General features: G+C 35.7%; 1 protein-coding gene and 1 pseudogene across 1 annotated transcript; one reads left to right on the top strand and one right to left on the bottom strand.

Moving 5' to 3' along the window:
* Positions 1–22480: 22480 nt before the first annotated feature.
* Positions 22481–28303, bottom strand: LOC144616455 (heterogeneous nuclear ribonucleoproteins A2/B1 pseudogene; annotated as a pseudogene).
* On the top strand, positions 28177–66793 carry LOC132677577 (butyrophilin subfamily 1 member A1-like). Its single transcript, XM_078446456.2, has 13 exons — positions 28177–28452; positions 39246–39329; positions 40521–40619; positions 54385–54405; positions 54492–54512; positions 54599–54619; positions 54706–54726; positions 54813–54833; positions 55858–55878; positions 56229–56255; positions 56864–56890; positions 66018–66044; positions 66264–66793. The coding sequence occupies exons 1-13, from the start codon at positions 28392–28394 to the stop codon at positions 66791–66793; spliced, it is 981 nt and encodes a 326-aa protein (XP_078302582.2). The 5' UTR covers positions 28177–28391.
* Positions 66794–72089: the final 5296 nt, after the last annotated feature.

Here is a 72089-nt window from a genome sequence, read left to right as displayed (position 1 = left end):
TTTCACTTAACATGATATTTTCCAGTTCCATCCACATAGTTGCAAATGGCAAGATTTCATTCTTTTTGATTGCCAAGTAATACTCCATTGTATGTGTGTATATATACATATATATACATATAAGGTATACATATATACCACATCTTCTTTATCCATTCTTCCATTGAGGGACATTTGGGTTCTTCATACTTTGGCTATTGTTGATAGTGCTGCTACAAAACAGCACACCTGTATCCCTTGGATAAATACCTAGTAGTGCAATTACTGGGTTGCAGGGTAGTTCTCTTTTTAATTTTTGAGGAATCTCCATAATGTGTCCCAGAGTGGCTGCACCAGTTTGCATTCCCACCACCAGTGCAAAAGAGTTCCTCTTTATCTACGTCCTCACCAACATCTATTGTTAACTGAGTTGTTAATGTTAGCCATTCTGACAGGTGTGAGGTGGTATTTCATTGTGGTTTTGATTTGTATTTCCCTAATGATGAGTGATGTTGAGCATTTTTTCACATGTCTGTTAGCTATCTGGATGTTTTATTTGGAAAAGTATCTATTCATGTGTTGTGACCATTTCTTCACTGGATTATTTGTTTTTTGAGTGTTGAGTTTGATAAGTTCTTTATGGATTATGGATACTAACCCTTTGTCTGATATGTCATTTGCAAATATCTTCTCCCAAATATCGGTTGCCTTTTAGTTTTGCTGATTGTTTCCTTCGCTGTGCAGAAGTTTTTTACTTTGATGAGGTCTCAATAGTTCATTTTTGCTTTTGTTTCTCTTGCCTCTGGAGATGTGTTGAGTAAGAGGTTGCTGTGGCCGAGGTCAAAGAGGTTGTTGCCTGTTTTCTCCTCTAGGATTTTGATGGCTTTTTGTATTACATTTAGGTCTTTCATCCATTTTGAGTTTATTATTCTGTATGGTGTAAGAAACTGGTCCAGTTTCGTTCTTCTGCATGTTGGTGACCAGATTTCCCAGCACTGTTTGCAGAAGAGACTGTCTTTATTCTACTGGATATTCTTTCCTGCTTTTGTCAAAGATTAGTTGGCCGTACATTTGTGGGTCCATTTCTGGGTTTTCTATTCTGTTCCATTGATCTTAGTGTCTGTTTTTGTGCCAGTACCATACTGTCTTGATTGCAGCTTTATAATACATCTTGAAGTCTAGGATTGTGATGCCTTCAGCTTTGGATTTTTTTTCAAGATTGTTTTGGCTATTTGTGGTCTTTTCTGGTTCCATACAAATTTTAGGATTGTTTGTTCTAGCTCTGTGAAGAATGCTGGTGTTGTTTTGATATGAACTGCATTGCACATGTAGATTGCTTTGGGTAGTATTGACATTTTAACAATGTTTGTTCTTCTAATCTAGGAGGATGGAGTATTTTTCCTTTTTTGTGTGTGTCTTCTTCAATTTCTTTCATAAGCTTTGTAGAGTTTTCAGTGTATTGATTTTTCACCTCTTTGGTTAGGTTTATTCGTAGGTATTTTATGGTTTTTGGTTTTATTCCATTGTAAATAGGATCGATTCCTTGAATTCTCTTTCTGTTGCTTCATTACCAGTGTATAAGAATGCAACCGATTTTTGTGCATTGATTTTATATCCTGTGACTTTATTGAATTCATGGATCAGTTCTAATAGTTTTTGGGTGGAATCTTTTGGGTTTTCCATACAGAGTATCATGTCATCTGTGAAGAGTGAAAGTTTTACTTCCTCCTAGCTGATTTTGATGCCTTTTATTCCTTTGTGTTACCTGATTGATGACGTTAAGACTTCCAATACTGTGTTGAATGACAGTGGCAAGAGTGCATATCCCTGTCATGTGGGTATCCTGACCTTTGGGGGAAAGCTCTCCGTTCTTCCCCATTGAGAATGATTAGTGGTGGGTCTTTCATTTATGGCTTTTATGATCTTGAGGTATGATCCTTCTATCCCTACTTTCCTGAGGGTTTTTCTCAAGAAAGGATGCTAGATTTTGTCAAATGCTTTCTCTGAATCTTTTAAGAGGATCATGTGGTTTTTGTCCTTTCTTTTATTGATTGATGTATCACATTGATTGTTTTGTGAATAATGAACCAGCTCTGCATCCCAGGTATAAATCCTAGGTGGTCGTGGTGAATAATTCTTTTAATGTATTGTTGGATCTGGTTGGCTAGTATCTTGTTGAGGATTTTTGCATCCATGTTCATCAGGGAAATTGGTCTGTAATTCTCCTTTTTAGTGGGGTCTCTGTCTGGTTTTGGAATGAAGGTAATGCTGGCTTCATAGAAAGAGTTTGTTTCCAGTTTTCCTTCCATTTCTATTTTTTGGAACAGCTTCAAAAGAATAGATGTTAGCTCTTCTTTAAATGTTTGGTAGAATTCCCCTGGAAAGCCATCTGGCCTTGGACTCTTGTTTTTTGGGAGATTTTTAATTACTAATTCAATTTCTTTGCTGGTTATGTATATGTTCAAATTTTCTATTTCTTCCTGTTTCAGTTTTGGTAGTTTATATGTATCTAGGAATTTGTCCCTTTCTTCCAGGTTGCCATTTTATTGGCTTATAATTGCTCATAATATTCTCTTTTTACTTTTTTGTACTTCTGCAGTGTTGGTTGTGATCTCTCCTCTTTCATTCTTGATTTTATTTATTTGGGTCCTTTTTCTTTTTGATCAAATTGGAGAGTGGTTTATTAATTTTGTTAATTCTTTCAAAGAACCAGCTCCTGGTTTCATTGATCTGTTCTACTGTTTTGTTTTGTTTTGTTTGTTTGTTTGTTTGTTTGTTTTGGTAGCATTGATGCTCTAATCTTTATTATTTCCTGTCTTCTGCTGGTTTTGGGTCTTATTTGCTGCTCTTTCTCCAGCTCATTAAGGTGTAGGGTTAGGTTGTGTATTGGAGAGCTTTCTTCCTTCTTTAGGAAGGCCTGGATGGCTGTATACTTCCCTCTTATGACCACCTTTGCTGCATCCCAGAGGTTTTGGGTTGTGGTGCTATCATTTTCATTGGCTTCCATGTACTTTTTAATTTCCTCTTTAACTTCTTGGTTAGCCCATTAATTCTTTAGTAAGATGTTCTTTAGTCTCCAAGTATTTCTTATCTTTCCAAAATTTTTCTTGTGGTTGATTTCGAGTTTCATAGCGTTGTGGTCTGAAAATATGCGCGGTATGATCTCGATCTTTTTGTACTTGTTAAGGGCTGATTTGTGTCCCAGTATATGATCTATTCTGGAGAATGTTCCATGTGCACTGGAGAAGAATGTGTATTCTGCTGCTTTAAGATAAAATGTTCTGAATATATCTGGTAAATTTATCTGGTCCAGTGCATCATTCAAAGCTATTGTTTCCTTGTTGATTTTTCTGCTGAGATGATCTTTCCATTGTTGTAAGTGGAGTGTTGAAGTCCCCTACTATTATGATATTATTATCTATGAGTTTCTGTATGTTTGTGATTGATTTACATATTCGGGTGCTTCTACACTTGGAGCATAAATATTTACAATTGTTAGGTCTTCTTGGTGGATAGACCCCTTAATTATGAAATAATGCCCTTCTTCATCTCTTGTTACCATCTTTATTTTAAAATTTAGATTGTCCCATATAAGTGTGGCTCCTCTGCTGTCTTTTGGTGACCATTAACATGACTTATAATTCTCCATCCCCTTACTTTCAATTTGAAGGTGTTTTTAGGTCTAAAATGGGTCTTTTGTAAACAGCATATAGATAGCTTCAACAGTCTCTACCAAATGTCCTTCCAGCAGTGGAACCTCTTTTCCTCGTGTGGCCCGAGAACCTCCCAGACCTCACTCTGCTCCTGGGGATTCACTCTTCCCACCAGATCACCACCAGTTATCGAGCTGCGGAGTTTCAGACTCTGCACTCCCCCTGTTTATAAAGTCTTAATTGAATTTAAACCCTCTCCTTTTGCCTTTTTCCCTTTTTTATTCAGTCTCTTGCAGCTCTTTCTACTCTTCCACTTTCTCTCCAGCTGTTTTTGGGGGAGAGGGTGCTTTTTCCATACTCTACCCCCATCTCCATCCTCTCTCTGCATGAAAAATCAGCTCCCTGCCCTCCACAGCTTCTCTCTCCCCCAGTTCACCTCTCCACGCTGTGTACCTGCTGAGTTCCATTGTTCAGGTTGTGCAGATCGTTGTGTTAATCCTCAAATCAGTTTTCTAGGTGTGCAAGGTGGTTTAGTGTTGATCTGGATGCATTTCAGGGATGAGAGACAAGAACTTCTATGCTGTTCCACCATCTTTGTCCCTCCTGTGATCAAATATTTTAAACATAAACTTAGAATATTGAAGTTTTGAGCCTTTTTCTTAGTATTTATTCAAGTGCAAGTGAAATAATTGTATATTTAGCAACTGCAAAAAATTCCACAGTTAAATTATTAGCATTAATGAGTTTATCAAGGTTATTAGATACAAGAATATAACAATAAGATACAAGGTTACATAGATATAAGAATAGATATTAGATATAAGAATATAAATATTATTTCCAAGTATTTTGTAATTTTGATGAAAATGTGAATTGTATCCCTTTTTCAAATTGTATGTTCTGTATATTTTGGTTCTATAGAAGTGCCTTGGTTCTTAAATATTATTCTCATATCTAATAACTTTGGTAAACTCATGAATTCCAATAATTTAACTATGGAATTTTTTTGCAGTTAATAAATATATAATTATTTCAATTGCACATGAGTTTTATTCCCTCTGTTCCAACGATTAAAACTCCCAAACTCTATAGTATACCCTTTTATCAGAATTTATGATTGAAATACTAAGATATGCTACATTCCTGTTTTCCAAAAGTTGGGAGATAGAATCAGAACTAAGTCTTGCTAATTGGTTAGACCCAGATACCTGTCATGTGACTGACTTTTCTTATTAGATCATGGCTAAGCCATGTGGGTTTGAGACCAATATTCTGGAAGCTGAAGGGAGGGAAAAGGTATGGGAAATCAAATCAATAGGGAAAGCAAATATTAAAGCAAAGGGGTTAATATTATGATCTACCACACAAGGCCAAGTTACACTCTCATCTAATAAATTCTTATATAAATAATTGCCTTTTAGAAGCCTTCTGATTAGTCAATAAACAACTATGCAATTAGACAGAGGTTTCTTTTCTGGCAACGTCTCACATTTTCTTTCTATTCACCTTTCTTCCTCTCTCCGGTTTTCAGACATTGTCTCAGATGCATCTTAGTCCTTTTAATTCTGGTTGGCATGATATTTCATCCCCATATTTATGTTCTCCTTAATGTCTAGTCATTAAGGGGAAAATCTAAGGGAAAAATTGCTCCAGATTCAACCACAATTCACCACTTTAGCAACCATAAACTAGACAGAGATACCATATATTATTGCCTAGATCACTTTAACAATAGTCTCCTTGTTCTTTTCCTCCCAGTACTGACTAATCTTAATACAACAGCAATAATAACTGTTCAATGTCTTACTAAAGACATAAGTTGGAACCTGTCATTTTTCTATTCAATGACCCAAAACATTCCCTATTTCACTCAAGTTAAAAATCAAAGTAGTTATTAGATTACTAGATGTTATATGATCTGTTACTTTTCTGACCTCTTCTCCAATTACTGTACTCCTGTCTCCTTCACACCAGTCACATGACTCTTTCCATTCCTTAAAAACACCAGACATGTTCCTGTCTTATGAACTTTGTTGTGGTTGCTTCCTCTGACTGGAAAATTCTTCATCCAGAAATCCACTTAGATAAGTCCTTTACATCCTCCAGTTTTTACTCAAGTATTATCTTCTCACTCAGCCTGTCCAGGCTGATCGATTCAAATTGAACCCCACCTTCTCTTGCAGCTCCCAGTAGTCCCCATTTATTGCTAATATTTTCTTTTCCCTTAGCAGTTAGCACTTTCTAATGTGCTTCATTCCTGAGTGGTATGCTAACTTCAATAATGGTTCAAATTCTTCATCTTTCTCCATATACACGCTCAGAAAAACTCTCAAAATTATAAAATTATACATATGGAGAACAGTTTAGCTATTGCCAGGGGTTAGGAACAGAAGGAAGAGATTGGCACTGGCTATTTAGCATGGCTGTAAAGGGATAGCATGAGTGAAATCCTTATGGTGATGCAACAGCTCCGTGTCATGATCGAGCTGGTGGTTATATGAATTCATACATGTGATAAAATTGCATGGAACTAGACACACACACAAATATAAGTGCATGTAACACTGGTCATATATGAATAAAATGGGTTGTATTCATTGTAATTCTTTGGTTTTTACATTGTACTACAATGAATTCAAACAATGATGTTGGGAATGTAAAATGGTACAACCAGTTGGAATTCAGTTTGTCAGAGTCTTACAAATTTCAACTTATTTCTCTGCTATGAAGTAACAATTTCACTCATGATATTTACCCAAGCAAAATGTAAACAAATATACACAAAAAAAGTTGTACAAGGTTAAGCAGAATTATTCATAAATGCCAAATACTAGAAATAACATAAATGTCTATCAATAGGTAAGTGGATAAGCAATTTTCATATATTCACATGATGAAATAATACCAATAAAGGAAACAAATTTCTGGTAGATTCAACAACATCAACAGTTATGATGAAAGAAATCAGAACAATATTTGCTTCAGGGTAGAGGAGTGGATGGAAATGGGAGTAAGAAAGCTTTCTGGGATGATCAAAATCCCATCACTTTTTTGGGTTGGTAGAAACAGAGGTGTATATATTTGTCAAAACTCAAAAATCTTGAATGTTATTTTAGACGTAAACTAAATCAATACAATTACAATATTAACTTGTTATATGTTTTAATGAAATCTTCCTACATCTTTAACTAAATAATGTCTGTTCAGTTCATAAGTACAGAGTAAATTTTAATAAAACCCATCACAATGGTACTGGTTTTATACATTTTACACTCTTTCAACTGTAATTGTATATGCTGAAATTCTATTATTTGATGCATACGAGCTTAAAAGTGTGTTCATTTCTAGTGAATTGAATTCTTTTTTTGAAAGTTTATTTATTTTGAAGAGAGAGACAGAGACAGAGACAGAGAAAGCATGGGTGCATGAGTGAGGGAGGGGGGCAGAAAGAGGGAGAAAGAGAATCCAAATCTCTCTGCACTGACAGCATAGAACCTGCCATGGGGCTTCATCTCACAAACCATGAGATCATGACCTGAGCCAAGTCAAGAGTTGTGTGCTTAACCAACTGAGCCGTCCAGGGCCCCTCTAATGAATTGAATTCTTAATATGTCTTGGTTTTTTTTTTATTTTTCAAAATGCTTTTGCCTCAAAGATTAATTTGTTCCATTTACTTAATAAATTTACAACTGCTTTACTTTGGTATATGGTATAACTATAACTCTTCATATAACCCTTTTCTTTAAATGATATAACCATGTGTATTCTTTTATTTTGTAACTTTTGCCTCTTCAGTCTTATGATGGTAATTAATAATATTATGCAGTGTATATTCCAGGAGCTCATTTTTAAAATCTAATATAGATATGTTTGTATTTTATCTGGAGATTTCAATTAAATTACACTTAGTTTTTGTTATCATTTCTTTGTTTAAGCATTTCATATTTGCTTTCTATTTGCCTACTGAATTTTTATTCATTATGTCCTTTGTAATGTTCTAGTACACCCTTTCTCACCTGATCTTCCACAAAAGAATTAGGTCCTACAGAAAATTATTTGAGTGACTATTCTGTCGATCTCAAAGGAACATAGATACAAGGAGGAAGTTAATCCATTACATATAATGTTTTAAGTTACTAGAGCTTAATTTTCTCTTAAAATTTTGATGGAGAAAGGATGGTTAAATAAATAAAACTGACAAAAATATGCAGTATCATTGATAACTAGGATGGTTTAGATTTCAGAGATTATATGGATTCTCATATCAAATACTGTAAGTCAAAGTAGTTATGTATAGAAACATGTCCAAAGCCTTCACTGAAATCTTAGTAATAGATTAGTCTGGAAAAATATAAACTTATTATAGATCAGGGTTTCTTATCATCATGACTATTGACATACTGGTCAACTCCCATGGTCCCTACCCACCAGATGCCTATAGCAATGTCCAAGATATAACAAACAAAACTATCAATAGAAATTGACCAATGTCCCCTGGGTGAGCAAAATCATTTCCATTGAGAACCACTATAGACAACTACTTCAAGGAGTTTGAATAAAAATGTAAGGATTAGATGGTTCAGTCAGTTGAGAGTGTCCAGCTCATATCAGTTCAAGTCATGATCTCATGGTTATGGGATTAAGCCCTGCATCAGGTTCTGTGCTGAGTGTGGAGTCTGCTTAAGATTTTCCCTTTCTCTGTCCTTCTGCCCCTTTTGCTCTCTCTCTGTCCCTTTTGCAGGGGAGGGGCATAGAGAAGGAGGGAGAGAATCCCAAGCAGGTTCCACACTGTCAGTACAGAACCTGACATAGGGCTTGAACTTATGAACAGTGAGATCATGACCTGAGCCAAAACAGAGTTGGATGCTTAACTGACTGAACCACCCAGATGCCTCTAAAATAAAATAAATTTTAAAAAATGTAAGGATTGGATAAAAAAACATGAGATTTAGATTAGATATATTGACATGTACCCCATTTTCTCTAATGTAATTATTCAGTGCTTTTTTTTTTTTCTCTAAGTGTATGGAGACACCACATATAATGGAAAACTTAGTTTTCCCTTTTTCCGTTGATTTTGACTTTTACACAATAAATGTAGTTTATTATTAATAATGTTGTGAACTGAGGACTTTTATGTGAGGAATGAATAGTAAAAGGGATATGGAAAAAAATGAGAAAGATGTTAAGTGATAAAGCAAATTTTAAAGAGAAAATAATCTAAGGAAATAAAATTTTTAATCAAGAAAGGGAAAGAAAATTTATAGGAAGTAGAACATCATTTTCACTGTGAAAGGAAATAAAATAAAAAAGAGACATGAATTTGTGATAGAAGGGCAGAAATTTTAAGAATTTTCCACTAATGTCTTGTATTTCACTGCTCTGCCAGTACTGCCCTTTTTCAGTCAGGCTTGCTCAGTCCCAGTGTAGCAGGCTCTTTACCCATAATACCAGCAGAAACCCTTGCCCACTTCACCTCTACCAACCGGAGAGTTCTGCAGGACTCCAGTTTTACTGGAAGCAGCATTAGGTCTCATTTCACACTTGGCACACTCTGGCCAGGGAAAGAACATTGCCCACTGCAGGAAAGGAGAGCCTCTGCAGAAAGCTGGTCTGAAGGAAAGAGCAGCCAAACACAACAGGAGAGCACACACACACACACACACACACACCAGAGACAACCTGAAGTGCCAGGCCCTGGAAGCTACATGACCTTTTCTTCATAAAGCCATTACTTTCAGGAATAGGAAACATAACTTTTTTTCTAACACAGAGACAAAGTCAGTGACCTAGACAAAATCCCAAGACAGAGGAATTCAACCCAAATGAAGGAATAAGATAAGGCCATGGCCAGAGTCCTAAGCTAAACAGATTTAATAACATGCCTGATGGATAATTTAAAGCAATAATCATAAGGATACTCACTTGGCTTGAGAAAAGAATGGAAGACTTCAGGAAGACCCTTACCACAGGGATAAAAGAGCTAACAAAGTTTGAGTCAGAAAGGAAGAATGCAATTACTGAGATTGGAAACAGGCTTGATGCAAGGCACAGGATGTCAGAAGAAACAGAGGAATGAATTAGTGATATAGAAGACAAAATAATGGAAAATAATGATGCTGAACAAAAGAGAGAAAGAATTTGGAACATGAAAATAGACTTAGGAACTCAGTGATTCCATCAAATACAATAACTTTGTATAATGAGTCCCAGATGGAGAAGGAAGAAGAGGAAGAAGAAGAAGAAGAAGAAGAAGAAGAAGAAAGAGGAGGAGGAGGAGGAGGAGGAGGAGGAAGAGAGAAGAAAGGGGGCAGAAAGTTTATTTGAGGAAATAATAGCTGAAAACTTCCCTAATCTGGGGAAGGAAAAAAACATCCAGATTTGGTGGCACAAAGAACTCCCATCAAAATCAACAAAAGCAGGCCAACAAGAAGACATATTATGATTCAACTTGCAAAATATACTGACAAAGAAAAATCTTAAAAGCAACAAGACAAAAGAAGTCCTTAACTTACAAGAGAAGACCCATAAAGCAAGCTGGAGATTTCTCAATAGAAATTTGTATTTAAATTTGTATGGAACTAAAAAAGACCCCAAATAGCCAAAGCAATCTTGAAAAAGAAAAGCAAAGCTGAAGCATCACACTTCCAGACTTCAATTTATATTACAAAGCTGTAGCAATCAAAACAATATGATAGTGTCACAAAATATACAAATAGCTCAGTAGAACAGAATAGAAAACCTAATTACATGGTCAATCAATTTTCAACAAAGCAGAAAAGAGTACCCAATGGGAAAAAGTCTTTTCAACAAATGGTGTTGGCAAAACTGGACAGCAACATGCAAAAGAATGAAAGTGGATAATTTTCTTACGCTATACACAAAAATAAATTCAAAAGGAATTATAGACCTGGATGTAATACTTTAAAGCATAAAAATCCTAGAAGAGAGCATAGGCAGTAATTTCTCTGACATCAGCCATAGCAACTTTTTTCTAGCTAGATCTCCTGAAGCAAGGGAAACAAAAACAAAAATAAACTGTTGTGGCTACTTCAAAATAAAACTTCTGCACAATGAAGGAAACAATTAACAAGACTAAAAGGCCACTTACAGAATGGCAGAAGATATTTGCCAATGACATAAATGATAAAGGGTTAGTGTCCAAAATCTACAAAGAACTTGTACAAGTCAACTCCCCCCCCCCAAAAAAAACCCCAAATTATCCAATTAAGAAAATGGGCAGAAGACACGAACAGACATTTCTCTAAAGAAGACATCCAGATGGCCAACAGACACATGAAAAGATGCTTCCCATCACTTATCATCGGGGAAATGCAAATCAAAACTACAATGAGATATCAGTTCCAATGTGTCAGAATGACTAAAATAAACAACAACAACAACAAACATCAAATGGTGGCTAAGATGTGGAGAAATAAGAACTCTCTTACGCTGTTCTTGGGAACACAAGCTGGCGTAGCCACTGTAGAAAAATGCATGGAAGTTACTAAAAAGGTTAAAAATAAAACTACCTTATGATCCAGTAATCACAGTACTGGTATTTACTCTCCCTCCCCAAAATTACAAAAACACTAGTTCAAAGGGATACATGAACCCCTATGTTTATAGCAGCATTATTTACAGTAACCAAAGTACTGAAGTAGCCCAAGTATCCATTGACTGATGAATGGATAAAGAAAATGTGGTATCTATATATCTATATCATCTATATCTATATCTATATCTATATCTATATCTTACTATCCACAAACACACAGACACACACACACACACACACACACACACACACACACACGGAGTACTGTTCAGCCACAGAAAGAATGAAATCTTGTCATTTGCAATGACATGGATGGAGCTAGAGAGTATAATGTTAAGCAAAATAAATCAGAGAAAGACAAATACCATTTTATTTCACCTCTATGTAGAATTCAAGAAACAAAAACAAATAAGCAAAGGGCAAAGAGACAGAGGGAGAAAGAGAGAAGAGAGCAAGAAACAGACTCTTAACTATAAGAGAACAGATGGCTACCAGAGAGGTTGTAGGGTGTAGGTAGGTAAAATAGATGAACAGAATTAAAAAGTGCATTTGTCATGATGAGTATGGAATTGTTGAATCACTATTTTGTACACCTAAAACTAATATAACATTGTGTGTTAACTGTATTGGAATTAAAATAAAAAGAAAAGAAAGATATCACTTGTTCTGGATTGGAAGTATTGATGTTGTTAAAATTTTCATATTATCCAAAGCTGTCTATATTCAATATAATCCCTATCAAAATTCTAAAGGCATTTTTCATAGAAATAGAAAAATAACTCTCAATTTTGTATGGAACCACACAAGATCCCACATTTATCAAAGCAATCTGCAAAGCAACTATGAGAAATAAGAACAATGCTGGAGGCATCATACTTCCTGATTTCAAATTGTACTACAAAGCTATAGTAATCTAAGCAACATGATGCTGGCATAAAAATAGAAATAATGGAACAGAATAAGGAGCTCAGAAATAAACCCCTGCATTTACAGTCAACTAATATTTGACAAAGGAGTCAAGAATACTCAACAGGAAAAGATAATCTTTTCAATAAATGGTGTAGGGGAAACTGGATAACCACATGCAGAAAAATGAAATCAAACCCCTCTCTTATACCATTCATAAAAATTAACTTGACATGGATCAAAAACTTAAACATAAAAGCTGAAACTGTATAACTTCTAGAAGAAAATATAGGTGAAAATATCCTTGGCATTGACCTTGGCAACAATTTTTAGATATGATACACAAAGCACTAGCATCAAGAGCAAAAATAAAAATCAACAAATGGGACTACATCCAACTTCTTCACAACAAAAGAAACAACAAAATAGAAAGTTAACCTACAGAATAGGAGAAAATATTTGTAAACTTTGTCTTGGATAAGGAGTTCATATCCAAAATAAATAAAGAACTCACACAACTCAAAATTTTTTAAATTTAAAAACAAAAAACAAAAAAACAAGCAATCCAATCAAAAAATGCACAGAGGAACTGAATAGACATTTTTCAAATATGGCCTCCAAATGATCAACAGGTGCATTAAAAGATGTTTAATGTTACTAATCATCAGGAAAATGCAAATCAAAACTACAATTAGATATCACCTCACACCTGTTAATACGGCTGTAATCAAAATGATAAGTTATAACAAGTGTCAAGGATGGTGGAGAACAGGGGACCCTTGTGTACTGTTGACAGGAATGTAAACTGAAACAGCCACTATGGAAAGAGTATGACGTTTTCTCAAAAAATTAAAAATAAAACTAACATATGATCAAGTAATCCCACTTCTGAGTATATAAAGGAAATAAAAACAGGATATTGAAGATATATATATACTCCATGGTTTATGGAAGCATTATTCACAATAGCCAAGATATGGAAACAATCTAAGTTGTTTATGAATATCATTCAGCCATGAGAAAGAACGAAATCCTGCCTTTTACAACAACATGGATAGACATTGAGGGCCTTCTAAGTTAAATAAGTCAGGCACAGAAAGATAAATACTGTGTGATATAACTTAAATGTGAGATATAAAAAAAGGTAAACTCAGAAACAGAGCAGAATGGTAGTTACCAGAGGCTAGGAGTGAGTAAATTGGGAAGATACTGGCCAAAGGTTACAAACTTGCAACAACAATATGAATACTTCCTGGAACTCTAATAGTATTCTGATTACATTCAGCAACACTGCAGTATGTATATCTAAGTTATCAAAGAACTAGATCTTATTGAAATTGTGCTGTATATAAAAAGTCTTTCCAGTAACATCTTTCCTTTAGATAAAGGTGATTATAAACGTTAGTGTGGAAGCCTAAGTGAATATCCCTGTGCTTAAGGCCTTGAGAGCAAGAGTGGGGAGAGGCAGAAAGAGAGGGAAAGAGAGAATCCCAAGAAGGCCCCGTGTTGTCAGTGTGGAGCCATGAACCAAGATATCATGACTTGAGTTGAAACCAAGAGTTGGACACATAACCTACTGAGCCACCAAAGTGCTCCATCAGCTCACCACTTATTAAGGACTTGGTATTTACACGTTTGAGAAACTCAGAGAATACACAAGATCTGTACACTTCACCATAGGTAAATTTAACATCAAAAGGGGAAAAAAAACCTACAAATATTAAATTGTAGTTAATTATATGCATACTGAAGTTTTATTGAGAAGTGTATTGGTGACTACAATTTACCTTTAAACTTAATGGATTGGTAAATGAATGGATACAGAGGTAATAAATAAATACAGTAAAATGTTAATGATAGGAATTAGGTTGTGAGTATATGGATGTTTACTGAAAAATTATTTTATCTTTGCCATATTTACAAACTTTTTAAAATTTAAATATGTTTTGGGTAAGTGTAACAATGCAAAATTAACACAAAATTAATAATAAAGATAAAAACTTTTCTTAAAAAGGAAAAGTATGGCTGTGCATGGCATGTTTGTGCTGCATATATATTTTCTATGGCTGGAGACCCAATCTAGAGATAGTTAAACAAGGTTTTGAATACTATGCTATGCATATTGATTGAATTTTGAATCATAGGAACCTACAAATATGAGGAGGTATTTCTTTATATTTGTCTTTAAGTAGGAAAACAGCATAATCAGGCTAACAATTTAAAATTTTATTGTGTCTATAGCGCTAAAATGTATTATAATACTGTGAGGTAAAAAGCCATTGAAAAGTGAAGATACTAGATGATTCTGAAAGCTGAGAATTTGAGAATCTAGGAGAATGATAAGATCCAGGGAGCCTGAACGTACTGAAAAAGAAAGACATCTCCACTGGAACTGCAATGGTAGATAAAAGAGAGAGTGTAACAATGAAAGTTTGGTGTAAGTAAATGATACAACATTTACATGATGTAGTAGAATTTTTCATTGAGTTAAACAAAAAAAGCATTCCAAGAGTTAGTTTATATACATCTCTCTTTGTTAAATGAATTCCTTAACATCTCCACTGCTTAGCTCATAAATCTCACAGGAAGAAGAACTTTAAATGCCTATTTAGACCAATTCATAGAATGTAATCATTAGCCACTGTTGAGGATTGAAGTGTGTCCCTCCACCCCACCCAGTACATTGAAGCCCTAATTTTCAGTACCTGTGAATGTCACCTTATCTAGAAATAAGGTCTTGCTGATGATAGAGTTAAGAGAAGATCATTAGGATGTACCTGAATCAAATAAGACTGTGTCCTTATAAAAAGTGGGAAATTTGGACATAGAGACAAACATATACACAGGGGGAACACAGTGTGGGGATGAAGGCAGCGATAAGAATAAATGCATCTACAAGCCAAGGAGTGCCAAAGATTGCCAGCAAACCACTGGCAATGAGAAACCCTGCTCTTAGACTTCAAGCCTCCAGAATTATGAAACAATAAATTTGCATTGTTTTAAGTCACTCGTCTTGTGGTACTTTAAAACACTCCTGGGGAAATAATGCAGCCACTAATAAAGATGCTCCAGGTTGAGGGAATATAGTGGTGAATGTAGCATAGTTTTTTAATCTTCACGAATTCCTCAAACCCCACCTCCACCCCAACACACACAGCAACTAGTATAGCAAAACCAAAACACATTGACAATGCCTACAACAACACTAGGTGATATTCTGGCAATGTCTTTTCACTGAACTGTCCCCCTTCCCTATGGAAAGGTAAATACTTTCCTATGGAAAAGTATATTTCATATACCCATCCTTCACCTCCACTAATTATAGTCATGAAAGAATCTTTCTCCTACCTTCACTGTGAGAATCAGGTAGCATTCCTGGAGATAAATTCATGAAAATGTGCACCATCCAAAGACTTTACTTTCCAGAACTTTCTTCCTCTCATGCTAGTCCACATTCAGCCTTGAGCAATACATCAAAATTACCATTTAAGTGTCCCTACCAGTTTGTGGCTAGAGTGGCTTCTGCTCCAAATAAGCATATCTCAGCTGTACACCTCTCAAATGGCCTGTCTCTCCAAATATGGGGTGGGGGGGACAAGGAGAGTGTGGACTGTCCTGCAACCGCAATTACTTGATGGTTAGAAGAAAAGTAGTTTGTTTTAGTTTGTTCGGCTTTTCTTGTAATGATAGGAGTAATTTATAATGTATTTACATGTGGGATTAAAATGGAAGGTGTACAATTTTGGTCAGTAGTAACTTGCTATTAACACAATCAAACTTTCTTGGAGAAATAGCTAATTCCAGGCCTACAGAAGGAAATGGATAAAGTCGGAGGAATGAAATGTGCATAAAGGCTTTCAAAAGCTCCCATGTAGTCCTGGGAATCTGGACAACTATGTGCAGGCTCAGTTAGGAACTACACATAGCTGTGTGTATGCACAGAAAAGACCTGAAAAAGAAAATCTAATCTTTCACCTATTGCTGTCCCGGAAGGTTCTGTGCAAACAGAAAGTAGGAACAAGGTAGTGTTGTAAACTGCCTGGCTCAGCACTTAAGGTGTGTCTCAACATACATACATAGCCTCTTGTCAAAGACTGGAATTTGTTGTTGGTGCCAAAAATTTTCTCTGTGCAATCACTAGATAATGAATAAGCAAACTGAACAGAGACGTCAAGGCTATAGTAAACAAAACATGCAAATTTAAGGAATTAGGTCACAAAAGGATTTAAATAAATACACAACTACAACAAGCAGCAACAAAAACAGCCCATAGGCACGGAAGGAATCTGACTTCTAGAATTGAAACATCATAATGTTCCAAATGTCTAGTTTTCAATGAAAATCATGAAGCAGGGTAAGAAACAGAAAGTTGTCAATACACAGGAAAAGGTTTCTCGGATGATGGCGGCTTAGGAGGACGCTGAGCTCACTGTGTCCTGCGGATCACTTAAATTCCACCCACACCTGCCTAAATAACCCAGAAAATCACCAGAAGACTAGCAGAACGGATTCTCTGGAGGCAAGCGTAGACGAGAGGTCCACGGAAGAGGGTAGGAAGGGCAGAGAGGTGGTGGGCACTACACGGACTGGCGGAAGGGAGCCGGGGTGGAGGGGCAGCCCGCCAGCAAAGCAGAGCCCCTGAGTCTGGCTTGCAAAAGGGGAGGGGCGGGACAGAGTGTGTTCTGACAGCAAGCGGGATTTGACATCTGGAAGGTTATAAGTTAACAGCTCTGCTCGGAGAACAGGAGAGCTGGAGGACAATGGGAGGGAGAGTTGTTGAGCCCCGGACAACAGAGCACATCTTGGCGGGGAACAAAGGCGGTTGCCAGCACCATCTCCCTCGCCCATCCCCCAGCCAAAATCCCAAAGGGAACCAGTTCCTGCCAGGGAACTTGCTTGCACCGCGCAAACACCCAACGCTGTGCTTCTGTGGATCCATTCCTCCAGTGGGTCTGATTCCCTCCCGGTGCCACAGGGCCCCTCCCAAAGTGAAGCGGATCTCTAAAGGAAAAGCGAGCTGAGCCTGCCCCTCCCGCCCCTGTGCACCTTGCCGATCCACCCAGCTAATAAGCCAGATCCCCAGCACCACAAGCCTGGCAGTGTGCAAGTAGCCCAGATGGGCCACGCCACCCCACAGTGAATCCCGCCCCTAGGAGAGGGGAAGAGAAGGCACACACCAATCTGACTGTGGCCCCAGAGGTGGGCTGGGGCAGACATCATGTCTGACTGCGACCTCGCCCACCAATGCAAGTTATTCAAGACAGCACAGGGGAAGTGCCCTGCAGTTCCCCACCACTCCAGGGACTATCCAAAATAAGGAAACAGAAGAATTCCCCTCAAAAAAACGTCCCGGAAATAACGACAGCTAACGAACTGATCAAAAAAGATTTAAACAATATAACAGAAAGTGAATTTAGAGTAATAGTCATAAAATTAACCGCTGGGCTTGAAAACAGTATAAAGGACAGCAGAGAATCTATTGCTACAGAGATCAAGGGACTAAGGAACAGCCAGGAGGAGCTAAAAAATGCTATCAATGAGCTGCAAAATAAAATGGAGACAACCACAGCTTGGATTGAAGAGGCATAGGAGAGAATAGGTGAACTAGAAGATAAAATTATGGAAACAGAAGACGCTGAGAAAAAGATAAAAACATCCAGGAGTATGAGGGCAAAATTAGAGAAGTAAGTGATGCACTAAAGAGAAATAATCTATGCACAATTGGTATTCCAGAGGAGGAAGAGAGAGGGAAAGGTGCTGAAGGTGTACTTGAAGAAATCATAGCTGAGAACTTCCCTGATCTGGGGAAGGAAAAAGGCATTGAAACCCAAGAGGCACAGAGAACTCCCTTCAAACGTAACTTGAATCGATCTTCTGCATGACATATCATAGTGAAACTGGCAAAATACAAGGATAAAGAGAAAATTCTGAAAGCAGCTAGGGATGAACACGCTCTAACATATAAAGGGAGACCTATAAGACCCGTGACCAATCTCTCTACTGAAACTTGGCAGGCCAGAAAGGAATGGCAGGAGATCTTCAATGTGATGAACAGAAAAAATATGCAGCCGAGAATCCTTTATCCAGCAAGTCTGTCATTTAGAATAGAAGGAGAGATAAAGGTCTTCCCAAACAAACAAAAACTGAAGGAATTTGTCACCACGAAACCAGCCCTACAAGAGATCCTAAGGGGGATCCTGTGAGACAAAGTACCAGAGACATCGCTACAAGCATGAAACCTACAGACATCACAATGACTCTAAACCCATATCTTTCTATAATAACACTGAATGTAAATGGATTAAATGCGCCAACCAAAAGACATAGGGTATCAGAATGGATAAAAAAAAACAAGACCTATCTATTTGCTGTCTACAAGAGACTCATTTTAGACCTTAGGACATCTTCAGATTGAGAGTGAGGGGATGGAGAACTATTTTTCATGCCACTGGAAGTCAAAAGAAAGCTGGAGTAGCCATACTTCTATCAGACAAACTAGACTTTAAATTAAAGGCTGTAACAAGAGATGAAGAAGGGCATTATATAATAATCACAGGGTCTATCCATCAGGAAGAGCTAACAATTATAAATGTCTATGCGCCAAATACAGGAGCCCCCAAATATATAAAACAATTACTCACAAACATAAGCAACCTTATTGATAAGAATGTGGTAATTGCAGGGGACTTGAACACTCCACTTACAGAAATGGATAGGTCATCTAGACACACGGTCAATAAAGAAACAAGGGCCCTGAATGATACATGGGATCAGATGGACTTGACAGATATATTTAGAACTCTGCATCCCAAAGCAACAGAATAGACTTTCTTCTCGAGTGCACATGGAACATTCTCCAAGATAGATCATATACTGGGTCACAAAACAGCCCTTCATAAGTTTACAAGAATTGAAATTATACCATGCATACTTTCAGACCACAATGCTATGAAGCTTGAAATCAACCACAGGAAAAAGTCTGGAAAACCTCCAAAAGCATGGAGGTTAAAGAACACCCTACTAAAGAATGCATGGGTCAACCAGGCAATTAGAGAAGAAATTAAAAAATATATGGAAACAAACGAAAATGAAAATACAACAATCCAAACGCTTTGGGATGCAGCGAAGGCAGTCCTGAGAGGAAAATACATTGCAATCCAGGCCTATCTCAAGAAACAAGAAAAATCCCAAATACAAAATCTAACAGCACACCTAAAGGAAAGAGAAGCAGAACAGCAAAGGCAGCCTAAACCCAGCAGAAGAAGAGAAATAATAAAGATCAGAGCAGAAATAAACAATATAGAATCTAAAAAAACTGTAGAGCAGATCAACGAAACCAAGAGTTGGTTTTTTGAAAAAATAAATAAAACTGATAAACCTTTAGCCAGGCTTCTCAAAAAGAAAAGGGAGATGACCCAAATAGATAAAATCATGAATGAAAATGGAATGATTACAACCAATCCCTCAGAGATACAAGCAATTATCAGGGAATACTATGAAAAATTATATGCCAGCAAACTGGACAACCTGGAAGCAATGGACAAATTCCTAAACACCCACACTCTTCCAAAACTCAATCAGGAGGAAATAGAAAGCTTGAACAGACCCATAACCAGCGAAGAAATTGAATCAGTCATCAAAAATCTCCCAACAAATAAGAGTCCAGGACCAGATGGCTTCCCAGGGGAGTTCTACCAGACGTTTAAAGCAGAGATAATACCTACCCTTCTCAAGCTATTCCAAAAATTAGAAAGGGAAGGAAAACTTCCAGACTCATTCTATGAAGCCAGTATTACTTTGATTCCTAAACCAGACAGAGACCCATTAAAAAAGAGAACTATAGGCCAATATCCCTGATGAATATGGATACAAGAATTCTCAATAAGATACTAGCAAATCGAATTCAACAGCATATAAAAAGAATTATTCACCATGATCAAGTGGGATTCATTCCTGGGATGCAGGGCTGGTTCAACATTCGCAAATCAATCAACATGATACATCACATTAATAAAAGAAAATATAAGAACCATATGATCCTGTCAATCGATGCAGAAAAGGCCTTTGACAAAATCCAGCAACCTTTCTTAATAAAAACCCTCGAGAAAGTCGGGATAGAAGGAACATACTTAAACATCATAAAAGCCATTTATAAAAAGCCCACAGCTAACATCATCCTCAATGGGGAAAAACTGAGAGCTTTCCCTCTGAGATTAGGAACACGACAGGGATGTCCACTCTCACCGCTGTTGTTTAACATAGTGTTGGAAGTGCTAGCATCAGCAATCAGACAACAAAAGGAAATCAAAGGCATCAAAATTGGCAAAGATGAAGTTAAGCTATCACTTTTTGCAGATGACATGATATTATACATGGAAAATCCCATAGATTCCACCAAAAGTCTGCTAGAACTGATACATGAATTCAGCAAAGTTGCAGGATACAAAATCAATGTACAGAAATCAGTTGCATTCTTATACACTAATAATGAAGCAACAGAAAGACAAATAAAGAAACTGATCCCATTCACAATTGCACCAAGAAGCATAAAATACCTAGGAATAAATCTAACCAAAGATGTACAAGATCTGTATGCTGAAAACTATAGAAAGCTTATGAAGGAAATTGAAGAAGATATAAAGAAATGGAAAAACATTCCGTGCTCATGGATTGGAAGAATATTGTCAAAATGTCAATACTACCCAAAGCTATCTACACATTCAATGCAATCCCAATCAAAATTGCACCAGCATTCTTCTCGAAACTAGAACAAACAATCCTAAAATTCATATGGAACCACAAAAGGCCCCGAATAGCCAAAGTAATTTTGAAGAAGAAGACCAAAGCAGGAGGCATCACAATCCCAGACTTTAGCCTCTACTACAAAGCTGTCATCCTCAAGACAGCATGGTATTGGCACAAAAACAGACACATAGACCAATGGAATAGAATAGAAACCCCAGAACTAGACCCACAAACGTATGGCCAACTCATCTTTGACAAAGCAGGAAAGAACATACAATGGAAAAAAAAAAAGTCTCTTTAACAAATGGTGCTGGGAGAACTGGACAGCAACATGCAGAAGGTTGAAACTAGACCACTTTCTCACACCATTCACAAAAATAAACTCAAAATGGATAAAGGACCTGAATGTGAGACAGGAAACCATCAAAACCTTAGAGGAGAAAGCAGGAAAAGACTTCTCTGACCTCAGCTGTAGCAATCTCTTACTTGACACATCCCCAAAGGCAAGGGAATTAAAAGCAAAAATGAACTACTGGGACCTTACTTAGATAAAAAGCTTCTGCACAGCAAAGGAAACAACCAACAAAACTAAAAGGCAACCAACGGAATGGGAAAAGATATTTGCAAATGACATATCAGACAAAGGGCTAGTATCCAAAATCTATAAAGAGCTCACCAAACTCCACACCCGAAAAACAAATAACCCAGTGAAGAAACGGGCAGAAACCATGAATAGACACTTCTCTAAAGAAGACATCCGGATGGCCAACAGGCACATGAAAAGATGCTCAACGTCGCTCCTCATCAGGGAAATACAAATCAAAACCACACTCAGATATCACCTCACGCCAGTCAGAGTGGCCAAAATGAACAAATCAGGAGACTATAGATGCTGGAGAGGATGTGGAGAAACAGGAACCCTCTTGCACTGTCGGTGGGAATGCAAATTGGTGCAGCCGCTCTGGAAAGCAGTGTGGAGGTTCCTCAGAAAATTAAAAATAGACCTACCCTATGACCCAGCAATAGCACTGGTAGGAATTTACCCAAGGGATACAGGAGTACTGACGCATAGGGGCACTTGTACCCCAATGTTTATAGCAGCACTCTCAACAATAGCCAAATTATGGAAAGAGCCTAAATGTCCATCAACTGATGAATGGATAAAGAAATTGTGGTTTATATACACAATGGAGTACTATGTGGCAATGAGAAAGAATGAAATATGGCCCTTTGTAGCAATGTGGATGGAACTGGAGAGTGTGATGCTAAGTGAAATAAGCCATACAGAGAAAGACAGATACCATATGGTTTCACTCTTATGTGGATCCTGAGAAACTTAACAGAAACCCATGTGGGAGGGGAAGGAAAAAAAAAAGGGGTTAGAGTGGGAGAGAGCCAAAACATAAGAGAGTCTTAAAAACTGAGAACAAACTGAGGGTTGATGGGGAGTGGGTGGGAGAGGAGGGTGGGTGATGGGTACTGAAGAGGGCACCTTTTGGGATGAGCACTGGGTGTTGTATGGAAACCAATTTGACAATAAATTTCATATATTGAAAAAAAACAAAAAAAATAATACACAGGAAAAACAAAAACTCAATAGAAAATATTCCTGAGGAAATCCAGACATTTGATTTGGTAGGTAAAAATTTTATTTTCTTTTCATTTAGAATTATTTTATTAAATTATAAGTGTACAACAGCCTCTCAACTGTACCCATGCACTTACATTGTTTTTTAAGGAAAAATGTTATGCCTTATTACACCATAATCCTAATAGCTTTTCAAAACCTTGAGAAAAATCTTTAAAAAGATTTTACATGTCATCTGAAACTGACAAATTTAACACTATCAAAAAAGAGTGCTTCTATACTCTTACAAAAACCACTAGAAAGAAATAATAATTATAAAGCTAAGAGATTGTCTCAAAGGAACATTTTTTTTAAGCAATTTTTCTTCAACAGTAGGGTAATGGTATTAAATAATTCAATCCATTCACAAAATGGCTCTCTGCATCTGCTCTGGTCTCTTCTGCCTTATCATTGCATATTTATGCATGACTGAGATATGAGTTTCCTTAACATTGTTATTTCAATAACCTGAAGCTGTTCTATTAATTCTGAGAGCTTTCATTCTCTCCTATTTATACAATGAAGCCCATGGCAAATAGGAAGAAGCTGAATTTTGACTTCTTCCCCCATAACCCCCACTTCCTCCACTGCCTGTAGGACCATAGTTGCCTCTAGGACCATAGTTGCCTCCACCATATGGCCTCACATGTTCCTGGTACCACCAAAGATTCCACTTTCATTGGACTATAGTTACAAGGTTACTAGGTATAATTTCCAAAACCATTGTAATTTCCACTTCCATAATTTCCTCCTCCACAGTTGTCATAACCACCTCTGTAGCCCCCATCCTGGTTGCTACATCCAGGTCCCCCACCACTATATCTTCTTCTTCCTCATCCATAACCAGGGCTACCTCTAAAATTGCCACCTGTTGGTTCTCTTCCATACCCATTACAACCATCCCCAAATCCACAACCACTTCATATGCATCAGATCCTCCCCTAAAATTATTTCCTGGTCCTTGTCCAAAATTTCTACCACCACCAGGAGAATCTCCAAAACCAAAGTTTCCTCCTCTTCCACTTCTAGAACTTTGGCCTTCCTGCATTTCTTGTCTACACAAAACCATTCTTACTTTTGCATTATGACCACTGATGGTATAATATTTCTATAACACAATCTTTTTTTTAACGTTTATTTATTTTTGAGACAGAGGGAGACAGAGTGTAAGTGAGGGAGGGACAGAGAAAGAGACACACACAGAATCTGAAACAAGCTTCAGGCTCCGAGCTGTCAGCACAGAGCCCAATGCAGGGCTCGAACCCACAAGCCATGAGATCATGACATGAGCTGAAGTCGGATGCTTAACCAACTGAGCCACCCAGGCGCCCCTGCAACACAATCTTATTCACAGGATCATGATCATCAAAAGTAACAAATCCAAAGCATCTTTTCTTTCAATACTGCCTATCAGTAATTATATCAATGGTATCAATCTTTCCATATTTCTTGAAGTAATCTCTAAGATGATATCCCTACTGTCTTCATTAGTTCCACCAAAAAACAGCTTCTTTACAGTTACATGAGCCCCTGGTTTTCCAGTTTCCTTTTTTGCAACAGCACATTTTGGCTCAACCACTCTCCCATCAATTGAATGAGGTCTTGCAGCCATGGCAGCATCAACCTCAGTCACAGATGAAAAAGTTACAAAACCAAATCCTCTTGATCTTTTGCTCACAGGATCACTCATGACCACACAATCTGGAAGTTTTCCCCATTGCTGGTAGTAGTTCTTCCAATTTTCTTCTGTGGTTTCAAAGCTTAAGCCACCAATAAAGGGTAGATAAAAACTCTAAAGTACAGCATGTCTATAGTGCTAAAGAAAATTATAAGAATGATGTCTCACCAATTTGAGAATATCAGTAAAGAGAAATTGTGAAAAAGAAACAGAAATTCTGGTATAGTTGAAATAATTTACTAGAGAGACTCAACATCAGGTTTCGGAAGGTATAACACAATCAGTGAATTTAAAAGTGGGCCAGTTGAGATTAACCAGTCTGAAGAACAAAAAGAAAAAAAAATAATCAACAGAGCCAAAGAGAAATGTCTGAAACCATCAAGTATATCAATAAATATAATGGGACTTCCAGAAGTAGAGGAGAAAAGAAAGGAGCATAAATAATATTTGAAAGACTAGTGACCAAAACCATTCAAAATTTGATGAAAAATTTTAATCTACACATTCAAAAGGCTGGACAAACTCTAAATAGGATAAACTCAAAGAGAGTCATGCTGAGACACATCATAAACAAACTGCTGAAATTAAAAAAACAAACATAAAAATAATATTTTCACAACAGTAATAATGAAATGACTCACAATGGGGAAGTGATCATCTATAAAATTACCAGCTTATTTCTCATCAGAAGCTATGGAGGCCATAGGGTGCCTGGGCGGCTCAGTCGGTTAAGCATCTGACTTCCGCTAAGGTCATGATCTCACAGTTTGTGGGTTCAAGTCCCACATCAGGCTCTGTGCTGACAGTTCAAAGCCTGGACCCTGCTTCAGATTCCATATCTCCCTCTCTCTGTCCCTCCCCTGCTCCTGCTCTGTCTCTCAAAAATAAATAAATGTTAAAAAAAGTTTTAAAGAAAAAGAAGAAACTATGGAAGTCACAAGCAGTGGAATGACATACTTGAAGAGCTAAAAGCAAAAACTTTTCAAGCAAAAATTTTATATCCAGCAAAACTATCCTTCAAAAAATGAGAGACAAACCAAGACATATTCAAATCTACAAAAACTGAGAGTGTTAGATGCTAATAGGTCTATCCCCCACACACAAAAATGCTAAAATGATAGGATACTAGACAGTGATTCAAATCTATATAAAGAAATAAATAACACTGGTAAAATTAACTACATAGGTAAATTTAAGACAAATATATATGTATTTTTGCTTATAATTCATTGTTCCTATCTGATTTAAAAAGCAGCTGCATAAAACAGTAAATATAAATTAAATTGATGGGCATATAATGCATAAAGATATAATTTGCCATGATAACAGCATAAAAGGAGTGGAGGACCTCAATTTTTTTAAACTATTGAGATCAAATTGCTGTTAATATAAATCAGACTTTTATAAGTTAACAGGTTAGTTGTAGTTCTCAGTGAAATAACTACCAACATAGGCTAAAATTATACAACATGATAACAACAACAAAAAAGAACTAAAATGGCACATTAGACAATATCATTTGTACACAAAGAAGGCATAAATAGAGGCATTGATGGGGAAAATAAGACACACAGAAGAAAAGGCAAAATTGCAGGTCTTTTTTATTAGTAATTACATAAAATGTAGATGATTATACTCTTCTATAAAAGGCAGACTGGCAGAAAGGATTTAAAAACATGACGGGGCGCCTGGGTGGCTCAGTTGGTTAAGCGTCCAACTTTGGCTCAGGTCATGATCTCGCAGTCTGTGAGTTCGAGCCCCGCGTCAGGCTCTGTGCTGACAGCTCAGAGCCTGGAGCCTGTTTCAGATTCTGTGTCTCCCTTTCTCTCTGGCCCTCCCCGTTCATGCTCTGTCTCTCTCTGTCTCTCTCTGTCAAAAAAAAACATGATATAATTACATATTTTCAATAAAGGCTCACTTTATATTCAAGGACATAAATAGATTGAAAATAAAAGACCATGTGAACAATAAATGAAGGAGAGCTAGAGTGGTGACACTAATATCACACTTTAATATACCTTAAAGCAAACATTGTTACAAGAGATAAAGAAAAACATTATATAATTAAAGAGCATCAGTCCATAAATAAGATATAGCAATTATAAACATATATGTACCTAACAATTGAGCCCCAAAATACACGAAGGAGAAACTGACAGGATCAAGGGGAGAAACTGTTCAACAATAATAATTGGAGATTTCCATGTTCCACTTTCAATAGATAGATAAAACAACTAGTTTAATTATAATACGGAAATAGGAGACTTTATAAACCAACTGGACATAATAGACATCTATAGAACACCCCACCTGACAACAGCAGAAAACACATTTACAAGATAGAAAATATGTTAGAAATGGTCTTAATAAATGTAAAAAATTAAAGTCGTAAAAATATGTTCTTTTTTGCAATGAAATGAAATTAAAAATAAGTATCAAAATAAAATTCAGGAAACTTACAAATATGTGGGAATTAAACAGCACACTCATAAAGAACCCATGAGTCAAAGTCACAAGAAGTTAGGAAATACTTTGATATGAACAAAAATTAAAATGAAAAACACCAAAACTTAAGGTATGTAGTGAAAACAGAGCCAAGAGAGAAATTTATAGCTATAAACAGCTACATTAAAAAGGGGAAAAAAAAATAAGATCTCAAACCAATACCCTAAAATTCTACCTTAAGACACTGGGAAATAAAAGAACATACTAAGAGCAAACAGAAAGAAGGAAATAATAAATATTAGAGTGAAGAGACAACAGAAGAATAGAAAAACAGTAGAGAAAATAATGAAACCAGAAGCTGGTTTTCTGAAGATCAGCAGAAGTGATAAACATTTAGCAAAAAATAGATGACCCAAAACACTAAAATCAGGAAAGAAGGAGGAGACATTACTATAAGCCTTACAGAACAGGAACGATTATAAAGGAATACTATGAACAAATGCTGATAAACTAGATCAGATAAACTAAATGAAATGAATTCTTAGAAACAAACTACTAAAGTGACTCCAGAAAAAATGGAAAATATGGATATGCCTATAATAATAGATTAAGTTCATATTTAAAAAACTATCAAAGAAAAAAAAAAGCCCAGCCTAGATGATTTCACTAGTGAATTCGACCAAAGTTTTGAAGAAACATCAACACCAATCTTTCTCAAACTCTTCCAAAAAACAGAAAAGGTGGGAACATTTTTTATTCAATCTATGAAGCCAGATTACCCTGATCTCAAAGCCAGAGAAAGGCATTACAAGAAACAAAAACTATAGACCAGTAGCTGTTATGAATATAGATGCAAAAATCCTCAACAAAATATTAGCAAACTGACTCCAGCAGCATATTAAAAGGATTACACATGATAACAAAGTGGGATTTACCCTAGAAATGCAGAGTTGGCTCAGCATACAAAAACCAATCAATATAATACACCATATTTAATAGAATGAGAAAAAACACATTACCATCTCAATGGATGTAAAAAAAATTTTTGACAAAATCCAATGTCTTTTCCTAATTAAAACAGACAAAATAAAACACTTAATACACTAGAAATAGAAGGGAATGTTTTCAAACTGATGAAGGCCATTTATAAAATAACATCATATTAAATGATGAAAGTCTTGGGGCACCTGGGTGGCTCAGTTAAGCATCCCACTTCAGCTCAGGTAAAGATCTCACCGTTTGTGAGTTCGAGCCCTGCATCGGGCTCTGTGCTGATAGCTCAGAGCCTGGAGCCTGCTTCAGATTCTGTCTCTCTTTCTGCCCCAACCCTGCTCGTGCTCTGTCTCTGTCTCTCTCAAAAACAAATAACATTTAAAAAAATGATGAAAGTCTCAAATCTTTCCTCTAAGGAACAAAAAGGTTATCCACCCTTACCACTTCTATTCAACAATGCACTGGAGATCTAGACACAGGCAAGATAAATTGTGCATGTATTCGAGTAAGTGAACAATCACAACGAAAATATGTTTTATGATTATATAAGGTCCAGAGTCCAGGGTGTCCTGGCTTCTGGAATAAGTTCATACTCCACCTAACTACAGAACTCAGGAACAGCATACCTTTATGTGACTGACACTTCTGTCTGACCCAGGATATTGCCCTGGGTGGCATAATCTCTCATCCCTGTGCTTGTATAAGGAACACAAAGACATTTCAGAATCCTGCCAACGCAGCTCAGAACAGAGTTGGGAATTTCTTTTAGGCCACGAGTGACGGACCTGAAAAGAACTCCTTCCTAAGATGGTGACTCAGCAAACAGGTCTAGATACAAATTCACTTATGAATAATGAGACACATAAAAGTAAGTTTTACTGCTGTTCCTGCTATTATTGTGTGTGTGTGTGTGTGTGTGTGTGTGTGTGTGCGCGCGTGTGTGCGCGTGAAAGCGCGCATGTATGTGAGCTCATATGTCTAGTGCTTCTAAGAAAAGTATTTGAACCACAAAAATAAAGCAGACACTAGGATGCAATTTGCACTAGGGTGCAACTAAGTGTTGGAGCTGTTATTCTCTCAGGGCCGGTCAACCTGACTTCTCATTTCTTCTCATTCCCTAATTACAAACTGTCCCAAAGCTCTCAGTTCAATAATCTCTCATTGCATATTTCTTTTTTTTTTCCCATGTCATTCTCCTTTCTCATTTTTGCCCACGCAAGTTACTTTGGAGAGTCTCTCTGTCCCTATATTTCCCCTCTTCTATCAGCAATGCTCCTGAGTCAGATGCTTTCTGCATGGTTTAAATTTTGCTTTTCTCTCTACTCTAACCTCACAATTCCAACTCCTAGAGTGATCTCACTTCAATCCATCCTTTTCTGCATGTCATTGGAATGCCATTTATTCAAATATATATACAGATATTAACATTTAATAAGTGTGGTATTTACATTCTAAAAGGTGAGAAAGATGACTTTATAGGATTGAAAACCAACACTCTCATACTAACCACTCTGTGTAATAATGTAATAAAAGTTTTTTCAAAGGAACGTGTTGCTATGGAATTCTAAAGGACTATTAATTCATAGTGAATACATTTTAATGTGCATCAACTCAGGGTTTTAGGACTAGAGTGGAGAGCCAACCTATACTGACTGTAGTTCTGATTGGTAGTAAGTTGGGGAAAATATCAATGTGTAATAAGACTGTGAATAAGTGATTAATTTTTCCTGATTGGAAAAATAAATAATCAAGGACTATCCAGATACAGAATGGAAAAAAGTTCTTTCCAGTCATCAGTGGGGTATCATTCAAGTTGTCCTCATATAAGATTTATATTATGCTCCAAAAATGTTTCATGCAAGAATATTATGGCATTGGGCTACTTTGATTTTAACCCCCATGACCTATTCACCTATTACCCCCACCAATCTTCCTTCTAGTCATCTTCTGTTGGTTCTTTATAGTTAAGAGTCTGTGTTTTGGTTTCTCTCTTTTTTCTTTGTTTTGTTTCTTAAATTCCACATATGAGTGAAATTATATGGTATTTTTCTTTGGCTGACTTATTTTGCTTAGCATTATGCTTTTTAGGTCCATTCACATTGTTGTAAATGGCAAGATTTCATTTTTTTTTTCGCCGAATAGTGTTCCGTTTTGTGTGTGTGTGTGTGTGTGTGTGTGTGTGTGTGTATATATATATATATATATATATATATCACTTCTTCTTTATCCATTTATCTATTGATAGGCCCTAGGCCTGCTTCCATAATTTGGCAATTTTAAATACTGCTCACTATAAACATAGGGATGCATGTATCCCTTTGAATTAGTGTTTTTATGTTTTTGGAATAAATACCCAGTAATGTGATTACTGGATCATAGGGTAGTTCTATTTTCATTTTTTTGAGAACCTCTATACTATTTTCCAGAGAGGCTGCATCAGTTTACATTTCCACCAACAGTGCAGGAGGGTTTCTACACATCCTCGCCAAAACTTGTTTCTGTGTTTTTTATTTTAGCCATTGTGATAGGTGTGAAATAATATCTCTTTGTAGTTTGAGTTTGTATTTCCCTGATGATGAATGATGTTGAACATATTTTCATGTGTATATATTCTTTGAAGAAATATCTGTTCATGGCTTCTGTACTTTTTAAATTTTTTTTAATGTTTATTTATTTTTGAGAGGGAGAGAGACAGACAGTACGAGAGTAGGGGAGGGGCGGAGAGAGAGGTGGAGACACAGAATCCAAAGCAGGCTCCAAGCTCTGAGCTGTCAGCACAGAGCTCAACGCAGTGCTCAGAACCACAAACCTGGAGATCATGACCTGAGCCAAAGTCGCACACCTAACTGACTGAGCTCCCCACTTCTGCACACTTTAAAAAAATTTTTTTTAACATTTATTTATTTTTGAGAGACAGAGCACAAGCAGGGGAGGGGCAGAGAGGGAGAGAGACACAGAATCTGAAGCAGGCTCCAGGCTCTGAGCTGTCAGCACAGAGCCTGATGTGGGGCCTGAACCCACCAACTGTGAGATCATGACCTGAGCCAAAGTCAGATGCTCAACCAACTGAGCCATGCAGGCGCCCCTCTGCACACTTTTTAATTGGATTTTTTTGGTTTTTGGCTGTTGAGTTGTATAAGTTCTTTATATATTTTGGATACTAAGTGTTTATCGGATATGTCATTTGCAAATACAGTAAAACCTTGGTTTGCGAGCATAATTCATTCTGGAAACATGTTTGTAATCCAAAACACTTGTATATCAAAAAGGATTTCAAGAACAATTGGCTCAGTTGTGATCATGTGACATTTGGTGTCACGTACCACTAGTATTATAAGACATATTTTGTTTATCAAGTTAAAATTTATTAGACATGTTTGCTCATCTTGCAGAACACTTGCAGAACAAGGTACTTGCAATCCAAGGTTTTACATACTTTATTTAATTCCATAGGTTGCCTTTTAGTTTTGTTTATTGTTTCCTTTACTGTACAGAAGCTTTTTATTTTGATGTAGCCCCAATACTTTTTTTGCTTTTATTCCTTTTGCCTCAGGAGAAACATCTAGAAAAATGTTATTATGGCAAATGTCAGAAAAATTACTTCCTGTCCTGTCTTCTAGGACTTTTTATGGTTTCAGGTCCCACATTTAGGTCCTTAATCCATTTTGAGTTTATTTTTGTGTATGGTGTAAGAAAGTGGTTCAGTGTCATTCTTTTGCATGTAGCTGTCCAGTTTTCCCAGCACCATGTATTGAAGAGACTGTCTTTTTCCCATTGGATATTCTTTCCTGCTTTCTCAAAGATTAATTGACCAGGTAATTGCAGGTTTATTTCTTGGCTTTCTATTCTGTTCTATTGGTCTATGTGTCTGGGTTCTTTGTTTTTTTGTTTTTGTTTTTGTTTTTGTTTTTTTGCCAGTACCATATTATTTTGATTACTACAGCTGTATAGCATATCTTGAAATCTGGAATTGTGATACCCCCAGTTTTGTTCTTCTTTCTCAAGATTGCTTTGGTTCTTCAGGGTCTTCAGTACTTTCATTAAAAATTTAAGGCTATTTGTTCTAGTTCTGTGAAATGTTGTTGGTATTTTAATAGGGATTGCATTAAATTTGTAGATTTCCTTGGGTACTGTGAACATTTTAACAATATTAATTCTTCCAATCCATGGAATATTCGTGTCATCTTTAATTTCTGTCATCAGTGTTCTATAGACTTCAGACTACAGTTCCTTTGCCTCCTTGGTTAAGTTTATTCCTAGGCATTTTATTATTTTGATGCAATTGTAAATGGGATTGTTTTCTTAATTTCTCTTTCTTCTACTTCATTATTATTGTATAGAAATGCAACAGATTTCTGTACATTGATTTTGTATCCTGTGACTTTACTGGATTCATTTATCAGTTCTGATAGATTTTTGGTGTAGTCTTTTGGGTCTTCTATCTATAATATTATGTCATCTGCAAATTGTGAAAATTTTACATCTTCCTTGCCAATTTGGATGCCTTTTATTCCTTTTTCTTGTCTGATTGCTATGCTGGCCTCCACTGACATTCATTCAGGTGAGGAAGGGACACATTGTTAGTTGAGTGAAGGTGAATGTCTAGGCTCCTCGATCATTGCTGAATAGTGGGAGAGGAGTACCAGTTTTTTCTTTGTGTTTGGTTGGCATAGGAGAGTTCTTGCCTGAAAAGTTTCTGTCTTGCTATGTTGCTCATTTCTGGGCCTTTGGCATCAAATGGCAGCCTTTCCTCAAGGATGATTTGAGGAATCTTTGCCCATTGACATTTCTGGGTGATTGGTTTCTCCAGTATCCAGTCATGGATATTAGGCAAAAGGAAAACCCAGAAAACTCACATGTATCATTTTTTGAGCCTCAAGGTCCCTAGTCTTTCTACCTTTATCTCTCCACATTTCAGAGTATTCTTGTATTTTTTTACATATATTACAGGGTTTTAGGCTGTAGTTATTATGAGGAAAAGAGAAATGCGTGTCTATTCAGTCTTTCCCCAGAACTATATAATGTCTTGGCTTCTTAATTGACTAATGATATTGTTCCCAATGTCTTCAAGTCTTTAAACAAATGTTCTCACCAAAAGACTAATATACTTGTTTATTTTCTCTAGGCAAATTTTTTGGACTGTTTCAATCAAACACAATTTAATTTAGTTCACCATTGGTCAATGCCTTCTCTTGCTTGACTGAAAAATGAGTACCTGAAACTTATTTTGGTTATAGCCTCAATTTTTTTTTTTATTTTCATGAAGAAATCCTTCTAACATATTTAATTTAAAATTTTAAAAATTTATCTTAGAGTTGCTTTACCATAATTTGAGAATATTGTGATGAGAGCTACTATGGTAATGCCAATGTATGTTTTTATCTTTTTTTCCAGTTTTTATTTTAAATTTCAGTTAGTTGACATATAATGTAATATTAGTTTCATGTGTATAATATAGTGATTCAACAATTCCATACAATACCCAGTGCTCATCACAAGTGTAGTCCTTATTCCTCATCACCTATTTAATACATTCTCCCACCCACCTCCCCTTTGGTAACCATCAACTTTTTCTCTATAGTTAACAGTCTATTTCTTTTGCCTCTCTCTCTCTTTCCCTTTGCTCATTTGCTTTGTTTCTTAAATTCCACACATGAATGAAATCATTTGGTATTTGTCTTTCTCTGACTTATTTCACTACTGCCTAGTTCCATCCATGTTTTTGCAAGTGGCAAGATTTCATTCTTTTTGATGGCTGAGTAATATTCGTGTGTGTGTGTGTGTGTGTGTGTGTGTGTGTGTGTGTGTGTGTACCACATCTTTATCCACTCATCAATGGACACTTGAGCTATTTCCAAATTTGGCTATTGTAAATAATGTTTCTATAAAGATTGGGATGCATGTACCCCTTAGATTTAGTATTTTTGTATTCTTTGGGTGAATACCTAGTAGTGCAATTGCTGGATCATAAATTAGTTCTATTTTTAATTTTTTACAAACCTCCATACTGTTTTCCAGAGCGACTGCACCACTTTGCACTCCCACCAACAGTGCAAGAAGATTCCCCTTTATCCACATCCTTGCAAACACTTCATTTTTGTGTTGTTGATTTTAGCCATTTTGATAGGTGTCAGGTTGTACTTCACGTTGTTCTAATTTGTATTTCCCTGAAGATGAGTGATGTTGAGCATCTTTTCATGTATCTATTGGTCATTTGGATATTTTCTTTGGAAAAATGTCTATTCATGTCTTCTGCCCATTTTTAAATTGGATTATTTATTTTTGGGTGTCAAGCTTTACTAGTTTTTTTTTAATGTTTATTTTTGAGAGAGAGAGAGAGAAAGTGAGCAGGGGAGGGGCAAAGAGAGAGGGAGACACAGAATCCGAAGCAGGCTCCCAGCTCTGAGCTGTCAGCACAGAGCCTGACACAGCACTCAAACTCACCAACTGTGAGATCATGACCTGAGCCAAAGTTGGTTGGACACTTAACCAACTGAGCCACCCAAGTGTCCTTATACTAGTTCCTAATGTATTTTGCATACTAACCCTTTATTGGATATGTAATTTGCAAATATCTTCTCCTATTCCATAGGTTGTCTTCTCGTTTTGTTGGTTGCTTCATTCTCTATGCAAAAGCTTGTTATTTTGCTGTAGTCACAAGAGTTTATTTTTGCTTTTGTTTCCCTTGCCTCAGGAGACATATCTAGAAAGAAGTTGCTATGCCCAATGTCAGAGAAATTACTATCTGTGCTTTCTTCAGGGAATTTTGTGATTTCAGGTCTCACATTCAGGTCTTTATTACACTTTGAGTTATTTTTGTGTGTGGTGAACGAGAAAAGTCCAGTTTCATTCTTTTGCATGTTGTCAGTTTTCACAACATTTGTTGAAGAGATAATCTTTAGCCAGTGGAAATTCTCTCTTGCTTTGTCAGACATTAATTAACCATATACTTGTGGGTTAATTTCTTGGTTTTCTATTCTGTTCTATTGATCAATGTGTCTATTTTTGTGCCAGTACCATACTGTTTTGAATACTACAGATTTGTAATGTAATTTGAAGTCCATAATTGTGATGTCTACAACTTTGCTTTGCTTTTTCAAGGTTGCTTTGCCTATTTGGGGCCTTTTGTGGTTTCATAAAAATTTTAGGATTGCTTGTTTTAGCTCTGTGAAAAATGCTGGTAGTATTTTGGTAGGGATTTCATAACTGTTTAGATTGCTTTGGGTGGTATCGATATTTTAATGATGTTTGTTTTTCTAATCCACAATCATGGAATGTCTTTCCATTTCTCTGTGTCATCTTCAGTTTCTTTCATCAGTGTTTTATAGTTTTCAGGGTACAGTTCTTTCACTTCTTTGGGTAGGCTTATTCCTGGGAATCTTATTGTTTTTGGTGCAACTGTAAATAGGATTGATTTAATTTCTCTTTCTGCTACTTCATTATTGGTGTATAGAAATGAAACAGATTTCTATACATTGATTTTGTGACTTTACTGAATTCATGTATCAGTTCTAGCAGTTTTTTGGTGGAGTCTTTCAAGTTTTCTACATAGAGTATCATGTCATCTGCAAATAATGAGTTTTACTTTTCCTTTGCCTATTTGGATGTCTTTTATTTATTTATTTTTTGTTATTGTTGCCTAATTGCTGTACTAGGACTTCCAGTACTACATGCATAAAAGTGGTAAGAATGGAAATCCCTGTCTTGTTCCTTAATGTAGAGGAAAAGCTCTCAGTTTTTCCCATTGAGGACAATGTTACCTATGGATTTTCCAGTTATGGCCTTTCTTATGTTGAGGGATGTTCCCTCTAAACCTACTATGTTGAGGGTTTTTATCATGAATGGATGTGTACTTTGTCAAATACTTTTTCTGCATCCATTGAAATGTTCCTATGGTTCTTATGCTTTCTTTCATTAAGGTGGTATATCACATTGATTGATTTGAAAATATTAAACCTGAAAATTATTCCCTGAAGCCAAGGAATAAATACCACTTCATGGTGGTGAACGAATTTTTAAATGTATTGTTGGATTTGGTTTGTTAGCATTTTGTTGATTTTTTGCACCTATGTTCATCAGAAATATTGGCCTATAGTGCTCTTTTTTGTGTGGTGTTTTTATCTGGCTTGGTATCAGGGAAATGATACTCATAGAATGAATTTGGAGGCTTTCCTTCCTTTAGTAATTTTTAGAATAGTTTTAGAGGAATAGCTATTAACTCTTCTTCAAATGTTTGGTAGAATTCGCCTGTGAAGCCATCTAGCCTTGGACTTTTGTTGGTTGGGAATTTTTAACTTACTGATTCAATTTCTTTGCTGGTTATTGGTCTATTCAAATTTTCTATTTCTTCATGATTCAATTTTGGTAAGTCATATGTTTCTAGCAATTTATCCATTTCTTCCAGGTTGTATAATTTGTTGGCATGTAATTTTTCATTGTGTTCTCTTGTTTGTATTTCTGTGGTGTTGGTTGTTATTTCTCCTCTCTCATTTTTTATTTTCTTTATTTGAGTCTTCTCTCTCTCTCTCTCTCTCTCTTTCTCTCTCATCTCTCTTATGAGAGTAGTTAGAGGTTTATCAATTTTGCTGATCTTTTCAAAGAACCAGCCCCTGGTTTCATTGATATGTTCTATTGTTTTTTAATTTCTATATCATTTATTTCTGCTCTAATATATATTATTTCCTTCCATCTGCTTGTTTGGGGTTTTGTTTCTTTTTCCTTTTCTAGAGTTTTTAGGTGTAAGATCAGGTTTTCTATTTGAGATTTTTTTCTTTCTTCTTGAGGTAAGCCTGTATTGCAATAAACTTCACTCTTAGTACCACTTTTGCCATGTTCCAAAGGTTTTGGATTATTGTGTTTTCATTTTCATTTGTTTCCATGTACTTTGTGATTTCTTCTTTGATTTCTCGGGTGACACATTCATTGTTTAGTAGTATGTCATTTAACCTCCACATATTTGTGGTCTTTCCAGATATTTTCTTTTGTTGATTTCTAATTTCAGGGAATTGTCAGAAAAGATGCATGGCACAATTTTGATCATTTTAAATTTGTTGACACTTGTTTTGTGCCTTAATATGTGATCTATTCTGGATAATGTTCCATGTGCACCTGAAAGGAATGTGTATTCTGCTGTTTTAGAATAGAATGTTCTGAATATACCTGTTCAGTTCATTTGGCCCAGTGTGTCATTCAATGCTATTGTCTCCTTGATTTATTTTCACTTTAGATGATCCTTCCATTGATATAAGTGGGTTGTTAAAGCCCCTGTTATTATGGATTATTATCCTTTATGTTTGTTATTAATTTGTTTATGTATTTGGGTGCTCTCATATTGGGTGTATAAATATTTACAATTATTATATCTTCTTGTATTGTCCTTTTAATTATTATATTGTGTCCTTCCTGGTCTCTTATTATAGTCTTTGTTTTAAAGACCAGTTTGTTTGATATAAATATTGGTATTCTGGCTTTCTTTTGACATTTATTTGTCTGATAAGGGTTTCTGCATCCCCTCACTTTCAATCTGCTGGTATCTTCAGGTCTAAAATGAGTGTCTTGTGGGTAGCCTATGGATAGGTCTTGGGTTTTTTTAATCCATTCTGACACTCTCTGTCTTTTGATTGGAGCATTTAGTCCATTTACATTCAAAGTAATTACTGATAGATATGTATTTCTTGCCATTTTATTACTGTTTTGTGGTTGTTTCTACAGATTTTCTCTGACCTTTTCTTATCTTTCTCTTTCATACTTTGGTGCTTTTCTATAATGGTATATTTGGATTTTCTTTCTCTTTATTCTTTGCATGTTTATTAGTGTTTTTTGATATATTAGTTTTTGCATATAACAGTCTATATTAAGTTGATGGTCATTTAAGATTGAAGACATTCTTTTCTCCTATCCTCCCCGTTATAGGTGTATGTTACCATATTTTATATCCTTTTATTATGAGTTCCTTAACTGATTTTTTATAGAAATGCTCATTTTAATGTTTTTGTCTTTTCTACTGTCACTTTTGGTCTCTCCTTTCCAATCAAAGAGTTACCTTTAATATTTCTTGCAGGGCTGGTTTAGTGATCATGAACTCCTGTAGTTTTTGTTTGTCTGGGAAACTCTGTATCACTTCTTGTATTCTGAAGGATAGCTGTACTGGATAGAGTATTCTTGGCTGCAGATTTCTCCCATTCATCACTTTGAATATATCTCTTCTGGTTTGCCAAGTTTCTGTTGAGAAATATCCAGCTAGACTTATGGGTCTTCCCGTCCCAAAAGAAGTTAATAACTGTTTTTTGTTCTGCTGCTTTTAAGATTTTTTTTTACACTATATTTTTCAAATTTATTTACAATATGTCTTGGTATTGGGGCACCTGAGTGGCTCAGTTGGTTGAACATCCTACTTTGCCTCAGGTCATAATCTTGTTATTCATGAGTTCGAGCCCTGCATCAGGCTTGCTGTTGTTAGTGCAGAGCCTACTTCAGATCCTCTGAACCCCCTCTCTCCTTGCCCCTCCCCCACTTTCACTCTCTCTCAAAAATAAATAAACATTTAAAAAAGAAAAAAAACAATATGTCTTGGTGTTCGTCTGCTTTTGTTGATTTTGATGGGAGTTCTCTGTTCCTACCAGATCTGGATGTCTGTTTCCTTCCCCAGATTTGGGAAGTTTTCAGTTATTATTTCTTCAAATAAGTTTTCTGCTTTTCTCTTTGGCAACTCCTATAATACAAATTATGTTTGTTATGTTTGATGGAGTCACTGAGTTCCCTAAGTCTATTCTCCTCTTACATAATTCTTCCTTTTCTCTTTTGTTCAGCTTCATTATTTTCCATTATATTGTTTTCTAGGTTGCTGATTCATTCCTCTGCTTCTTCTAGCCTGCTATGCATTGTGTCAAGCCTGTTTCTAATCTCATTTATTGCATTCTTTGCCTCTGATTCTTTTTTTACTTCTTACATCTGTGGTAATGGTCTCCCTGATGGCTTCTTTTCTCAACCCCAGTGAATATCCTTATGACTGTTGCTTTAAATTCTCCATTAGGCATGTTACTTATATCTATTTCAGTCTAGATCTCTGGCTATGGCTTTATCTTGTTCTTTCATTTGGCATTCCTCCATCTTCACATTTTGTCTCAGTCTCTGCCTTCTTCTCTGTGTTAAAAAAGCCAGTTATGTGTCCTGCCCCTGAAAGTAATGGCCTTATGAAGAAGAGGTCATGCAGTTTCCAGGGCCTGGAACTTCAGGGAATGTCTCTTGTGTGCTGCATGCACTCTGCTGTTGTGTTTTGGCTGCTCTGTCCTTCAGACCAGGAAGTAGTACACAGAGGCTTTCTTTGCCTGCTGTTCGCAATGTTTGGTCCTTGGCCTGAATGTGGCCTGTTTTAACTAGGTGCACTCTGGTCTGCTTGTGAAATGAGACCTGTTACCTCCTCCACTGGAGGAGCTCCAGCTCCACTGGAACTGAAATTCTGCAAAATTCTCTGATTGAGAGACATAATGTGGGCAAAAGTTTGTGCTGTCTTCTGGGGAAGGGTCCTGCTGTGCTGGGATCTAAATGAGCTTGACTGAGAAGGGCGGTTCCACCACAGTACAAGGGGATGGGGCTTGGTGTATGCAAGTTAAGTAACCAGTGATGGCATTGTGCCAGTTACCATATGTTGTATGTCCATAGGTTGTTTGCCTTCTCTCCAAGAGCAGCCCCAATGTCTGCAGGGTCTTCTGGAGCCAAGCCCACTGATGACAATTAAAGTCCAGGGTAAGTTCTGATCACAAGAACTCATGAAATTCAGTCCCTCTCACTTTCCAAGCCAATGGCTATGGGAAACATTCTCCTTGTTTATTCCCCTGTGTGCTCCTCTCTCACACACACACTTCTCCATGGTCAGGGCTCCCTTCCCTTTATAGCAGCCAGTATTCATTTCTCCCCTAAGTCACATCTCTGCATTTCCTACCTTCTTCAATGTGGTCTCTCCTCTACCTTTAGTTGTGGAGTTTGTTCTGCTAGTCTTCAGGTCAATTTCTGAGGTATTTAAAATGATTTGATAGTTATCTAAGTGGCATTCATGGTCTGAGGTAAGCCTAGGGTCCTCTTACTATGCCACCATCTTCCCTCTATGTTGTTTTCTTTTAGAACAGCTATAATGCTCTTACATAATAAATACATATAATTCAGTAAGAAAATAACCCACACTCCAATATACTTTAAAATTTTTCATTCAAATCCTACTTTTATCTTCTTTCCTTATTTTGACATGACTGGCATTCCCTGCTAATAAAACAAAGACATATAATAAAGTGTTGCTGTGGTGTGATAGTCTAGCCATTCAAATGATGCTCAATTATAACTGTATCACTGCACTACAAGCAGTCTTGATTGCAGCTACTCATCTTTATTATTGTAGTGCAAAACAGTTATAGACTATACACTAAGATTGAACATAGATGAGTTCTACGGGCACTAAAATTTGAATTTCACATTTTTGCATCACGTTTTTTTCATTTTTTTTCAATGATTTTAAAATGTGAAATCTATTCTGAAATCACAAGCCTTCCAAAAATACGTGTCAGACTTCATTTGGTTTGTGGACCAAAGTCTGACTATATCAATTTTGGCTTCATAGAGTATAGCAAAGTGATGAGGAGACACATGGAATTTGGCAGAGATTCCCTCATTTACTGTGAGGTGTCCGCACTCAGGGTTCTTCAAAACCCATGGGATAACCCTTGGTTTACCCTCAAATACTCAATCCTATGCTGTCTTCTCAGTGGCTGTTGTGATCTGCTGCTGTAGTGTTTGGGAGAAATGGGATCCCTGAGCTTTATCTATAAAGATTGAAACTTGCTCAGAGACCTACGGGTTACCTGAATTATAAAACTTCTATTGTAGAAACAGCAATAAAGTTGGTCCAGATGTCAATAAGGAAATTTTCTGTCATTCATTTTTCAGAATTCCACCCTGAAGCAGATGTAAACACCTATCCTCTCTTACGTCTAGGGATCATCATTTTTATTATTTTCCTGTGCAAAAACGAATATGGTAATAGTGGTAAGTTAGTTAACATGTAAAGTCATGGTATCATAAGGGTTCATTACTCTGACCAATTTTGACATGGTTCCTGAATGATGATTATAACAGAGATGAGGGGAATCTGCCTTCTCATTATAAAAACAGAATTAGAAGTAAGAGATGTGACAGTCTCACTTTATTGTTTACTTTTTACTTTTTCACATTTATTTCTAAGCCACATAATTAAGAGAGATTTTGAAAAACTGCAATTCATCAAGTATTTCATTCTCAAAATTGTAAAGTTTCTCAAAACATGTCTTTAAAATTAACAGTATAAATAATGTTTAACAGGAAAATCTGTAATATTTGAATTACTTATGAAATATTTGATTATTTTGATAATAAGTCATTGAAAGAAGATTCTCTCAGTCTCTCTGTCTTGTTATTTCAACTGTTAGGATTAGAAATAACTTGGGGCACCTGGGTGGCTCAGTCAGTTGAGTGTCCAACTCTTGATTTTGGCTCTGGTCATGATCTCACGTTCATGAAATCGAGCCCCATGTCTGGCTCTGCACTGACAGTGTGAAGCTTGCTTGGGAATCTCTCTCTCTCCCTCTCTCTCTGCCCCTACCCTGCTCACATGTGCACCTGTGCTTTCTCTTTTCTCTCGGAAAAATAAGCAAATAAACTTGAAAAAAAAAAAGAAATAACTGGTTGAAGTTGTAAAGAGTTTGAACTCTAAAGAGTTCTCTAAAGAGCTCTGTAGAGTCCTTTATATATAAAGAAGAATTTTAATAATAGGATCTTTCTCATTATTGAGTATTTTTATAAAGAAATTTCACTACCACTGATAGCATGTAATCAAAATCTTAATGGTCATATAAATAAATTATTTTCTTGATTAGAGAATAGTTCTTCTATTACAGAATGGATTCCTAAGCTAGATGGAGGATTAAAATATATCATAAATAATGTGAAAGTGTAAAAAAGAAATCTTAAAATCTCAAGCAAGATTTATGGGGAATTGTTAAAAAATCTTTACCACATATTTTTCAGAATTTTTACAATTTATAGTTTTTACTATTTCCAAAAAAAAAATTCCTACTTAAAAAAGATATACTCTGCAGTGCCTACAAATTAAAAAATCCTGAATATGCATAAATTTACAAGTGAATAAGTTGGGATTTATTTCAATATAGATTCATAGAAGGCAATAGGAATCAGTGATTATTAATGAATGAAATCCTATACAATATATTGTATTCTGAAAACAAACACACTGGATTTAAATAAATGCTATTAAATAAAAGCAAGACAAAATTTTTAAAAAATTCAATTTAAATGAATAAACATATAGTCAACTTAACGATAAAAATGGATATTGATACAAAACAGGAAGCAAAATTTGAATAAATATATTTTAAAGTTCCTAATAATACAGGGTGCCTGGGGGGCTCAGTCAGTTGAACATCTGACTTTGGCTCAGGTCATGATCTCGCGGTTTGTGAGTTCGAGCCCCGCGTCGGGCTCTGTGCTGACAGCTCAGAGCCTGGAGCAGGCTTCTGATTCTGTGTCTCCCTCTCTCTCTGCCCCTCCCCCACTCACACTCTGTCTCTCTCTCCTTCAAAAATAAATAAACATTAAAAAATTTTTTTTTAAGTTCCTAATACATTAAAACAATAAACATACTATTAGAATCTGGTACAAAGTATATAGTCACACAATCTAATTTAAGGAATCAGGCACAATATCTGTATGAGGACTAATTGCAACTATTTCACTGAAGATGATTATAAAGCAGGCATCAGGAAAGCTGCTGTTCTAAAAGCTGTTGTGAAGGGCACCTGGGCGGGTCAGTCAGTTAAGCGTCCATCCTAAGGTTCAGGTCATGAGCTCAAGGCTTGTGGGTCTGAGCCCTGATTCAGGCTCTGTGCTGACAGCTTGGAGCCTGGAGCCTGCCTTGGATTCTGTGTCTCCCTCACTCTCTCTCCCTCCCCGGCTCATGTACTGTGTGTCTCTCTCTCTCTCTCTCTCTCTCTCAAAAAATAAATAAACATTAAAAAAAAAATTAAAAGCTGCTGTGATATAAGCAATGGACTGGTTTTTCTTTGTGTGGCTCTTATAAATCATCACAACTCTAATGGGTAATATTCAGACCTATAGCATTGCAAAGATTCTGCACGGTCAACCTCAGATATAAAAATCAACCAGTCATATCCATGTGTTCTTATGTTAGTCTTCACCATGCTGCATATGCACTGGACATGGAACCACTAAAATCCTCCAATGACCTTCTCCATGAAATGGATGGGTTTAGGGCTGGCTTCACAGATACACAACTTATGCAATTGTTCAGGGCCCACTGCTGAGAATGCCCTCTGCTTGGTATAATGCTGTGCTTTCACTATGCTGGACTTTCAGTAAGTTTGTCTTTGAATATCTGTTTTATAAATAAAGTCCAATGAGGTAATAGACCATGCATATGAGCAGAGGAAGCAGCACACAGTTGTGCTCCAGCAGCAGTCCACACACAGTGGGGTCAGGCCTCTGGCTAACACAGGCAATGCACAAACACTTTAATTGGCGTAATGCGTATCCAAATGCCTGTGGCAAGCAGAATACCATGGGGCCAAGGAAGTGACTGGCACAGGCTTACAAATAGTAACAAAAGTTAAAGACTGTCACATTCAATTTATAAAAGAAACTTATGTTTATACAAAACTTTGGATGGACCAGTTATTAATGAAGACTATATTTAAAACAAATTTTTTAAATGTTTATTTATTTTTGAGAAAGAGAGAGACGGAGCATGAGTGGGGGAGGGGCAGAGAGAGAGGAGACACAGAATTCGAAGCAGGCTCCAGTCTCTGAGCTGTCAGCACAGAGCCCAACATGGTGCCTGAACCCACGAACCGAACCATGAGATCATGACCTGAGGTGAAGTCAGATCCTTAACTGACTGAGTCATCCAAACGCCCCAATGAAGAAGACTATTTTTAAGTTAATTTACCTTGGAATTAAAGATCCAGCATTACAGTGCATAAAAAGACATTTTGAGTTATAAACAAATCATGAAGCCACTTTCAGTTTCTTGTACAGCATACACATTACCGAACATGTCAGAGAAACATCAAAATGCCATTACATAAATTTATCTTTAAGGTCAGGACCTCCTGAATGGCAGAGTGAGGATCTCCATAAATACACTTCTCCAAAAAAAGCAATGAAACACTGGCCAAATGGTCAAAATCAGAACTCTGGAAGTTAACCATGATGTACAACAATTCAGGGAGTATTTATTCGGGAAACTGCTGAAATTCTTAAGAACAGTAGGAGTTTGTGCCTTGTAACTTGGCCTGCTCCTAACTTGGCTTGCTCCTATCCCTCTCTCTCCAACTCTGTGGTAGCCTTTAAAATAGCAGCCTTGCAACCATGGTAGCTGTGAAACAGAAGCCTTAAGACAACCAGAATATGGCCAGATTGACCTGTTTCATAGCTCCCTGGAAAAGCACCTTTCACTGGACATTGTCATTATTTGATCTGGTTTAGAAATTCTTTCATTGGAAAAACCCTATCCTCAGGGAATTTGTCAAAAACAATCAACTGCATATTTTTACATCTACCTAAAAATATGATATCAGTCAGGCAAGTAAGAGGCAGAACAAAACTTTTAAAGGAAGATCTGGGCAATGAGATGTCCAAAGGACACTTTGAAAAACTCTTGATTTGGAAATCTAGAAAACTGCATGCATGTGCAGGGCTATGTGCATGTCCAGGAGAGCCTAAGAGGTCCCCAATATCTCAGCTCTGGTTGACTGAGGCTGGAAACGGAAAGCGAAGGCTAAAGCCAAGTTATAAACTTTCTGAGCATCACAGGCATCCCCTAACACACACAGAGCCCCTTAGCAAAAAGTGGGAAATGTTTTGGCTCAAAGCAGTAGTAACAAAATCTCTGACCGATCGTTAACTGACCAGTAAGCTAAGTGTTCAGAGACTTCAGTGGCTACACACTACATGGAATTCAGACTTCACAGAGTTACGAAAACCACTAACCAAATAAAGAGCAACAACAACATGCCTTGGGGAGGGAGAGGAATCAGATTTCCAGAGTTGACACAGTATATTTTCTAACACTTCTGGTTTTTATCCAAAAATTAGGAGACACAAAGAATCAGGAAAGTATGGCCCACATGCAGAAAAAAAAAAGACAGAAACTGTCCTGGGGTGGAGGGAGTGGGTCAGTGTTGGACTTATTAGACAAAGATTTTTAAATAAGTTATTATAAATATATCAAAGCTTGCAAGGAAACCAATTCTTTGAGTTAAATAATTAAAGGCAAGTATGACAGTGATGCCCATCAAACAGATAATAAAGATAGAGAGTAAAGAGATATTATAGAAACTTTTTGTTGAAAAGTGCAAAAAGAATATTTTCTTTCAAGTGCAAATGAGTATTAAGAAGAATAGACCTTATGCTAACCCATAAAACAAGTACTAATATATTTTAAAAGATGAAATCATATACAACATGTTCTTTGACTACAGTGAAGTTATTTTACAAATCAGCAACAGAAGGAAATTTGAGAACAAACATTAGGCACATAAGTTATTATTTTATTTAATTTTTTAATTTTAATATTTTAAACTTTATTTATTTGAGAGAGAGAAGGAGTGCACATGTATGCACAGGGGAGGGGCATAAAGAGAGGGAGAGAGAGAGAGAGAGAGAATCCCAAGCAAGCTCTGCACTGTCAGCACGGAGCCCAATGCGGGGCTCGAACTCACAAACTATGAGATCATGACATCAGCCAAAGTTGGATGCTAAATCAAGTGAGCCACCCAGGCACCCCAGGTACATAGGTTTTTTAAATATCCAATGGGTCAAAGATGAAATTTTAAGGAAAATAAAATATTTTCATTTGAATAAAAATTAAAACACACTTTCATTCAATTTCATGACTGAGAATGGTATATCCATTGCATGGGTGTACCAGATTTGGTTTATCCATTTCTCTGTCAATAGATTCTTCAATTCTTCCTGCATCTTTTGCCTACTGTTAACAGTGCTGCTATGACTATTTCTGAATGAGTGTTTGAATACTTGTTTTTAATATTTCCGGGGCATATACTGAAGAGTAATTTTCTGGGTCATATGGCATTATATGTTTAACTTTTTTGGAGAAACATCAAAGTGTTTTTCACAGCAGCAGCACCACTTTACATTCCCACCAGCAATGTACTAGTTTGGATTTCCCAACATCCTCCAGAACACCTGCTGTTCTCCATTTTACAAAAAATTACAGTAGTCCAATTGCATATGAAGTGGTAACTCATTGTGTTTTGATTTGTATCTTCCTAATGACTAATGATATTGAGCATCTCTTCATGTGCTTAATGACCTCCTTGGACAAATGTCTGTTCAAGTCCTTTACACATTTTTTAAAAAAGGGTTGTGGTTTTTTTATTGATGAGTTATAAGAGTTCTTTATACATTCTTACTACTAGGTTCTTATCAGATATATAATTTCCAAATATTTTCTCTCAGTCTACAGATTGTTTTTTAACTTTTTTTGACAGAATTCTGTGATGCACGAAATTTTTAATTTATGAAGTCTAATTTATCTACTCTTTCTCTTGTGCTTTTTGGTGTTTTTTTTCAATATATGAAATTTATTGTCAAGTTGGTTTCCATACAACACCCAATGCTCATCCCAAAAGATGCCCTCTTCAATACCCATCACCCACCTTCCCCTCCCTCCCACCCCCCATCAACCCTCAGTTTGTTCTCAGTTTTTAAGACTCTCTTATGCTTTGGCTCTCTCCCACTCTAACCTCTTTTTTTTCCTTCCCCTCCCCCATGGGTTTCTGTTAAGTTTCTCAGGATCCACATAAGAGTGAAACCATATGGTATCTGTCTTTCTCTGTATGGCTTGTTTCACTCAGCATAACACTCTCCAGTTCCATCCACGTTGCTACAAAAGGCCATGTTTCATTCTTTCTCACTGCCACGTAGTACTCCATTGTGTATATAAACCACAATTTCTTTCTCCATTCATCAGTTGATGGACATTTAGGCTCTTTCCATAATTTGGCTATTGTTGAGAGTGCCGCTATAAACATTGGGGTACAAGTGCCCCTATGCATCAGTACTCCTGTATCCCTTGGGTAAATTCCTAGCAGTGCTATTGCTGGGTCATAGGGAAGATCTATTTTTAATTTTTTGAGGAACCTCCACACTGTTTTCCAGAGCGGCTGCACCAGTTTTCATTCCCACCAACAGTGCAAGAGGGTTCCCATTTCTCCACATCCTTTCCAGCATCTATAGTCTCCTGATTTGTGTTTGTGCTTTTTGTGCCATTTATAAGAATCCATGGCCAAAACCAAAGTCATGAAGAGGTATCTCTATGTTTTCTTTTTCTTTTCTTTTTTTAAATTCTTTAATGTTTATTTATTTTAGAGAGGGAGAGAGAGAGAGAGAGAGAGAGAGAGAGAGAGAGAGAGAGAGAGCAGGGGCAGGGGAGGGGCAGAGAGAGAGGGAGAAACACAGAACTTGAAGTGGGCTCCAGGCTCCATGCTGTCAGCACAGAGCCAGATGTGGGGCTTGAACTCACGAACTGTGAGATCATGACCTGAGCTGAAATCAGACACTTAACCGATTGAGCCACCCAGGCGCCCCTCTCTATGTTTTCTTATAAAAGCTTTATAATTTTAGTTCCTGAATTTAGGTTTTTGATCCATTTTAAGTTAATGTACTTTATTTGGGGCGGCCAGAGTCCAACTTCGTTCTTTTGCATGTGGACATCTAGTTGTTTCAACACAATTTGTTGAAGAGATTATTCTGTTCTTATAGAATTGCCTTGGTATCTTTACTAAAAATCAATTGATACTAGATTTATCAGATCAGTTTTGAATTTTTGATTCTATTCCATTGGTCTATATATCTATCTTTATCTCAGTACCAGACTGTTTTGATCATTGTTGCTTTGCAGTTAGTATTAAAATCAGAAAGTTTTAGTCCTCCAAGTTTATTTTTTTCTTTTTTATGATTGTTTTGGCTATTTTGGGTCCCTTACACTTTCATAAGAACTCTAGTATCAGTGCTTCCATTTCTGTAAAAATAATAATAATAATAAATTAATTAATTAATTAATAATTCTTGGGATTTGATAACAATTGCATTGAATCTGTAGATCTTTTTGGGGAGTATTGCCATATTAGTAATATGAAGTCTTCCATTTAGTGAACATGGGAGATCTTTACATTTATTTAGGCACATGTTATTTTAGAAATGCTTTCTACTTTTAAATGTACAAGACCTCTGCCCCCTTGGTTAAATTTATTCCTTTTTTTTTCTTTCATGAGCTATTGTTAATGGAATTGTTTTCTTAATCTCAATTTTGGATAGTTTATTGCTTATGTATAGGGGTAAAACCATTTGTATGTTGATCTCATATTCTTCAAATTTGCTGAACTTGTTTAAAAAAATGACCAGAAAAAGGTGGTCTACCAGAACAGAAGAGCTTTTTGACAACACCCACCTTATTCTAGGGCAAATAACAACTGTTTCCCCCAACTTCCCAATACTTTCAGCTTACTTTAAGGAAGAATTAAGCTTCCACTCCTAGCTAGCAGCATAAGGCAGAAGGAGGCTGTACAAAGATGTATTGGGCAGCACTCTGTTTTCATTCCACACTGGTGTCTGTGGGATCCAGCTAAGCTTTCATCCCTGTATAGCAGAGAGATGAGGTGAGGCCATGCTCTGCTTTCCCCAGGAAAGTATCAGTGGGACTAAGGGATAAGCTGAATTGCATTTCCACTAGTAGCAAATGTGGCAGTGATAGTCAGCACTCTGTTTCTACCTGCAACCAATAGGAAACTGAACTTCCAGTCCCATCCTGGAAACACGTTATACATAAATCGCGTGACTGCCTGCCAGTAAAAAAGAATAAATAGAATCCACAGCCTCACAACTTAATGCCCAAAGTGTCTAGAATAAAATAAAAATTTCACCCTTCATGTCAAAATCAAAGGCAATCACACCTGAACAACAGTGGACAATTGACAGAAACCAACACTGAGATGACACAGGTATTGGAGGTACCTGACATGGATGGCAGAGTTTCAATAATAAAAATGATTCAATGAGCAATTAAAACTCTTGAAATAAGGAAAAATGGAAAAATTTAGGAGAGAAATAGATTTCATAAATAACCAAAGGAAAATTTTAGAACTAAAAAATATAATAACAAATAGAAAAATTACTTGATCTCAATGCATGCTAAATTTAAGATGACAGAGGAAGGAAACTAAACTTAAAGATAGATCAATAGAAATTACCTTATCAGGGAAAAAGTGAGAAAACAAAGAAACAGGGACTTGGAACATGTGGACATTATAAAAGTAATCTATTGTTTGTGTTATCAGAGTCCTCAGAGAGATTACAGAGTATGGGGATGAAAACAAATATAGACAAGATAATGGTGAAATGTAAAACTGTACAGATTCAAGATACTGAAATGTCCACAAATGGGATAAACTTAAAGAAACCCACAATGAAATCTCACTACACATCTTTAGAATGGCTAACATTTAAAGACAAAACAGAAAAATATCCAGTGATGGTGAGAGTGTGAGGAAACTAGATTTATAACATTGCTGGTGAGCATGTAAAATGGTACAGCCATCTATTAAGTAATGTGGCATTTTCTTATAAAAACAAATATGCACTATTGTGTAAATAAAAAATCACACAGGCATTTATTCTAAAGAATAAAGAAATAAAAACTTATGCTCACACAGAATCTTCTATGCAAATATTCAGAACAATTTTACTTGTATTAGCAAAAAAAAATGGAAACAAAATAAATACCCTTCAATAAATTAATAGTCAAATAAACTGTGGCAAATGAGTACAGTGAATACTATTCAGCAATAAAATGGAGTAGACCATTGATTCATACAACAAATATGATGGACTTCAATGGCATTGTGCTTAGTGGACAAAAAAGTCTATCTCAAAAGATTATGTAATGTATGATTCCATTAGTATAACATCTGAAAAATGACAAAAATACAGAGATAGAATATAGATTAGTGGTTGCCAGGGGACAGGGAAGAGCAAGGGTGGGGAGTGGGAATATAAAGAGACTGCACAAGAGATTTCCTTTGTAGTTATGGGCTAGTTTTATATCTTGATTGTGGTTTCTTGGGTGTATAGATGAGAGAAATTGCATTCACACACACACACGCACACACACACACACATACACATCAATGCATGGAAAAATGATGAAACTCAAATGTGGCATGCTGTATACTTAACAGTATTATACCCATGTCAATTTTTTGGCTTTGATATTTTGCTACAATTATATAAGATGTTTTCTATCATTAGCAGAGTCTGGGTAAAGGATACACAGGGCTTTATACAAACATTTTAAAAAGAGGGGAAAACTATGGTTGCTGTACTACATGAGGTAAATAAAAAGACTAGAAATGAAAGAATGAAAATTCATAGCAGAGAAATAGAAACTAGAAAAATAGTTAAATCAAAATTTGGGAACTGAAAAATATAATATCTGAAATTTAATTACTGCATTAGCACCATAGCAGAATGTAGATGATAAGCAAAAAGACCAGAAAATGGAATACAAAACCACAGAATTTTCCTATCTGAAGAACAGTAATGAAAATATATTGAAACAATGAACAAAGCTGTGGAGGAAGTGTGAGATAATATTAAAAGTTCTATTATGCTAAGCAAAATAAGTCAGTCAGAGAAAGACAAATGCCATATGATTTCACTCATATGTAGGATTTAAGAAACAAAACAGATGAACATTAAGAGAAAGGAAGGAAAAACAAAATAAAAACAGAGAGGGAGGCAAACCATAAGAATCTCTTAAATACAGAGAACAAACTGAGGGTTGCTGGAGGGGAAGTGGGTGGGGGGGGATGGGCTAAATGGGTGATGGGCATTAAGAAGGGCACTTGTTCAGATGAGCACTGGGTGTCATATGTAAGTGATGAATTACTGGTTTCTACTCCTGAAACCAATATTACACTGTAGGTTAAGTAACTGGAATTTAAATAAATAATATTTTTTTTTAATCTGTAAAAAAGAAAGTTCTAATGCAGGAAACAGTCAACAAAACTAAAAGACAGCCTACTGGATGGGGAAAGATATTTGCAAATGGCATATCTGATAAAGAGTTAGTATCCAAAATACATAAAGAACTTATAAAACTGAACACCCAAAAAATAAATCATGCAATTAAAAAATGAATAGAAGACATAAACAGAAATTTCTCCAAAAAAATATACAGATGGCCAACAGACACATGAAAAAATGCTCAATATCTCTCTTTATCAGGGAAATGCAAATCAAAACTACAATGAGATATTACCTAACACCTGTCAGAATGGCTAAAATGAAAAACCCAAGAAACAACAAGTGTTGGTGAGGATGTAGAGAAAAAGGAACCCTCATGCACTGTTGGTGGGAATGCAAACTGGTGCACCCACTCTGGAAAATAGTATGGAAGTTCCTCAAAAAGTTAAAAATGGAACTACCCTATGACCTTGCAATTGTCCTACTGGATATTTACTAAAGAATACAAAAATACTAATTCAAAGTGATGCATGCATGCCTATGTGTAACAGCATTATTTACAATAGCTGAAATTATGGAAGCAGCCCAAGTCTCCATCAATAAATGAATGGATAAAGAAGAAATGGAATACATACACAGTAGAATATTATTCAGCTATAAAAAAGAATGAAAACTTGCCATTTGCAACAACATGGATGGAGCTAGAGAGTATAATGCTAAGCAAAATAGTCAGAGAAAGACAAATACCATAAGATTTCATTCCTATGTGGAATTTAAGAAACAAAATAAATAAACAAAGTAAAAAAAAGAGACAACCCCAAAAACAGACTCTTAACTGCACAGTAAAACCTTGGATTGTAACTTGTTCTGCGAGTGTTCCACAAGATGAGCAAACATTTCTAATAAATTTTAACATAATAAACGAGTGATGTCTTGCAATACAAGCAGTACATGACACTGAATGTCACATGATCACAACTGAGCCAATGATTCTTGAAATTTGCTTTGATATATGAGTGCTTTGGATTACAAGCATGTTTCTGGAATGAATTATGCTCACAAAGCAAGGTTTTGTAGAGAACAAACAGGGGGTTACCAGAGGGGAGGTGGGTGGAGGGATGGGTAAAATAGATGATGGGGATTAAGAGTGTACTTAACATGATGAGCACTGACTAATGTATACAGTTGTTGAATTAAAATATTGTACACCTGAAACTAATATAACACTGTATGTTCATTATATTAGAATTAAAGTAGAAAACTTAATAAAAAAGAAAAGAAATATTCATGGTGTGTATACGTTTTCTGAATGAAGATATTTGGTAATTAAAAAAAAAAACCTTTTAGCGCATAAATAATGAGCTTCCCAGAATGAGAGAGGAAAGATTGGAGCATAAAACTTATTTGAAGAAGAATGTCAAAATTTTCTCAAACTTGGTAAGAGATTTAAATTTAAGGATGCTTAAATGCTTGGCAAAAGTATAAGCAGAATAAACTCAAAGAATACCTATGTTCCTAGAAGCATTGCAATCATAATTTTTGAAAACCAAGATGAGAAATGACTCTTAAAGTTATCTAAAGTAAAACAAAGGAGAAATGATTCAAAACCGGGTGATTTCACACCAGAAATCATAGGAGCAAGAATACAGTAAAGCAAAATCATTAAAATGCTAAAAGAAAAGACTGTCAACCCAGTAGTCTATATATTCAGTGAAAACAGACTTCAGCAGAAAGACAAAGACTAACACATGGAAGAAAGAAAAGTCAAGGAATTAGTTACCAGATTTGTCTCCTAAGAAATGCTAAAGAAACTTCTGCAAGCATGCAAGCATAAGGGAATAACAGAAGGAGCCAATGAGAAGGGAACCACATGTGGATAGAAATGATAGATGAAGAGATTTTGAATCTGAAAATCACAAATTTCTCCTATTTTGTTTTGAAAACGTGAAAAAAGGTGTTTTCTCTTCATCCATAGAGAAAGGATATAATTAATAAATGACCTCATCAATTTTAACTTCTTTTAATTCATTTTTATGTTGTATCTATTAGTTGAAATAAGTTATTTTGTTTAATGCATATATTCAGAGAAAAGGGAGGAATTCAAAGGGAAATTTATCTCCACCAAAATAGAAAACATATCTTTGAAGGAAAACCTGTCCTGGATTATATGAAAACAATGCTCTTGGTACTTTGGCATTTTGTAAAAATAGAGTTTGCCCCTAAAAGAACTAATATTTGATCCTCCATACCATTATTTGTGAATTACTTCAATTATTTTATTTAATCAACATTTCTCATTTGTTTTGCAGAGAAAATAAAAGATGTGAGTTTCAAGTCTTAAATCACTTAGAAAGATATTATTGTAGCAAACTCAGCTTCAGACAGTAACAAGAAAAGGGGTTCAGTATCCTCACATTATACCAAATAAAGATTTCTTCATAGTATATCAATCTACTCCCTTGATACTAAGCCCCTAAAAATATATAATTTGCAGATATTTTCTCCCATTATGTACATTATCTCTTCCCTTTCTTACCTTTTGATACAGTTTTCACTTTTTATGAAGTTAGGTTTGTCTATTGTTTATTTTGTTATTTGTGCATTGGTGTTACCTTTAAGAATCCATTCTTAAATCCTAAATCATGAAGATGTACCTCTGAATTTTTTAAAAAGACTTTTATTGTTTTTAGCTCTTATATTTTGGTCTTTCACCCATTTTAAGTAAATACTATAAATGCAGCAGAACATTAAAAAAATGAATAAGACAGTCCTGTCTATATAATTTATTAGTTGGAGGTTTTTGCTGACCATTTTTAGAGCATTTTAAGTGCCCTACTCTAATAGAATAAAAGAAGCATGATGTTAAATTGCTAAATGGATTGTCAAATAAAGTGGCTGAAATAAGAAGATAAAACAATAAGTAGCATACTAGCTTTAAGTTTTTGAGAGTCTGCCAAACCCTTATACATAGTATTGCTCTGTATTACATAGTATTACATAGCAGTACATAGTATTTGGAGACTGCTGCTTTACCCCAATGTTTTGTTCTTTTTTCTTTTACTGAAAATATCTTTCCCGAGTAATATAATATTCACTTTGGAAAAAAATTCCAATTCTGAAATAAAAAACTGGGAAATGCAGCAAGTAATGTAGCCTTGAGCTAATGTTTATTCTTCTGCATAAGTGTCATAACTTCCGAAGAACTTTTGTTGATCAAATGTGATGCTGCTTGCAAAGCATATATCACAGAGCTTAGTGCAAAGAAAGTGCTTAGTGAACGTCAATGGGAATGGTGGTGGTGGTAGTGACAATGGCATTGATGATGATAACAATGATATTATGCCTAAAGAAGACTTTAGGAAATTATTTTGGGGGATGTTGAGCTCAGTCACAATAAATTTAAAATTATTTTTCTACTTTTTACCATTTGATACAAAGCAATGTGGACCCCCATAGGTTTTTCAAGTAAAACATCTAGAAAATAATTCTAATTTTTTTTCTCTGAAGTGTCTAACCAATTATATATTTCACAATAGGTGAAAAGATTTTTTTTGTTCATTTTGCTTCTGCTTCATAGTGATTCTTTTATTACTCCTTTTATTTTTCAGATCAATTTAGTACAAAATTAGTACAAAATTTAGTTCCTATAATCTGTTTCATAGTGATTCTCATATTTCTCTGTTTTATTTTTCAGGTGAACTTAGGAAAGAAAATGGTAAAATTTAATGATTATTTACAAAATATGATGTTCCTACCGTCTGTTTCATAGTGATTCTCATATTTCTCTGTTTTATTTTTCAGGTGACCTTAGGAAAGAAAATGGTAAAATTTAATGATTATTTACAAAATATGATGTTCCTACCGTCTGTTTCATAGTGATTCTCATATTTCTCTGTTTTATTTTTCAGGTGACCTTAGGAAAGAAAATGGTAAAATTTAATGATTATTTACAAAATATGATGTTCCTATCGTCTGTTTCATAGTAATTCTCATATTTCTCTGTTTTATTTTTCAGGTGACCTTAGGAAAGAAAATGGTAAAATTTAATGATTATTTACAAAATATGATGTTCCTATCATCTGTTTCATAGTGATTCTAATATTTCTCTGTTTTATTTTTCAGGTGAACTTAGGAAAGAAAATGGTAAAGTTTAATAACAATTTGTTTATAAAATATGATCTTCCTATATGGATTTGTGCTTGCTTCTTCCTTTTTCTATGTATTATTTTCCTCTGTATAATTTTCTTTCATGATTTTCATTTATGTTTATTATATTACAACTTCCCTTACCTATTTCTTTCTTTGTTCTTCTCCCATTAGTTAACTCACTTCTCACATTCACCCTTATCTTAATTTAATGTATTCTTTTTCAGCTGTCTCCATGATGCTAGCAATAACTTCTTCTAGTGGCTTTGAGATAAGTGAAATCTAATCTGAGAATATATTTGAAAGAGCTCTCATGGTGCTTGCTGTGCCCACAATCTGATTCTAAGTAAAACTGAAATTCTTCTATGCAAGGCACTATTTAAAAAAAAAAAATGCAATAGGCTGTTCCTTATATAGGACGTCACTATTCTACCTTTTGACTGAAGCCTCAGCTGGCTTGACCAAACATGGAGGATTATGGCATAATGATTGAGTCTTTAATTTGCAGTTTAACATACCTGGGTTCAAGTCATTGTCCATTTACCAACAGAAACTTCATCATGTTACTGACCCCTTTGATTCTCAGATCTTTATTCTGTAAACAGAAGAGCACTACTTCACCATTATTTTGCTAGTATTCAATTGAGTGATTACATAAAACCATTAGATAATCCCTATCTCATTGGAAGCACTGAAAAAACTATAGCTGTTACTGCACAGATGATGGCTAGCATAACAACATTGCAGGTGAAGATATTCATTAATATCAGCATTATAAACTAGTTCAAAAACAATAAACCACTGGGGGATTTGGTAATTTTCTCTTAGACTTCAACTGTAAGATTATTTATGTAAGCATGTGATATATATTTGTTTTGTTTTGAACAAGTGTTCTAGAAAAGTGAGGTGTTTTTTTTTTAACCTTAATGAAGTTACTTATTTCATGTGTAATTCTTCTAAGGAACTTTAATTTTTCTTTTCTCTGTGGTATTAAAATGGGGTTTTCATTTTTGTGTTTCAGAAAAATTTCAAATGGAAATTGGTAATTGTATTCTAATAGTTAAAATATTTACAAGATATTATACTGTGGAAATCATATGCTTTGTTTTATCCTGTCCCTTTAACTCTTTATTTTGTGTATCTTTCACATTTTCCTATGGCCTCTCTATATTGCAATTATCATGCTAGGAATGATTTACCTGTTTACCTTGATTAACTCCTAAAAAATCCTGTGATTCAGCTTTATTTTATCCATAAGAAATTTATGAGGGAGCAACAGCTTGCCTAACATGGTAGTGATGATTATGATAAACCCCTCAAAGAATGCCTGTCTTTGGTTTTGCATTTTTATCTTTTTGAGATTCCCAGTCTTCTGTGTACATCTCCTTTCAGATCAAAGAAGAACCCAATTTAGGAATGGTAAGTAACTCAGAAGTTCTTTCATGGCAGTTCTTAAATTCCACAAACAGTAAGACTCCTAACTCCTCTAAACCTCATTCCCAGAAAGAATCAGACATACTCTACCATTGCCTGTGTTCATTGTGTAGGAGCATAAATGGAAGAGAGTCTGTAAAAGTTAATTCACTTTTTCCCTAAGTTGTAATATCCTTTTTTTAATCTCCCTTTCTCAATTTTTATTCCTTCACTCTGTTTTTCCTAATTCCTTCTATTTCTTCTTCCTTTTCTTCTTCTTTTCTCTACTTTCCTTCCATTTTCCATCTTTCTTTCTTTCCTTTTTTTAATCTCAAACTATCCATCTTTCTGTCATCACTCCTTCATTTTCCGTTTCTATATTCCTTTCTTCTTTTTGTTTTTAGTTTGCCTTTTTTCTGACTTTATATGTTTTCACACATATACACAACTCAATCATTTTGTATTCAGGAAAGGAATGTCACATGTTTGTGAAGAAGGAAAGGGACAGAGAGATAAATATGTAACTGAATACTGAGAGAATGTCAGTGATGAGAAGAGAGAAAAAGAAGGACCATGAAAGGGTAAAAATATTTAATCATTTTGTTCACTCGCAGGCTGGCAGAAGGCATCATTGTACCCTGGTGAGTACATTGTCCTGACCATGATAATTTTCCCTGATTTTGAGGTAGATACTTAACCTCCTAAATTCTATAAGATATCATGCTACCAACTACCACTTGACATAGAAAAATGTATTGTATATAACTCTGTTCCATAGAAAACTTACCAAGAATGGTAACTTATAAATTACTTTTCTTTTTATCTTTTTCTTACCTGTGTTTCATGGGACACTTACAATTTAATTAAAGAAGATCTTAATTAATAAAAACAGTACCTTGTCAGTTTAAAAAATTTATTTTTTCCTTTTTCACAATTCTAAGGAGGTTTTATATTAATGTGAATTACTTCTAGCTACTCTTTCAAATAAACATGAACACATCAAATAGTTTAGCAAGCTAGACTGTATTTCTAATGTATATACAAAGATTCCTGGTTAAGAAGCTCTACTTGGAAGATGTCCTCTAAGCAACGACTTTGATCTGGACTCTTTCCATTGTGTAACTTCTCAATGTTCTAGATGTCCTTCAATTCCTCAAAATTTTTTGAGAAAAAGAAACGTGAAGATGACCCAAGAATATAGTGTTTTGTAGCAGGGGTTGAAAAGCCATTCACCAGTTCTGCCTACATAGGCCAGTTCTCAGTCATGTGGTTTCACCTAGACACAATGGGAGCTAGGAAAGGTTGTTTAGCTGTTTACTCAGAAAACAGAAAAGCAATAAATATTGCTAGGGTTTTATCATCTCTACAAGCTATCTTTCAGGTAACCAAAGATCAATTTAGTGTTTCTTTCTCAGTATATAACTAACTTGTTCCTTTTTCAAAAAGAGAAGCCAAGGGTCCATGGGGTCACTGCAACTGATTTAAAGGCCGAGATCTCTGAGAGATGCTCTTCTTTCAGTTGATGTAACTCTTCTGGATCTTGTAATCTGTGTACTCAAAGACAGGAATCGTCTGCACCCTCCATTCCATGCTTAGACAAATGAGGATAAAACATGGAATAAAAATTTCTGTTTAGAATAAGGAGAAAGCACAGCAGGCATCATTTACCAATAGAGTACGGATTCCCACCAGGCCATATTTTGAAGGGCTCTATTCTAAAGGTGGAAGAATTTTCCTGATTATTTAGATCCTTATTTTGCTCTTGAGATGCAACTTGCTTTCTATTGTCCTTAGTGACCCTTGACTCTCCCTCACATCAAATGTATAGTGGCATAGCACACTTCTGGCTTGCAGAAATTTCCTATTACAAAATATGCTTTATACCTTTCACGCTTACAGAATTGTTTACTCTGAGCTCATTTTTTTGAAAGTGTTATTGGATATAATTTATATACCATACATTTAAGTGTTCACTCATTTTTTAAAAATCAATTCAATAATTTTTAAATTCATTTACAGAGTTGGGCAACCATCACCAAATCCAGTTTTATAAGGTTTCCATCATCTCCAAAGATCTTTTGTTTCCATTTTCTGCCAATCCTTTCCTAGGCTCAGGCAATCCCTACTCTTCTTACTCTCTACAGCTTTGCCTTTTGGACATGTATAATTGGAATCATGTAATATGTGGTCTTTTATTCTGTTCTTTTCATTTAGCATAAGGTTTTTGAGACTCTTGTTTTAGTATTTTGTTCCTTTATATTGCCAGGTAGTATTCCATTGTATGCATATGCTACATTATGCTCACTCATTCTCCCAGATAATAGGCATTTAGAATACTTCCACTTTTTTTTGCAGTTACAAGTTTTTATTTAAATTCCAGTTAGTTAGCATATAGTGTAATATTAGTTTCAAGAGTAGAACTTAGAGATTCATCATTTGTATAATACCTGGTACCCATCACAAGTAACCTCCTTAATTAATATCCATCACCCATTTAACCCATTCCCCCACCCACCTCCCCTCCAGCAACCCTCAGTTTGTTCTGTATAGTGAAAAGTCGGTTTTGTGGTTTGCCTCTTTTTTTCTCCCTATGTTCATCTGTTTCTTTCTTACATTTCACATATCAATGAAATCATATGGTATTGGTCTTTCTCTGACTGACTTACTTCACTTTGCATAATACATTCTATCTCCATCCATGTTGTTGCAAAATGGCAAGATTTCATTCTTTCTTTTGGCAGAGTAATATTGCTGTGTGTGTGTGTGTGTGTGTGTGTGTATACACATATATATACATATATATGCCACATCTTCTTTATCTTTCATTAGTCAATGGACATTTGGGCTCTTTCCATAGTTTAGCTATTGTAGATAATGCTGCTATAGACATCAGGGTGCATGTATCCCTGTGAATCTGTATTTTTGTATCCTTTGGGTAAATACCTAGTAGTGCAATTGTTGGATTGTAAGGTAGTTTTTTTTTTTTAGTTTTCTGAGGAACCTCCATATATTCTCCAGAGTGGCTGCACCAGTTTCTTTGTAATTGTGAATGGAATAGTTTTAATTTCACTTCAGACTGTTCATTGTTAACATATGGTAACATGATTAATTTTTGTATTTTACTTTTTTTAATCCTGTGACCTTACTGAATTCATTAATTTGTTCTAGTTCTAGCAGACTTTTGTGGGCACTTGTATGATAATGCTACAGGAATGATGAGTCAACTGGGAATAAAAGGAGATTTGTTGGGGTGCCTAGGTGGCTCAGTCAGTTAAGCATCCAACTCTTGATCTCAGCTCAGGTCTTGATCTCAGGGTCATGAGTTCAATCCCCATGTTGGAGGTGGAGGCTACTTTAAAAAAAAAAAAAAAAAGGAGATTTGCTTCTTTTTTAAAATTTTAATTCTTTTTTTTTAACCTGACTGCATAGAATCTCCATTACAATGCTGAATAGAAATAGCAAAAACAGACGTGCTTGTCTTGATCCCTACTATGGTGTGAAAAATTCATTTATTTGCTATTAAGTATTTTGTTTGTTGTAAATTTTTCATAAATACACTTTATCAGGTTGAAAACTGCTCTTCTAATTTAATGATTTTTTGAAATCACAAATAGGTATTAGATTTTATCAAATGCTTTTTCTGTGCTTATTGAGATGATTATGCCATTTTACTGGTTGTTTTATTAGTATAACTTGCTACATTAATTGATTTTCACACATTAAGCTGATCTTGCATTCTGGGCACAAACCCCATTTGGCAGTGGTCTATAATCTTTTTTGTATGTGTTGTTACACTGTTAATTTTTATTGAGAGTTTTGCACTTCTATTCATGAAGGATATTTGTGTGTCTTTGTCTGGCTTTGGTATCAAGGTAATACTAACTTTTAGAATGAGTTGAGAAATATCTTACCCACTTTTATTTTCTACAAGATTGTGTTAAATATTGCTATTATTTACTTTTTAAATTTTTGATAAAATACACCAGTAAAGCCAACTGGGCCTGGGAATTTCTTTGTGGGAAGTTTATAATTAATAATTCAAATATCTTACTTGTTAGAGATCTGTCTAGATTTTCTATTTCTTAAGTCATCTTCAGTAATTTGTATTTTAAAGAATTTGTGCATTTCATCTAAGGCTAATTTAGTGACACAGGGATTTTCACAGAAATCCCATTTTAGCCTTCTAATTTCTAAGAGCTCAATAATGATGTCCTCTCCTGCAAAACCCTCTTTTGTGTGTGTGTGTGTGTGTGTGTGTGTGTGTGTTGATTGTTGTGGCTTTATTTATTTACTTCTTTATTTTTGCCTTTTTCTTTAAAATTTTTTATTTAAATTCCAGTTTGTACACCTATGGTATAATGTTAGTTTTAGGTGTACAATTTAGTGATTCAACACTGATGTAAAATACTCAGTGCTCATCAAAACAAGTGCCTGGGGGCACCTGGGTGGCTCAGTTGGTTTGGTATCTGACTTCGGCTCAGGTCATGATCTTCTGGTTTGTGAGTTTGAGCCCCGCATTGGGCTCTGTGCTGACAGTGCAGACTCTGGAGCCTGCTTCAGATTCTGTGTCTCCCCTGTTCACGCTCTCTCTCAAAAATAATAAACATTAAGAGATGGAAGCGCCTGTGTTTCTTATTGAGCAGTAAACTATGCTGACTTTTCTAAGAAGGAACATTTATTTAACTGAGAAGGTCAATATTAGACTTAGAGTTTTTTTCATTGATTTCTAATATAATTTTATTATTTTCTCACTTTCAATTGCTTCAAGCTCAGTTTACTCTTCACTTTTTAGTCTCTTCAAGAAGCTTAGTTTATTGGTTTAAGATAATTCTCCTTTTCTATATCAGACATTTAAAACTCTAAATTTCCCTCCAGGCACTGCTGTTAGCCACATCCAATAAGTTTTTGTATGTAGTGTTTTCATTTTCATTCAATTTAAAATATCTTCTAAACTCTCTTTTCATTTTTCTTTTTCTTCCATAGATTATTTATAAATATATTGTTTAATATCAAGGTTTTCTTTAGTTCTAAAATTTGCTCCTGTTTTGCTTATTTCCAACACAATTCCATTGTAATCAGAGAATATCCTTTTATGGACATTCTTTTATTAATCATTTTAAATACTTTTCCCTAAATGAGTGTTTCTCAATTTGCTATGTGCCTTTTTTGATTCCCTTTGCGAATTTCCAGAATTCAAAAATTCCAATTTGAGAACTTTTCCAGTCTTATTGCTGCACTGGGGGAAAGGATTTATGAAGCCATTCATTCAGCCATTCCAGAGATCCTTTGTTTCATGTTATTTTTGACATTTTCCTCCAAATATAGTAAGTTTCTTATACATTTCTCCCAATTAGTTTCATGTATCAATAACCATATCCAAAGTAACTATAGACATATCTGACCATCTAATTTATTTTCTTATATATCTCCCTTTATGTTGGCTCTCTTGAGGCTACTGAAACACCTGTGAAAAGTCCATCATCTTCATTTGTTCTTTTCCTTAATCACTTTGTTCAATAAAGAAATTGCACTATTCCTTTGTGCTAAAACTGTATTTAATTTCATCTCTTCTCTTGGGTGGTCTAGAAAAGTGATTGTCACATCTGTTCTGTGAAGGGCTATATTGTAAATATTTTAGGGTTCATGGGCTATATGGTCTTCTCACAATTACTCAATGGTGCCTTGTAGCACAAAGAAGCCATAGACAATACATAATGAATTAGTATGGCTGTCTTCCAATAAAACTGTGTTTACAAAAAAGTTTGGTGGGCTGATTCTTGGCCTAGAAAATGTCACTTTTTAAAACTCTGATAATTGCCCATTTTGGGGAGTTTTTATTTATTTTGATTTATGCCAGAAAAAAAAAGGTGAACGATTATTTTGAAAATGAATAGTTTTTTATTTTTTTTTTTTTTTATTATTATTTTTTTTAATATATGAAATTTACTGTCAAATTGGTTTCCATACAACACCCAGTGCTCATCCCAAAAGGTGCCTTCCTCAATACCCATCACCCACCCTGCCCTCCCTCCCACCCCCCATCAACCCTCAGTTTGTTTTCAGTTTTTAACAGTCTCTAATGCTTTGGCTCTCTCCCACTCTAACCTCTTTTTTTTTTTTTTTTTTTTTTTTTTTTTCCTTCCCCTCCCCCATGGGTTTCTGTTATGTTTCTCAGGATCCACATAAGAGTGAAACCATATGGTATCTGTCTTTCTCTGTATGGCTTATTTCACTTAGCATCACACTCTCCAGTTCCATCCATGTTGCTACAAAAGGCCATATTTCATTTTTTCTCATTGCCACGTAGTATTCCATTGTGTATATAAACCACAATTTCTTTATCCATTCATCAGTTGATGCACATTTAGGCTCTTTCCATAATTTGGCTATTGTTGAGAGTGCCGCTATAAACATTGGGGTACAGGTGCCCCTATGCATCAGTACTCCTGTATCCCTTGGATAAATTCCTAGCAGTGCTATTGCTGGGTCATAGGGTAGGTCTATTTTTAATTTTCTGAGGAACCTCCACACTGCTTTCCAGAGCGGCTGCACCAATTTGCATTCCCACCGACAGTGCAAGAGGGTTCCTGTTTCTCCACATCCTCTCCAGCATCTATAGTCTCCTGATTTCTTCATTTTGGCCACTCTGACTGGCGTGAGGTGGTATCTGAGTGTGGTTTTGATTTGTATTTCCCTGATAAGGAGCGACGTTGAACATCTTTTCATGTGCCTGTTGGCCATCCGGATGTCTTCTTTAGAGAAGTGTCTATTCATGTTTTCTGCCCATTTCTTCACTGGGTTATTTGTTTTTCGGGTGTGGAGTTTGATGAGCTCTTTATAGATTTTGGATACTAGCCCTTTGTCCGATGTGTCATTTGCAAATATCTTTTCCCATTCCGTTGGTTGCCTTTTAGTTTTGTTGGTTGTTTCCTTTGCTGTGCAGAAGCTTTTTATCTTCATAAGGTCCCAGTAATTCACTTTTGCTTTTAATTCCCTTGCCTTTGGGGATGTGCCGAGTAAGAGATTGCTACAGCTGAGGTCAGAGAGGTCTTTTCCTGCTTTCTCCTCTAAGGTTTTGATGGTTTCCTGTCTCACATTCAGGTCCTTTATCCATTTTGAGTTTATTTTTGTGAATGGTGTGAGAAAGTGGTCTAGTTTCAACCTTCTGCATGTTGCTGTCCAGTTCTCCCAGCACCATTTGTTAAAGAGACTGTCTTTTTTCCATTGGATGTTCTTTCCTGCTTTGTCAAAGATGAGTTGGCCATACGTTTGTGGGTCTAGTTCTGGGGTTTCTATTCTATTCCATTGGTCTATGTGTCTGTTTTTATGCCAATACCATGCTGTCTTGATGATGACAGCTTTGTAGTAGAGGCTAAAGTCTGGGATTGTGATGCCTCCTGCTTTGGTCTTCTTCTTCAAAATTACTTTGGCTATTCGGGGCCTTTTGTGGTTCCATATGAATTTTAGGATTGCTTGTTCTAGTTTCGAGAAGAATGCTGGTGCAATTTTGATTGGGATTGCATTGAATGTGTAGATAGCTTTGGGTAGTATTGACATTTTGACAATATTTATTCTTCCAATCCATGAGCACGGAATGTCTTTCCATTTCTTTATATCTTCTTCAATTACCTGCATAAGCTTTCTATAGTTTTCAGCATACAGATCTTTTACATCTTTGGTTAGATTTATTCCTAGGTATTTTATGCTTCTTGGTGCAATTGTGAATGGGATCAGTTTCTTCATTTGTCTTTCTGTTGCTTCATTGTTAGTGTATAAGAATGCAACTGATTTCTGCACATTGATTTTGTATCCTGCAACTTTGCTGAATTCATGTATCAGTTCTAGCAGACTTTTGGTGGAGTCTATCGGATTGTCCATGTATAATATCATGTCATCTGCAAAAAGCGAAAGCTTGACTTCATCTTTGCCAATTTTGATGCCTTTGATTTCCTTTTGTTGTCTGATTGCTGATGCTAGAACTTCCAGCACTATATTAAACAGCAGCGGTGACAGTGGGCATCCCTGTCGTGTTCCTGATCTCAGGGAAAAAGCTCTCAGTTTTTCCCCGTTGAGGATGATGTTAGCTGTGGGCTTTTCATAAATGGCCTTTATGATCTTTAAGTATGTTCCTTCTATCCCGACTTTCTCAAGGGTTTTTATTAAGAAAGGGTGCTGGATTTTGTCAAAGGCCTTTTCTGCATCGATTGACAGGATCATATGGTTCTTCTCTTTTTTTTTGTTAATGTGATGTATCACGTTGATCGATTTGCGAATGTTGAACCAGCCCTGCATCCCAGGAATGAATCCCACTTGATCATGGGGAAAGAAAAGGGAGATGACCCAAATAGATAAAATCATGAATGAAAATGGAATGATTACAACCAATCCCTCAGAGATACAAACAATTATCAGGGAATACTATGAAAAATTATATGCCAGCAAATTGGACAACCTGGAAGAAATGGACAAATTTCTAAACACCCACACTCTTCCAAAACTCAATCAGGAGGAAATAGAAAGCTTGAACAGACCCATAACCAGCGAAGAAATTGAATCGGTTATCAAAAATCTCCCAACAAATAAGAGTCCAGGACCAGATGGCTTCCCAGGGGAGTTCTACCAGACATTTAAAGCAGAGATAATACCTATCCTTCTCAAGCTATTCCAAGAAATAGAAAGGGAAGGAAAACTTCCAGACTCATTCTATGAAGCCAGTATTACTTTGATTCCTAAACCAGACAGAGACCCAGTAAAAAAAGAGAACTACAGGCCAATATCCCTGATGAATATGGATGCAAAAATTCTTAATAAGATACTAGCTAATCGAATTCAACAGCATATGAAAATGAATAGTTTTTAATAGAATGTCAATAATAGATTCAGTGAATGCTCTCTTCTCAAATCAATTCCTTAAGATCTACAGTCTGTTTAGGACATATGATATGCTTTGCAAATGATCATAAAGGCAACAGTTTTAGCAAATGTTTCTCTGCTTATTATCGATGTCCATATTTGTAGACAGTTTTATCTGTTTTGTCATGTCTATTACCTAATCTCTAAACCAAACCACACATTTTCTTGTTTACAGTACTTCATTTTCATTTTTAGGCAGTACTTTCTGCATTGAGAAGTGTAATTAACTTAGACTTTGATAAAAAGTGACTCCTACATCTCCATGGTTAGCAGAACTGCTTGGTATTCCTCACTCCTGCAAATGATAATATGAATATATCTGGTTCTGTGGCTCTCCTGGGCAACTCTCTTCAAAATAGTAACTCCGAGAGCCAGGACGTTCCTTCTCTTCTGTATTCTCCATTTTTAGGACTTCTACTCTTAGTTTTATAACCTGGGGAAGAAGTGTTATAGTGAAATTGAGAATGAAAAATAATATCATATGAGCTATTTTGTTGTCAAGCCCAGAAATGGTATGGTTCCTTCTGTGCACATTTTTATTGGCCATAACTCAGTCACATGAACTCACTTAAATGCAATGGAGTGGGGAGTAGAGACATGTAATTTCACTGCCTGTTCAAGAAGAGGATAACTATCTTGGGAACATCTCTAGTCTATACCACATAAAGTACAAGTTAGAGGAATTCATTCTTATGGGAATATTTAACAAGAAGAGCAGTAGAAATTTTGGGTCAAGCAAAAGTTACCAAATAAATTTGAAACATTAACAAAATAAGGATTAGAGGGAAGAAATTACCTCTTGTGCCAATAAATTCAAATATTAGTTCTGATAATGAATATTTATGTTTTTTTCAGACTGGAGGAAAGAATTTTTCCAGGCTGGTGAGTCATTCCCTGATGGTCTGGTCTAGGAGGGACTCTACTCATTATGCTCCAGCTCAGTCCCAGAAGTTGGAGGGCAAATGAAAAACTCCAATGAGAATATATACACCTTCCACAGCTACAAGATATCACAGGCTAACACAGCTATCTCTGCTTCCAGGATCATTCTACCCTTTCCAAGAATATTCTGTCTTTCAGAGAATATTATTGTCTTTGCAGTGAATGTTATTCTGGATCCAGCCACAGCCCATGCTGCCCTCGTCTTGTCTGAAGGCAACAAATGTGTAACCTGTGGAGAGGAATCTCAAGATCTACCTAAAGATCCACAGAGATTGAATTCCCTTCCCTGTGTTCTGGGTCACTCAGTATTCACCTCAGGGAGGTGGTACTGGGAAGTAGATGTCAGAGACAGTGGAGCCTGGGACCTGGGAATATGCAGGTCTAATGCAATGAGGCAGGGGAAGATTTGTGTGAAACCTGAGAATGGTTTCTGGGCCATCAGGTCTTACAAGGATGAGTACTGGGTACTCACTTCTCCAGAAATGCAGCTTACTCTAAAAGAGCACCCTACCAGAGTGTGTATTTTCTTAGACTATGAAGGTGGATGTATCTCATTCTACAATATGACGGATAAATCCCACATTTACACCTTCTCTCAAGGTCCTTTTAATGTGTCTCTAAGGCCTTTTTTCAGGCTTTGGCTTGGTTATTCAAAAAGTTTGACCATCTGTCCAGTGCCCAATGCATAATCCTTACTGTGGTCTCTCTCCTGTATTAGGAGCATCCTACCACCTGCAGGTCAGTGTAGATTGAAGCATGAGGTCATGACATGAATTCTCCTATACCAAAAGCAAATTATTTTTTTTTTAATCTTCTTTCTGGTTCTCCCTAACATTTTATCTCCTTCATAAATGACTCCCCAAAGGCATGGGATGGCGTGTTAAAGTATGTTACTTATGCTATGTTTAAAGAAAAAAAAATATTATATATATATATATATATATACATACATTCATATAATCATATTCATATAGGTATGTATATACAATATATATACACACTCATATAATCACATTATTAAAACATTATATACTCACATTATATAATCACATTATTACCATTATTACTATAAATATACACAAGGAACTAGTCTGTGTGATTGCCCATACAATGTTGCAATTTCTTTCATATCTGACAAAGGCAGGGATAGGAGAAGAGCCTTTTATTTTATACTCTTTTGTACCTGTTGGTTTTGTACTATGTTTATAAAGTGATATGCAAAAAAATAAAGTTAGTTTCAAATACATGAATAATTGAAGTGTTCTCATTTGTCTAATCAGTAAGACATTCACAGGGAAGCAAATATTTTCTAGTTTATCCTTCAACTTATCCTTCTCTTTGCATGAACTTCATCCTTATACTTTTTATCCTCTTCATTCCCTTATGAGAGATTGATTTATTCTTGCCTTTCCTTACCACCATTTATATTTTTAGAGGACATTTTCTTAACTTCTATGCAGTAAAACTGACTTTTTATAGACTCACGTGGCCACACTACATTCAGGAGATAAGACAATGACATAAGTTCCATTATCTCCATAAGTGCTTTTATGTTGTCTTTTTGTAGTCAAACCTTTCATAAATACCCAACCTGGAAAAAATTAATCAGGTTTCTGTCCCTATACTTTTGTATTTTCCAGGATGTCACAAAAATAAAATCATATAGTATGTTGTCTTTTGAGATTGGCTTTTCATTCAGAATGAAGCTTTTGGTTATTCATCCGTATTAATAGGCATTAGTACTTCATTCCTAATATTTGCTGAGGTAGTATTCTATTGAATAAACGCATCACAATCTTTGTTCACCCACTGAATGCCACTTATGCTGTTTCCAGGTTAGGGTTGTTATAAACAAAGCTGCTATAAACAATCATGTATACTTTTTTGTGCAAACATTTTTCACTTTTTTATGGCAAATAGCTAAAAATGGAATTACTAGGTCATCTGGTAAGAGTAGTTTCAACCTTGTATAAAACTGCCAAACTCTTCCCAGAGGAGCTTTACCATTGTGAAGTCCCACTAGAAATGTATGAGAGCTCCAGCTGCTCCACATCATTACCAGCATCTGGTACTTTCATTTTATTACTTATTCTTATTTATGATAATAATTATATAGTGGTATTTCACTAAGTTTTAACTTCAATTTTTCTAATGGGTAATGACGGGCAACATCTTTTCATGCATTTATTTACCATTTAGGTATCTTCTAGATGAAGTGTCTTCAAATCTATAGTTCATTTTCTAAACATTTCAATAGATATTATTCGGAGAGCAGTTTTAGACTTACCAAAATACTGTGCAGAAAATACAAAAAGTTTACATGTACACAGTTTCACCTAGTAATATCTTGAAGTGGTGAATTTGTTACAATTGATGTTACAATTGATATTACAAATGAATGTGACCTTACTTGAAAGTAGTGCCTTCATGGACACTTGGGAAGAACATTAGATACATTATCATTATACAAAACTAATGACATTTTTATGTTCTACCAACAGGTAATTTAAAAATGAAATTAAATGCAAATTGATGAACCAATTTGATAGATTATTGTTAACTAAATCGCAACATTTACATTAGACCCGCTCTTTGAGTTGTACCTTCTATGGGGGTTTTGACAAATGGGTAATGTCATGTATCCATCATTACAGTATCATACAGAATAGTTTTGCACTCCTAAATATGCCCGGTGCTCCACCCATCCACTCTTCCTCTCCTTCTTCTGACTTCTGACAACTCCTGATCTTTTTACCATTCTTATAGCTTTGCCTTTTCCTGAATGTCACATAGTTGAAGTCGTACAGATCTGTCGCTTTTTTAGACTGGCTTCTTTCGTTGAGAAAAAAATGCATGTAAGGTTTCTCCATGTCTTTTTGTGGCCTGATAGCACATTTCTTCTTAGTGCTCAATAACATTTCATCATAAAAATCTACCACACTTAGTGTGTGTATCTATCCTCTTGGTGAAGGACATTCTGGATCCTGCCAACTTAAGGCAATTATGAACAAGGCTGATATAGCTATTCAAGTGCAGGTCATTTTGTGGACATAAGTTTTCAACTCATTTGGGTAAATATGAGTAGGAGATCCCAGTGCGAGACTCTCAGCAAAGAATTAGAGCTCCCGTTGCTTCATATCCTTGACAGTATTCAGTTTTGGCTTCCAGCCATTCTGATAGGTGTACCATGGTATCTCACCTGTGTTTTAATTTGGAATTCCATAATGACATATGATGTTGGACCTTTTTTCATTCGCTTTATTAAAAATGTAACGTCTATATGTAGATTCATTTTTTTGTATATAGGTGTCCAGTTGTTCCAGCACCGTTTGTTGAGAAGACTCTCCTTTCTTCATTGAAATGCCTTTACACCTTTGTCAAAGTTCAGTTGACTATGTATGTGTGGATCTGTTTCTGGAAGTAGCCCATTTGAGAAGCATGTTCATTTCTCATTGTTGAGTTTTAAGACTTCTTTATACATTCTAGATACAAGTCCTTTGTTGCATACATAATTTGCAATTATTTTTTCATCAGCCTGAAGCTTGTCTTTTCATTCTCTTAACATTATATTTTGCAGAGAAAAGTTTTTAAGTTCAATTTTATGGATCATGCTTTTTGTGGTGGTTCAAAAACTTTTTTTTTAATCAAAGATTTTATCCTATAATTTTTTTAAAAGTTTAACCATTTAGGGGCGCCTGGATGGCTCAGTCGGTTAAGCGTCCAACTTCAGCTCAGGTCATGATCTCGCGGTCCGTGAGTTCGAGCCCCGCGTCGAGCTCTGGGCTGATGGCTCAGAGCCTGGAGCCTGTTTCAGATTCTGTGTCTCCCTCTCTCTGCCCCTCCCCCATTCATGCTCTGTCTCTCTCTGTCTCAAAAATAAATAAACGTTAAAAAAAATTTTAAAAAAAAGTTTAACCATTTAATATTTTATATTCAGATCTATAACCTATTTTGAATTAGATTTTTGTAAGGTGTAGAGTTTGAGTCAAGTTTAACTTTTTTGCATATGAATATCTGTTATGGATTGAGTTATGTCCCCAAAAAAGATATGTTAAAGTCCTAATCCTTGGTAATGATTGTGACCTTATTTGAAAGTAGTGTCTTCATGGACACTTGGAAAGAACATTAGACACATTATCATTATACAAAACTAATGAAATTTTTATGTTCTACCAACAGGTAATTTAAAAATGAAATTAAATGCAATATAAGTTAACATGATATGAAAAACATGCACTGCCAAAGAATACATAACAAAAGACATGTTATGCACACAAATGGTCAATAAACACATTTAAAAAGTGAGGGGTTTCTTTAGTTTTTATTTTAATCCCAGGTAGCTAACATACATGTTATATTAGTTTCAAGTGTACAATATAATGATTCAACACTTCCATACATCACCTGGTGCTCATCATGCCAAGTGCACTCCCTAATCCCCATCACCTGTTTCACACATCCCTCCACACCCTGCCCCTCCGGTAACCATCAGTTTGTTCTCTATAATTAAGAGTTTGTTTCTTGGTTTGTCTCTTTCTTTGATCATTTGTTTTGTTTCTTAAATTCCACATATGAGTGAAGTCACATGGTATTTGACCTTCTCTGTCATTTCACCTAACATTATACTCTCTAGCTCCATTCATGTCATTGTCAATGGCAAGATTTTATTCTTTTTTATGGCTGAGTAATAGTCTACTGTGGAATCTTCTTTATCCATTCATCAATTGATAGATGCTTGGGCTGCTTCCATTTCTTGGTAAATAATGTAAATAATGCTGTTATAAGTAACACTGCTATAAACATAAGAGTGTATGTATCCATTAAAAAAAAAAGTGTTTAGTACGATGCAAATTAAAACCACACACTACCATAATGAGATGCCACTATCCACCCACCAGTACATGGAATTAAAAAGAGCGACAGCACCAAATGTTGAGAGACTATGAGGCAATGAGAACTTCCATACATTGATGATAGGAATGTATATAAATGATACAAGCACTTTGCACAATATCTGGTAGTTTCTTTAAAAATTGAATATATGCCTGGGAATGCAAGCTGGTGCAGCCACTCTGGAAAACAGTATGGAGGGTCCTCAAAAAACTAAAAATACAATTACCCTACGACCCAGCAATTGCACTACTAGGCATTTATCCAAGGGATACAGGTGTGCTGTTTCGAAGGGACACATGCACCCCCATGTTTATAGCAGCACTATCAACAATAGCCAAAGTATGGAAAGAGCCCAAATGTCCATCGATGGATGAATGGATAAAGAAGATGTGGTGTATATATACAATGGAGTCTTACTTGGCAATCAAAAAGAATGAAATCTTGCCATTTGCAACTATGTGGATGGAACTGGAGGGTATTATGCTAAGTGAAATTAGTCAGAGAAAGACAAAAATCATATGACTTCACTCATATGAGGACTTTAAGAGACAAAAACAGATGAACATAAGGGAAGGGAAACAAAAACAATATAAAAACAGGGAGGGGGAAAAAACAGAAGAGACATAAATATGGAGAACAAACCCATAAATATGGGTTACTGGAGGGGTTGTGGGAGGGGGGATAGGATAAACGGGTAAGGGGCACTAAAGAATCTACTCCTGAAATCATTGTTGTACTATATGCTAACTAATTTGGATGTAAATTTTAAAAAATTAAAAATAAAATTTAAAAAAATAATAAAATAAAAATAAATAAATTAAAAAATTGGATATATGCCTATCATCTGATCCATCAATATCACCATTAGGTATTTACTCCAAATATGAAAACATGTTCATGAAATGACTTGGCTAAATTATCCAGAATATGTTTACTTATCATTCAAGCTATAATAGAGAGACAAAACACAAAAACTAGGTTCAGAATTGCTCACCCATACCACTAATAAACAAAAACATTAGCTGTAGTTTAATAAATCTTTATACCTCCTCATCATTAGCCTGAGAGTATAAACTCAAAATAACTGTATTT

Source organism: Panthera onca, chromosome B2, assembly GCF_046562875.1.
Source record: "Panthera onca isolate mPanOnc1 chromosome B2, mPanOnc1 haplotype 2, whole genome shotgun sequence".
Classification (NCBI taxonomy): Eukaryota; Metazoa; Chordata; class Mammalia; order Carnivora; family Felidae; genus Panthera; species Panthera onca.
Note: the sequence above shows the minus strand (reverse complement) of the source record. Positions and strands in the feature narration are given on the sequence as shown.

Coding starts and splice junctions, on each gene's coding strand:
- LOC132677577 (XM_078446456.2), top strand. CDS start 28,392: ATGGTGACTCAGCAAACAGGTCTAGATACAAATTCACTTATGAATAAT. Junction 39,330..40,520: donor GATGACAATTAAAGTCCAGG/GTAAGTTCTGAT, acceptor TTCATTTTTCAG/AATTCCACCCTGAAGCAGAT. Junction 40,620..54,384: donor AAACGAATATGGTAATAGTG/GTAAGTTAGTTA, acceptor TTTATTTTTCAG/GTGAACTTAGGAAAGAAAAT.